The sequence below is a fragment of the Mustelus asterias genome, chromosome 10 (genome assembly GCF_964213995.1).
Source record: "Mustelus asterias chromosome 10, sMusAst1.hap1.1, whole genome shotgun sequence".
Lineage (NCBI taxonomy): Eukaryota > Metazoa > Chordata > Chondrichthyes > Carcharhiniformes > Triakidae > Mustelus > Mustelus asterias.
In genome coordinates this window covers 52717423-52789511 of record NC_135810.1, presented here as the reverse complement: position 1 = coordinate 52789511, position 72089 = coordinate 52717423, and the positions used below count along the sequence as shown (strand labels likewise).

The following is a 72089-nucleotide window of genomic DNA, read 5'->3' as shown; positions in this document are numbered from 1 at the left end:
AAGCAAATAGAATGTTATTGTTTAGTGTGAGGTGAATTGAATACAAAAGTAGGGATGTGATGCTTCAACTGTACAGGGCATTGGTAAGATCACATCTAGAACACTATATGCAGTATTGGTCTCCTTATTTCAGGAAGGATGTAAATGTATTGGAAGCAGTTCAGAGAAGGTTTGATGAAGTAATACTTGAAATGGGAGGGTTGGACAAGCTCAGCTTGTGTCTGCAGGAGTTTAGAAGAATAAGAGGCAGCTTATTTGAAGCATATAAGATTCTGAGGGATCTTGACAGGGTGGATGTGGAAAGGATGTTTCTTCTTATGCAGGAATCTAGAACTTGGGGGTCACTGAAAATTAATAAAACAATTGAACACTACAAAAGCCATCATGAATTCAAGAGGTCAAGTTCTATGTCATTATGACTATATGTTTGCCATTTGGGCATCTTGCATTAGGGAGAGAAACAAACTATTCAGCTATTCCATTCTTCACTCCCCTCAAGACACCAGATGAAGCTTTTTGGAATTTTAAAATGGCCTTTATTCAAGCTGTAGCTCGGCAAACAGCTTTCCACAATATGGTCTACTGATCCCAGGACAAAGGAATACAATGGTAATTATATCTTTAGGCTCAGCTGCAAGTAATTAACATGTATAAATCAAGATTGCACACTCATTCAAAAGTAATCAATATCCAATCCTAACTAATAGTTCTGATCACTTCTTTCATTTCCCACAGTGTGTTTAACCAATTACAACAACTCTACACTTGCCTAATTACAATATCCAATCATTAACATGGCACATACACAGAGCTATATTATCAATAAATACATGCTTATGGTCCTGGACTGTCTGGCACCTGGGTACTTCTTTCTGGTACCAACCAAATAAACAAACTCAAACTAACTCAGGGACAAAATTAAGAGGAGCAGCTCCCTAAAAGGAGGGGGAGCAGCCTGAACAAAAAACAAAGTCAAAAGAAAACTGAAAACATCAAATTAAAATGTGATTGTCGCAGTCTATTATACACCCCAGCCCCTGCGGTGCCCAGCGGGCACGGAAGGCGTCAACTGCACCCGCAGACACTGCATGTTCCCTCTCCAGGGACACCTGGCCATGAATATAGCCGCGTTAGAGGGGCAGAGAGTCGGGATGGACGACCCCATCAATCGCCCGCTGCCTGGACCGATTGATAGCTCGCCTTGCCAGGCCCAGGAGCAGGTTCACGAGGAAGTCATCCTCCCGACCCGCCCCCCTCCGCACCAGGCTGGCACTCTGGGTAGTGACTTATGATTCATATCAAAACACACTGCAGTCCTGGGCTGTTATCAGAACAGTAAGAAGTCTCACAACACCAGGTTAAAGTCCAACAGGTTTATTTGGTAGCAAGTACCATTAGCTTTCGGAGCACAGCTCCTTCGTCAGATGGAGTGGATATCTGTTCTCAAACAGTGCAAACAGACACAGAAATCAAATTACAGAATACTGATTAGAATGCAAATCTCTACAGCCAGCCAGGTCTTAAATGTACAGACAATGTGGGTGGAGGGAGCATTCAACACAGGTTAAAGAGATGTGTATTGTCTCCAGACAGAACAGCTAGTGAAATTCTGCAAGTCCAGGAGGCAAGCTGTGGGGATTACTGATAATGTGACATAAATCCAACATCCCGGTTTAGGCCGTCCTCATATGTGCGGAACTTGGCTATCAGTTTCTGTTCAGCGACTCTGCGTTGTCGTGTGTCGTGAAGGCCGCCTTGGAGAACGCTTACCTGAAGATCCAAGGCTGAATGCCCGTGACTGCTGAAGTGCTCCCCCACAGGAAGAGAACAGTCTTGCCTGGTGATTGTCGAGCGGTGTTCATTCATCCGTTGTCGTAGCGTCTGCATGGTTTCCCCAATGTACCATGCCTCGGGACATCCTTTCCTGCAGCGTATCAGGTAGACAACGTTGGCCGAGTTGCAAGAGTAGGTACCGTGTACCTGGTAGATGGTGTTCTCACGTGAGATGATGGCATCCGTGTCGATGATCCGGCACGTCTTGCAGAGGTTGCTGTGGCAGGGTTGTGTGGTGCCGTGGTCACTGTTCTCCTGAAGGCTGTGTAGTTTGCTGCGGACAATGGTCTGTTTGAGGTTGCGTGGTTGTTTGAAGGCAAGAGGTGGGGGTGTGGGTCACTGAAACAACTATATGATGACATCAACAAGTTCCATCCCACCATCAGACTCACCATGGACTACTCTCCGGAATCGGTTGCATTCTTGGACACACACATCTCCATTAAGGACGGTCACCTCAGCACCTCACTGTACCGCAAGCCCACGGATAACCTCATGATTCTCCACTTCTCCAGCTTCCACCCTAAACATGTAAAAGAAGCCATCCCCTATGGACAAGCCCTCCGAATACACAGGATCTGCTCGGATGAGGAGGATCGCAACAGGCACCTCCAGACGCTGAAAGATGCCCTCATAAGAACAGGATATGGCGCTCGACTCATCGATCAACAGTTCCGACGCGCCACAGTGAAAAACCGCACCGACCTCCTCAGAAGACAAACACGGGCACGGTGGACAGAGTACCCTTCGTCGTCCAGTACTTCCCCGGAGCGGAGAAGCTACGGCATCTCCTCCGGAGCCTTCAACATGTCATTGATGAAGATGAACATCTCGCCAAGGCCATCCCCACACCCCCACTTCTTGCCTTGAAACAACCACGCAACCTCAAACAGGCCATTGTCCGCAGCAAACTACCCAGCCTTCAGGAGAACAGTGACCACGGCACCACACAACCCTGCCACAACAACCTCTGCAAGACGTGCCGGATCATCGACACGGATGCCATCATCTCACGTGAGAACACCATCTACCAGGTACACGGTACCTACTCTTGCAACTCGGCCAACGTTGTCTACCTGATACGCTGCAGGAAAGGATGTCCCGAGGCATGGTACATTGGGGAAACCATGCAGACGCTACGACAACGGATGAATGAACACCGCTCGACAATCACCAGGCAAGACTGTTCTCTTCCTGTGGGGGAGCACTTCAGCAGTCACGGGCATTCAGCCTTGGATCTTCAGGTAAGCGTTCTCCAAGGCGGCCTTCACGACACACGACAACGCAGAGTCGCTGAACAGAAACTGATAGCCAAGTTCCGCACATATGAGGACGGCCTAAACCGGGATGTTGGATTTATGTCACATTATCAGTAATCCCCACAGCTTGCCTCCTGGACTTGCAGAATTTCACTAGCTGTTCTGTCTGGAGACAATACACATCTCTTTAACCTGTGTTGAATGCTCCCTCCACCCACATTGTCTGTACATTTAAGACCTGGCTGGCTGTAGAGATTTGCATTCTAATCAGTATTCTGTAATTTGATTTCTGTGTCTGTTTGCACTGTTTGAGAACAGATATCCACTCCATCTGACGAAGGAGCTGTGCTCCGAAAGCTTATGGTATTTGCTACCAAATAAACCTGTTGGACTTTAACCTGGTGTGTGAGACTTCTTACTGTGCTTACCCCAGTCCAACGCTGGCATCTCCACATCATGACTGTTATCAGAAAGCAGTGATATATGCAGTTACAGCCTTTTTTGTTGTCCCTCAGAGCCCTGTGTTCATTATTTTTGCAGCTGTACCTTGCAGCTCGAGCAGTCTCCCAGCCTTTGTTGCATTGAATAATTTTAACCCTTTCAACTTGCCAGGCCCCAGAAGATCACTAAAGACCTTCCTGAATTGTACTCTGGTCCCGCTTAGTCTGACAGACAGGACGCCACCTGCCACTCCGAAGAAATCAAATTATTTCTGCAAACTCTTCCCACACCCCAGAAGATCCAGCAAGGATCTAGAATCCATCGTTAAGGATGAGATTTCTAAATTCTTGGAAGTGCAGGGTCGGATTAAGACAAGTCAGCATGGATTTAGTAAGGGGAGGTCGTGCCTGACAAACCTGTTAGAGTTCTTTGAAGAGATAACAAATAGGTTAGACCAAGGAGAGCCAATGGATGTTATCTATCTTGACTTCCAAAAGGCCTTTGACAAGGTGCCTCACGGGAGACTGCTGAGTAAAATAAGGGCCCATGGTATTCGAGGCAAGGTACTAACATGGATTGACGATTGGCTGTCAGACAGAAGGCAGAGAGTTGGGATAAAAGGTTCTTTCTCAGAATGGCAACCGGTGACAAGTGGTGTCCCGCAGGGTTCAGTGTTGGGGCCACAGCTGTTCTCTTTATATATTAACGATCTAGATGACGGGACTGGGAGCATTCTGGCCAAGTTTGCCGATGATACAAAGATAGGTGGAGGGGCAGGTAGTATTGAGGAGGTGGGGAGGCTGCAGAAAGATTTAGACAGTTTAGGAGAGTGGTCCAAGAAGTGGCTGATGAAATTCAACGTGGGCAAGTGCGAGGTCGTACACTTTGGAAAAAAGAATAGAGGCATGGACTATTTTCTAAACGGTGACAAAATTCATAATGCTAAAGTGCAAAGGGACTTGGGAGTCCTAGTCCAGGATTCTCTAAAGGTAAACTTGCAGGTTGAGTCCGTAATTAAGAAAGCAAATGTAATGTTGTCATTTATCTCAAGAGACTTGGAATACAAAAGCAGGGATGTACTTCTGAGGCTTTATAAAGCACTGGTTAGGCCCCATTTGGAGTACTGTGAGCAATTTTGGGCCCCACACCTCAGGAAGGACATACTGGCACTGGAGCGGGTCCAGCGGAGATTCACACGGATGATCCCAGGAATGGTAGGCCTGACATACGATGAACGTCTGAGGATCGTGGGATTATATTCATTGGAGTTTAGGAGGTTGAGGGGAGATCTGATAGAAACTTACAAGATAATGAACGGCTTAGATAGGATGGACGTAGGGAAGTTGTTTCCATTAACAGGGGAGACTAGGACGCGGGGGCACAGCCTTAGAATAAAAGGGAGTCACTTTAGAACAGAGATGAGGAGAAATTTCTTCAGCCAGAGAGTGGTGGGTCTGTGGAATTCATTGCCACAGAGGGCTGTGGAGGCCGAGACGTTGAGCGTCTTCAAGACAGAAATTGATAAATTCTTGATTTCTCGAGGAATTAAGGGCTATGGGGAGAGAGCGGGTAAATGGAGTTGAAATCAACCATGATTGAATGGTGGAGTGGACTCGATGGGCCGAATGGCCTTACTTCCGCTCCTATGTCTTATGGTCTTATGGTCTTAAGGCTTTGATGAATTGTGAGTCCACGCTTCCGTAACAGAATTCCGTATTGCTGCTCTTTACTCTTACATACTCGGTAATGATAGTCTGCCTACAGTCACATTAATGGCTAACAAATGCCCTTTAAATTAGCCTTGCCATGTCTCGCTACCACCTCCCGAATATACGTGCCCCCCCTAATTGGATGGCAATCAACAAGGACAAGTCACTAATTGGTTGCCTCATGCAAAGTTTTGCTGAATGCCATGCAACAACCTTGAGTGAAGTTGGGACCCAGGAATTATTCCAATATCAGTTTTGCAACACAGCCGGTAATATCCAACCCTATAAGAATGGAACTGGCAATATTTATAAAAGAGAGTTTAGAGATGGGTGATGTGGACAAAGAAGGGGCACAGACAGTTCTTGGAGTGGCTGGAGCTCAAAGATTTTAAAAAACGTGTTAAATTAGTAGGATAGAACACTGGCAACCAAATTGTGGAAGGGAAATGGAAGAGAAAATCAGAAGTCAGATTAGAGAGATGAAGAGGAAAAACAATTATTGTTCTGGGAGATCTTCATTACCCACTTATTAATTGAGACAAGGAGATAAAGAAAAGGGAACTGAAATCCTCAAGTACTTGCAGGACTGAAGATTGGCTAATGTAGAGCTCATTTTTAAAGGGGAAACAGAACTAATTCAGGTAAATACAGCCCAGCTAGCATCACATCTGTGAGAGGGACATTTTTAGAGTGTCTAATTAAGAATTAAATTACTAGCAATGCAGATAAAGGGAAAATAGAATGGGCCAGGATTGATTTCAAAAGGAATGATTGTGCTTGACAAACTTCACAGAGTTTGTTGAGTAGATTCCAGGTTTGGTAGATGGGGAATTACAGAGAACGAAGTGTAGACTTCAAATATTTTGACAATGTCTCTACAGGAGCTTTCTGTCTCGTAAGATGATTGTTTGAGCCGTGGTGGTCAACTCTGTGTTAAGTATTTCCTGGTGTGGCTTAGAAACCCCATTTGACATGGTAATCTCTGCTGCAATTGCTGTAGTGGAAGACCGAGAAGGTTGAGAAGTTGTACGATTCACTGGCCTCTGTTTTCTCTGGATCCTCCTCTTATCCAGCTGAGCTTTTTGGTTCTGTTCATCTTTTTCAATGCCCTTCCAAACAATCAGCTTCCAGAGGTCATGGCGGTCAGCGAGTGTCTCCCAGTTATCGGCGACAATATCCACCATCATCATATCTTCCGTGCGAGCGTCCTTGTACTGGAGGTATGGACACCTAACAGGCCGTGACCCAGTGGCCAATTCAAACAAACAAACAAAGAACAAAGAACAATACAGCACAGGAACAGGCCCTTCGGCCCTCCAAGCCCGCGCCGCTCCCCGGTCCAGGATTGAATCCTGAATCCAGGATCCCCGCCCAATTTTCCAGCCTATCTACATACCAATATCCTATCCACCGAGCTGTCCCTCACAGCTACGATGCTTTGTTCATTACAACCTATTAACTTACCCCCACCCCCCCATTCCAGACCATGTGATCTCCAGGGAGAGGCGAAAACCCAGAGTGAAAAACCCCAGGGCCAATATGGGGAAAAAAAATCTGGGAAATTCCTCTCCGACCCCCTGAGGCGATCGAAACGAGTCCAGGAGATCACAATGGCCCCGATCAGAAAATGCTTCCCAACCCTAGTCATTTCCACTTCCACGAACACCATATGAATCCCCTGCCCCCGAGACAGGTTCCCAACTATCCGCAGTCTCACTCTGTACTGGCACCAGCAAGATGATCGTAGAATGAAGCCTTGAAACGAGAAACCAGGAACAATTAGCCCGCGCCGCTCCCTGGTCCAAACTAGATCACTCTTTTGTATCCCTCCATTCCCACTCCGTTCATATAGCTATCTAGATAAGTCTTAAACGTTCCCAGTGTGTCCACCTCCACCACCTTGCCCGGCAACACATTCCAGGCCCCCACGACCCTCTGTGTGAAATATGTCCTTCTGATATCTGTGTTAAACCTCCCCCCCTTCACCTTGAACCTATGACCCCTCGTGAACGTCACCACCGACCCGGGGAAAAGCTTCCCACCGTTCACCCTATTTATGCCTTTCATAATTTTATACACCTCTATTAAGTCTCCCCTCATCCTCCGTCTTTCCAAGGAGAACAACCCCAGTTTCCCCAATCTCTCCTCATAACCAAGCCCCTCCATACCAGGCAACATCCTGGTAAACCTCCTCTGTACTCTCTCCAAAGCCTCCACGTCCTTCTGGTCGTGTGGCGACCAGAACTGGACGCAGTATTCCAAATGCGGCCGAACCAACGTTCTATACATCTGCAACATCAGACCCCAACTTTTATACTCTATGCCCCGTCCTATAAAGGCAAGCATGCCATATGCCTTCTTCACCACCTTCTCCACCTGTGACGTCACCTTCAAAGATCTGTGGACTTGCACACCCAGGTCCCTCTGCGTCTCTACACCCTTTATGGTTCTTCCATTTATCGTGTAGCTCCTCCCTACATTATTCCCACCAAAATGCATCACTTCGCATTTATCAGGATTGAACTCCATCTGCCATTTCCTTGCCCAAATTTCCAGCCTATCTATATCCTTCTGTAGCCTCTGACAATGTTCCTCACTATCTGCAAGTCCTGCCAGTTTTGTGTCGTCCGCAAACTTACTGATCACCCCAGTTACTCCTTCTTCCAGATCATTTATATAAATCACAAACAGCAGAGGTCCCAATACAGAGCCCTGCGGTACACCACTAGTCACAGGCCTCCAGCCGGAAAAAGACCCTTCCACTACCACCCTCTGTCTTCTATGACCAAGCCAGTTCTCCACCCATCTAGCCACCTCCCCCTTTATCCCATGGGATCCAACCTTTTTCACTAGCCTACCATGATCAAGACAAAGGTTTTATACAAATTCAGCAATGACAAAATGGCGATAGCAAATGGTGGAAAACTCAACATCTTGTCACTTTACAGTATTATTACTGCTGCTAAGCTGCTTGCCTTAAAGGCATGCAATGATGGCACATACAAACATCACGAAGATCATTCCACAAGAAATGTGGAACTTTACAGAGATTAAACCACAAGTAACAAATCGGGAAATCTGAAATAAACTGGAATTCAATTGTATACAAGTAATAAGGTTACCATTGGAATTATTGAAATTTCCACACTATCAATAAAGTAATTTCTGTACAAAAATATTTCTGCATAATGTATGACGTGTAGAGTAACAAAACAACAATATTTATAACACAGTCAAAATGATCCCAATGTGTGGTCAGATATGACTAAGATACCTTTTTGTTTTAAGACTGCATTTTTTTAAAAACTGAAATTAAAATTTACACTGCACATGCTTTAGTTGTAAAACGTGCACAAAAATGTTAGTTTTATCAATTAATTTCATCAATTCATGGTACAAATGGTCCTTGGCTATACAACTGTCATCCATCTGATAAAACAGCCAGTGCAATTGTTGCTAGTTTACCAATGTGCAGATGTTAATGGAATTGGTATGCTCCAGGTGGTTGTGGAGCCTAGAAATATGAAGCTATCAATAACCAGATATCTTTTGACACAGGTCATAGTGGCGGCATGTATGAAGGGATTAAAAAAAGGTCTATCAATAAAGAAAACAGCTCAATTGAAAAGGCAGGAGAAGACATCGGTGACTACAGTAAACAGTTGGAGAGATGGGTGGAACACTGCCTCTCGGGAGAACGCTGTTATATAGGAAGTTGCAGAATCCATAGAAAGCCTACTTGTCGTGGAGAGAGCTACATACTGAATCTACAGTGGAGGATCTTTGGATGGCAACATCCTGGACTCTGACATTTGTCTTCCTGATGCCAATGGTCAAACCAAACCCCTTTCAGATGTCAGAGAGTCTGTTCATTTGCTGCTGACATGTTCCTTGGTATGGAATATTATTGCGGCATCATCAGCATGGAGCAACTCTCTGATGAGCCTTGATGCACCTTTGTCCTGGACCTCAGGTGAATAAGGCTGAACAGCTTTCCATCGGTTCTGGTATATGGGGAGACACTATCTGCAGAGGACATGAAGACAAATGTCAGCAACAAAGAGAAGAATATGCCAGAGTATTGGTTCCAGAACGCAACTTTGTTTGAATCCACTGTGGCTCTCCAACGGTTCTGATGTTTCAACATCAGAGCTGACCTTGCCGAACATGTGATCATGGAAAGAGGAGATCACTTTGAGCAGCTTCACTCAACAGCCAATTTTCTCCAGCAGATTAAATTAGACTGCTTCTGTTCACATAGCCGAGTGCCTTTCTGAGATTGATGAAGGTAAGGTATAGTGGTCTCCTTTGTTCATGGCAATTGTCCTGCAGCTGCCACACTGAGAAAATCATGTCAATTGTCGACATTCTAGTTCTGAAACCACACTGGGATTTAGGATAGTGTTCAGCCAGGATCTGCAGGCTGACACGGACAAAATGAGAAAATACTTTTCCCACAATGTCTCAATAGTTGATGAATTCGCTGTGGTTGCCCTTGTTCTTGTACAGAGTCACAATCTTTGCATCACACATACCCTGGGGCACTGCAGTCTCCCTTCAGCTGACACAGAATCTCATACAGATGCTGCAGAGTACTGGTTTCCCATGCTTGATGAGTATGCCATTAGCACTTGGAGCCTAATCCGTGGCAAGCGAGTCAATAGCTCAATATCCAGCTCTGCCCATGACAGGTAGGCTTTCTATAGATTCTGCAACTTCCTATATAACAATGTTCTCCTGAGAGTACCAACTCAAGGTAGTGTTCTACCCATCTCTCCAACTGTTTATTGCAGTCATTGATGACTTCTCCTGTGTCTGAAGACAAGGCTGGCAAAAATACACTTTACACATTTGCCAGCAGATGGTGAAACATAATAAACCATTCATCGATGGTGAAGTTATCAAGGACGCTTCGACAGTTGCTGCTGACACCTTGGCCAAAGACTTTAAAAATAAAGATGAAATTATGACAGCTATCAAGAGCGAAGGGTGGAATTGTTGTCCGAGGCAAATTAATGTAGACTTATCATGCTGTGAATGTTTCTCACTGCAGTTTGATGAATCAGTAGTTATGACAGATATGGTCCAGCTGATTGAATGCAATGTGACCAAAAACAAAGACTCAACAACAAAAGAGGACTTTCTCACTCTTTTGCCACTCCACTCAAAGGGAGGACAAGAAGCGAGGATATTTACAACAAATTCAAAACTCATATGACTGAGAAAAACATTCCGATCAAGAAATTGGTTTCTTTCACACCGTGAAAGCGAGGTAGCAATGCAGGCTTTGTGGCACTTTGCACATATGATCCTGAGTTCTCCTTTGTCAATTAGAACTGTGTTATCTATCAACAAGTGGGAGCGAGCTGGGTTATTGACTTTTCTCATGTAATGACAGTTGTTGTCAAGATTGTCAACTCAATTCATGCCAAACATCTGCAAATTTGTTTGTTCAAATTGTTACTCGAGCTTCATGCCACCAATGGTGAGCTCATCCTTCATGCAGAGGTAAGGTGGTTAATTTGAGGAAAAGTCCTCCAGAGAGTTTTGGATCTGCTCCCTGAAATTGTCACCTTTCTTAAATTTGAGGTGTACAGCGAGCTGTCAGATAATGCATGGGTTGCTAGACTTGATATTTCTTATGGATATAAGTACAAAACTGAATGAACTGAATCACTGACTTTTAGGAGGGACAGAGACTTGTCACACATGATCAGTACAGAGAATGTGTTCAAGTTGAAACTGGGCCTGTGGTCCTCCCAAATAAAGACACAGCCACTGGAGTGTGGTGACGAGGGAATTACTGAGCACTTCCCAAATCTGGAGACAAGGTTCCATCCAAACATCTTTGTCCCCCTGAACAAATTGGAAAACAAATTCAACAGACAATGTCAGGAGTTAGACAAGATTAAACAAATCACTATGCTTGTCTCACATCATTTTCTTCAAGTGGACATTGGAGAACCGACAGCAACATTTTGGCAGGTGTTTGAACAGAGCAGTGGCCTTGACGTAGAAATCATCACCATGCAAGATGACATAGAACTGAAAATTAGGTCAAGGGGCAAAGACTTTTGGGGATTTGTAAACAGAGACAAGTACCCTTTTCTGACATTCTGTGCACTCAAGGTGAAGGCATACTTTGGTTCACCTGTGAGATGGCTTTTTCCCAGATGAAAATGTCACTGATGCCATCTGATAGGCTGTATGAGACTGGCCATTTCAATCTACAACACAAACATCACAGCACTCCCAGAAAGTCAGAAAAGGTGAGTGTTATGCACGGCATACATTTTAGGGGGTTTTCGTAAAGTCGAATTTTTAAGAGCAGATCTTGTGCTGCATTTAGATTCTGAAAGTGATCTTGTGCTTCAATAGGTTGGAGACCACTGTTGGAGAGTCCTGAGGGTTGGGCATGTGTATCATAAACTTCAGTGCTTGCTTGAAACATGCAGTGCATACATTTCACACAGATCTTTTTAGATCTTTTGAGATTATTGCTTAAAATGCTAAAGGTTAAAGTTTATTTATTAGTGTCACAGGTGGGCTTACATTAACACTGCAATGAAGTTACTATGAAAATTCCCTCGTACCCACACTCAGGTACGCTGAGGGAGAATTTAGCATGGCCAATGTACCTAACCAGCATGTCTTTCGGACTGTGGGAGGAAACTGGAGCAACTGGAGGAAACCCACAGAGACACGAGGAGAATGTGCAGACTCCACATGGTCACCCAAGGTGGGAATCGAACCCGGGTCCATGGCGCTGTGAGGCAGCAGTGCTAACCACTGTGGCACTGCTGCCTCTGCTGTCTCCATGGCCGATTTGAATTCTGTGAACTTGAATTCATCCAAAATTTTACTGCCCGTTTACTAATGCATGTTAAGTGTCACATCTATTTCTCCTTTGAACACTGACCTGCATCAGCTCCCAGTCTGGTAATGCCTTTATTTCAAAATTAATTTTCTTGTTTTCAAGAGTGAGGAGCGAGCAGGAAAATTGAATTAAAGCCCAAAATAAGACATGAGTGTATTGAATAGTGGAGAACTTTTGAACACAAGAAATAGGAGCAGGAGTACATCTCCAGGGAGGGAGATAAAGAGGGATTTTAAAACATATTTAGAAAGGTAACGAACAATGGAGAATTGGAACTGGGCAAGTATACAAACATTACTAACAAGATGCGAGGAGTCTGAGGCATGTGCTTCACCTGGAATGTTGTACTGACGTCCTGTCTGAAAGTTACAGGCAGTTAAATTAAGATTAACTCCTGGGTTTCCTCTTTCTGATTAACTGTGGCATGTCCTGCCAGAAACTTAACAACGCTGCTATTATATCATACCCTACAGATCTGCCTCAACTTTCTTTCCTGATTTTGACAGTGTGAGGTTGGACATTGCACAGAAAAGTTCCCTTCGTTGCTCGCAACCCAGTGGAGATGTACTCCTGCTCCTATTTCTGGTGTTCAAATCTGTCTATAGGTTTACCCCTCCCTATTTCTATAAGCTTTTCTTCTCTCCAGTGCTGAGATGTGTGTGTTCAGCTAATTCTGATCTCTTGCACAATCCTGATTTTCTTCTCTGCATGTTTGGTAGTTGATCATTCAGCTGCCAGGATCCTAAACTCTCGAATTAATTCCTAAATCTTTCTGCCTCTCTCTCTCTTTAAGATACTTTTAAAAACCTACCTCCTTGAGCAAACTTTCAGCAGTAGTGGTAATGCCTCCTCCTTATGTGGTCAGGTCTCAAATTTTGTTTGATAAGCACGACTGTGAAATGTTTTGGGGATTTTACTCAGTTAAAGGTGCTATATAGATGCAGGTTATTGTTAGGCTAAAAGAATTTACAGAGCTCGGGAGGGAGATAAAGAGGGATTTTAAAACGTATTTAGAAAGGTGACGAACAATGGAGAATTGGAGCTGGGCAAGTATACATACATTACTAACAAGATGCGAGGAGTCTGAGGCATGTGCCTCACCTGGAATCTTGCACTGACGTCCTGTCTGAAAGTTACAGGCACTTAAATTAAGATTAACTCCTGGGTTTCCTCTTTCTGATTAACTGTGGCATGTCCTGCCAGAAACTTAACAATGCTGCTAATATATCATACCCTACAGATCTGCCTCAACTTTCCTGATTTTGACAGTGTGAGGTTGGACATTGCACAGAAAAGTTCCCTTACTCCCTTCAGAATTAGAACCATAGGTGCTTTGATGAACTGAGTTTCATTAATAATGCTTGCAGACTTTTCAAGTTAATGTCTAATTCAGCACCATTCTTTCTGACTGGTTGCTCAGTTGTCTTGTCAATTAAAATGCATCAGAACATAGCGATAGGAAGAGGATATTCAGCACCTCAAACCTGAACTCCATTTGCTTGCCTTTTCTCCATATTTTTTGATACTTGGGACAGGGTTTTCTGGCCACGCTCACCCTGAAACTGGAAAATCCTGCATGAGGTCAACGGATCTTTCCATGGTCTGCCTCTTGCCCACTACGATTTCTGTGATGGGCGGAACAGAAAAATCCACCTCCATGACCCAACAAAATGTACTAATTGTAGTTCTGACATTTTCAGTTGACCTTGCCCCTGCAGTCTTTTGCAAGGGAGAATTCCAGAATTCCATGAATCCTGGTATGCAAAGGGATTATTAACTGCACACTAACAAAAATGTAAGAACTATTTTCTTCAAATACATCAACAGATCCCCAGAGTCCCACTGGTGAGCAATAGGAAACAAGGCGATGGAGACTGAGGTTTCCAAATGTGCTGAGGAAGTATCACAGACACAAGAGAGTTGAGGAAAGCTGGAAAGGACCTACTGTAATGCTGTCGTGTTGGCATTCTACATGTCTTCTTCAGTGGCATCCACTATCCTCGAGGTTCTGCTGCAGGATTGAAGAATCTAATCAGAGCTTGCACGGAACAGGCTAAACCTGTGTACCCATTTTGTGCAAGGGTCTTTAAACAGGCACAGAGTCTTCCTTGGCACATTAAAAGTGATCCAGTGCTGATTTCTGGTGGCCTGAAAAAGGACAACAGCAAGGACTAACAAGGTGGAAATGCTGTTGACACGGTTTAGGTGTAATACCTTGCACCCAGAAACTGGGATAAATTACGATACTTGTATGTGCAAAAATGGGGAAGACACATACCAATTTCTCTTCTCGCAAATATTTTTACTGTAAGTGGGTCATGCCAAGTACCAGAATGTTGCACCAAGCCCACAATGTGAAAAAATGATGGCAGCTGAGTGAGGTGACTTTGTACAAGCTGTCCCCAGCATACTCTCTAATTCAATCTTTTACTCTCGTTCTATGCTCTTAAACCTTAACTCTAACACCTTTAAATTGTCTAATAGTGTTCTCTTTGCTGATCTTTCTCTTCACCCTGTCTGGAATCTGCAACACCATATTCTGCAGCCTCTCCTTTCCTTCTACTCTATGTACTCCATGCACGATTCAGAAAGGGTGTCAGTGCAAGGTTCCAGTGAGGCATTTGCTTTAGGCTTGTGCAACTTGCCTCTTGTTAGTCATGTATGTATACTTGCTCACCTCCAATTCTCCATTGTTTGTTTTGCGCACGGGAAACAATGCTTTTCACTCTATCCCAATAATAAATCAAAATGTGAATTCTGTTTGATACCACTGCTCTAAAGTTCTGACACTAATTCTGTGCCAAAGTCTGTAGTTTTTGTTACCCACAAGGAAAAATAAATTGCCAGCAAACATTTGGTCGACCTTCCTCAGCTGCAAACCCGCTATCCATTGCAAACACCACTGCAATGCCCAGGTTTGACGGGAATGTGTGCGCACTCTGCTCACAGGCAGCAGCTGGTCCCCAGGAGCCAGCCTACCGGCACGTGCCTCTTTCCCGCGGCGTGTCACCTGGCAACGAGCGTCACACAATAGCGTCGCCTATCCAATAGATAGCGGGGGGGGGGGGGGGGGAGATTTTACTTTATTCTTTAAAAATGAGGGCAAAAGTAGAAGCAGAAACACCAGCACGTCTGAAGTACAAAATAAGTAATAGTAATTGTATTTGAAATGTTTACTTATTTCCTCCTGTGTGTGAATACTGTTATATTTTCTGGTCTCCCTCCCACACCGCCCCCCCCCCCCACAAGTGTGGGTAATGAGCTGAGCCATTGTGACGAGCAATAGCGTTGGGCAGGCGGTGACGGGGAGCCGGGACCATCCAGTTCAGTGTCGGCGCTGACCTGACACGTTGTGGCTGATTAATTTTTTGCACTGTATTTTTTTAAAAGAAAGAAAAACAGTTTTGAGGAATCGGTTCGTGTTCCTCATCCTGACTCTCCGTTTCTCGGCTCCAGTTTCTCGGTGACATCGAAGTTGAATCGGGAGCTTCGCGTGTGTGCGGGCGCGCGCAGGCGCGTTGGCCGACCTGCCGAGCCGCCATGTTGCAGACTCTGTACGAGAGGTCGGGGCTGAAAACGGTGATTGAAACTTTGGCGATATGGTGCGGCTACAAACCGCCCCCCCGGTCTCGGTTCGCCATCGTCTACGATTTCATGTACAACTTGCTGTCGTTCCTGTGGACCACGAACCTGGGCAACATCATCTTGCTGATCGCGATTTTGCTAATAGTCTGGGGCCTCGTGGTCTTGATCATGAAATTCGTGGGCAAGTTCATCCAACGGTAGAAGGAGGAGAAGAAGAAGAAGAGCTTACTGAAGTTGGTAAAATCGACGACTACATACTATCCGCGCCGCAAGGTACGTGCCCGGTGTTATCCTGTTACTGAGTATTGGAATACCCCGTGTTTGTGTGTGACAGAGAGTTAATTGGGTGTTTGGGAGTCTTGTATTGTCCACCTCCCATTATCACCATCATCTGCTGTTGGAAAATATTTTGTTCATGTGCTTAATCACTGCAACGTACAATTTGTCCAAATTTACCTCTACCTTTTAACAGGTCGTAATTTTCTTGATTTAGGGAGGTGGCAAACAACGTAATTATTTGGAACATTTTTCAGTCTACCAGCTTGTATCCTCCTGGTAAATTTCTATATCCCATCCAGCACATTAAACTTTATTCGCACCACTACATGCACAATGTGTACCATCTACAAAATGCACTGCAGAACTCATCAAGGTTTCTTAGTCAGCACCTTCCAAATTCTCAACCTCCAGCACCTAGAATAACAAGGGCAGAAGATGCAGGGGAACACTACAATCTACAAGTTCAACTTTGTCAAGCAAAATCACACCTTTGCACTATATCACCATTCTTCAATTGTAATGGGTAATAAATTCTGGCCTTGCATACAAAATCGCAAAGATTAGTGGAAAACGAGAGGGTTGGGAAATCTTTAAAGGCCAACAGAGATCTGCAAAAAAAACTATAAAGAAAAGTGAGATAGACTATGAGAGTAAACTAGTTCAGAATACAAAAACAGATAGCAAAAGTTTCTACAGATATATAAAAAGAAAAAGAGCGGCGAAGGTAAACATAGAGGCTAAGCAGGGGGATTTAATAATGGGAAATGAGGAAGTGGCCGAGGCATTGAACAGGTATTTTGTGTCGGACTTCACAGTGGAAAACACAAATAACATGCCCAAAATTGATGACGAGAAGGCAATGACAGGTGAGAATCTAGAAACGATCATTATCACTAAAGAAGCAGTGTTAGGTAAGTTAATGGGGCTAATTGCGTCTTGGAAGTGCAGCAGAGAGGGAGAGATTCGCGAGAGGAGTGCTGCGGGTAAGCGCTGTTATTTTTAACTTACTTTTTCGCGGGTTTTTTCTTTACAAATATCTAAACCCGGAAGTGGTCGCGCAGGGAGGTCTGGGAGAGAGAGATTTTTTTTTCCCCCAATAAATTGGAACAGAGAGGAATCCCGATACTCTACACTTGTAGAGTATCCCACCCTCCCTCCTCCTCTAACCTAAAAAATAAGACCCAGTGAGAGCAGGGCTTTGGAGAAAACAGGAGGAGGAAAGGTAAGTTTAAAATTTTCATTCACTTTTTTTTCCCTGTGTGTTTAAAGGGGCAATCATGAGTGTGAGGCCAGTATGTTGTTCCCAATGTAGGATGTGGGAGGTCCTGGAGGCTCCTAGCCTCCCGGACGACCATATCTGTGCTGGGTGTGTTGAGCTGCGGTTCCTAAGGGACCATGTTAGGGAACTGGAATTGCAGCTCGAGGACCTTCGCCGGGTTAGGGATAGTGAGGAGGTCATTGACAGGAGCTATCGGCAGGTGGTCACACCGGGACCACGGGAGGAGGGTAACTGGGTAACAGTGAGGAAGGAGAAAGCTCAGTTGATGGTGAGCACCCCGGTGGATGTGCCCCTTAATAATAAGTACTCCTGTCTGAGTACTACTGGGGTGGACAGCCCACCTGGGGGAAGCAGCGGTGGCAGTGTCTCTGGAGCTGAGCCTGGCCCAGTAGTGCAAAAGGGTAAGGAAAGGAGGGTAGTGCTAATTGGGGACTCTACGGTGAGGGGGTCAGATAGGCGTTTTTGCGGACACAGACGGGACTCTCGGATGGTGGTTTGCCTCCCTGGTGCAGGGGTCCGGGATGTCTCTGGTCGAGTCCCAGAAATCCTGAAGGGGGAGGGAGAGGAGCCGAAGGTCGTGATGCATATAGGTACTGCTGACATAGGTAGGAAGAGGGAAGGGGTCATGAAAAGAGAATATAGGGAGTTAGGTAGACAGCTGAGAAAGAGGAATGCAAAGGTAGTAATCTCGGGATTGCTGCCTGTGCCGCGGGAGAGTGAGAACAGGAATCGGTGGAGAATGAATGCGTGGCTGAGGGACTGGAGCAAGGGACAAGGATTTGGGTACTTGGATCATTGGGACCTCTTTAGGGGCAGGTGTGACCTGTTTAAAAAAGACGGGTGGCACTTGAATCCCAGGGGGACCAATATCCTGGCGGGAAGGTTGGCTAAGGCTACTGGAGAGACTTTAAACTAGAAAGGTTGGGGGGAGGGAATCGGAATGAGGGGACTGAGAGCAAGGAGGTTAGCTCGCAAATTGATAAGGAATGTAAACAGGGTAAGAGGGAGGTTAGACGAGTGATGGAGAAGGGAAGTGCTCAGGCTGAAGGTCTGAGATGTGTCTATTTTAATGCCAGGAGTGTTGTGAATAAAGTGGATGAGCTTAGAGCGTGGATTGCTGCTTCGAATTGTGATGTGGTGGCCATTACGGAGACTTGGATGTCTCAGGGACAGGACTGGGTGCTTCAGGTGCCGGGTTTTAGATGTTTCAGGAAGGACAGGGAGGGAGGCAAGAGAGGGGGGGGAGTGGCACTGTTGATCAGGGATAGTGTCACGGCTGTAGAGAAGGTGGACGCCGTGGAGGGATTGACTACGGAGTCTCTGTGGGTGGAGGTTAGGAACAGGAAGGGGTCGGTAACGTTGCTGGGTGTTTTCTATAGGCCGCCCAATAGTAACAGAGATGTTGAGGAGCAGATGGGGAAACAGATCCTGGAGAGATGTAGGAATAACAGAGTTGTCGTGATGGGAGATTTTAATTTCCCAAACATAGATTGGAATATCCCTAGGGCTAGGGGTTTGGATGGAGAGGAGTTTGTTAGGTGTGTCCAGGAGAGTTTCCTGACACAGTATGTGGATAAGCCTACTAGAGGAGAGGCTGTACTTGATCTGGTGCTGGCTAATGAACCTGGACAGGTGGAGGATCTCTCGGTGGGTGAGCATCTTGGGGATAGCGATCATAATTCTATCTCCTTCACGATAGCATTGGAAAGAGATAGGATCAGGCAGGCTAGGAAAGTGTTTCTCTGGAGTAAAGGGAAATACAGTGTCATCAGGGAGGAAATTAGACGGGTAAATTGGAAGGAGGCATTCTTGGGGAAAAGTACCGAAGGAAAGTGGAGGATTTTCAAGGAATGTTTGTCTGGAGCTCTGCATGACAACGTTCCGATGAGACAGGGGGGTGTTGGTAGGGTACGGGAACCGTGGTGCACGAAGGTTGTGATGAACCTGGTGAATAAGAAAAGAGAGGCGTACAGAAGGTTCAGAGAGCTAGGAGGTGTTAAGGATTTAGAGGAGTATACGGGATGTAGGAAGGAGCTTAAGAAGGAAATTAGGAGAGCGAGAAGGGGTCATGAGAAGGCCTTGGCGGGTAAGATTAAGGAGAATCCCAAGGCTTTCTACAAATATGTCAAGAGTAAAAGGATGAGATGTGAAGGCACAGGACCCTTAAAAGGTGAAGGGGGAAAAGTTTGTGCGGAACCGTTAGAAATGGCGGAGTTGCTTAATGAATACTTTACCTCGGTATTCACGGTGGAAAGGGATCTGGGTGGTTGTACTGCTGGTTTGCGGTGGACAGAAAGGATCGAGCATGTGGACATAAAGAAAGAGGATGTGTTGGAACTATTGAATGGCATCAAGGTTGGTAAGTCGCCGGGACCGGATGGGATGTACCCCAGGTTACTGTGGGAGGCGAGGGAGGAGATTGCGGAGCCTTTGGCGATGATCTTTGCATCGTCGATGGAGACGGGAGAGGTTCCGGAGGATTGGAGGATTGCAGATGTGGTCCCTATATTCAAGAAAGGGAACAGGGACAGCCCGGGAAATTACCGACCGGTGAGTCTAACCTCAGTGGTTGGTAAGTTGATGGAGAGGATCCTGAGAGACAGGATTTATGATCATCTAGAGAAGTTTAGTATGATCAAAAGTAGTCAGCACGGCTTTGTCAAGGGCAGGTCGTGCCTTACGAGCCTGGTTGAGTTCTTTGAAAATGTGACCAAACACATTGACGAAGGAAGAGCGGTGGATGTGGTCTATATGGACTTCAGCAAGGCGTTCGATAAGGTCCCCCATGCAAGACTTCTTGAGAAAGTGAGAGGGCATGGGATCCAAGGGGCTGTTGCCTTGTGGATCCAGAACTGGCTTGCCTGCAGAAGGCAGAGAGTGGCTGTGGAGGGGTCTTTCTCTGCATGGAGGTCAGTGACCAGTGGAGTGCCCCAGGGATCTGTTCTGGGACCCTTGCTGTTTGTCATTTTCATAAATGACCTGGATGAGGAAGTGGAGGGATGGGTTGGTAAGTTTGCTGACGACACCAAGGTAGGTGGTGTTGTGGATAGTTTGGAGGGATGTCAGAAGTTGCAGCGAGACATAGATAGAATGCAAGACTGGGCGGAGAAGTGGCAGATGGACTTCAACCCGGATAAGTGTGTGGTGATCCATTTTGGCAGATCCAATGGGATGAAGCAGCAGTATAATATGAAGGGTACCATTCTTAGCAGTGTAGAGGATCAGAAGGACCTTGGGGTCCGGGTCCATAGGACTCTTAAATCGGCCTCGCAGGTGGAGGATGCGGTCAAGAAGGCGTACGGCGTACTGGCCTTCATTAATCGAGGGATTGAGTTTAGGAGTCGGGAGATAATGCTGCAGCTTTATAGGACCCTGGTTAGACCCCACTTGGAGTACTGCGCGCAGTTCTGGTCACCTCATTACAGGAAAGATGTTGAAGCCATTGAAAGGGTGCAGAGGAGATTTACAAGGATGTTGCCTGGATTGGGGGGCATGCCTTATGAGGATAGGTTGAGGGAGCTTGGTCTCTTCTCCCTGGAGAGACGAAGGATGAGAGGTGACCTGATAGAGGTTTACAAGATGTTGAGAGGTCTGGATAGGGTAGACTCTCAGAGGCTATTTCCAAGGGCTGAAATGGTTGCTACGAGAGGACACAGGTTTAAGGTGCTGGGGGGTAGGTACAGAGGAGATGTCAGGGGTAAGTTTTTCACTCAGAGGGTGGTGGGTGAGTGGAATCGGCTGACGTCGGTGGTGGTGGAGGCAAACTCGTTGGGGTCTTTTAAGAGACTTCTGGATGAGTACATGGGATTTAATGGGATTGAGGGCTATAGATAGGCGTAGAGGTGGGGATGTGATCGGCGCAACTTGTGGGCCGAAGGGCCTGTTTGTGCTGTGGCTTTCTATGTTCTATGTTAAAGGTAGTGTTATGGTTGAGGTTAGAAACTCGTAACGTATTTTATGAAGCCCATCTGAATCATAAATTTTGTATCTTGAATTTGGCTAGGATAAACATGATATATTCCACTTCAGGTGTGATTCAAAAGACCCAAGGAAGCTTTTGTGGAACAAAGTTTATTTAAGAACATAGTTAACGTGTATAGTAAGAAAATTAGCAAGAATTTTTTCAAATGCAAACAAGAAACAAAACAACCGCTATAATGTATAAAACCCTTAACAAAGATATCTACTGTGTTCCAATCAAACCAAAACCCTTGCCATAGAGAAAACCCTTTAAACATGTTCAGCAAAGTCTACTGCTCACGTGATAAGGGAGATTGAGTCCTTTGGTTGAAGTCTGCAGCTCTCTGGATTTATTCTGCACACTTTGAAGACAAGGCAGCTTCCCAACGCACCAGAGAGACTCTGGTCCAGCCCCATCAACAGCAGATATTCACCCTTCAGGAAAACAGGAGAATTTCCAAAGAAAACAAAACCGGGAGAGAGAGAAAACAATTCCTTTTATCTTGCTGTCTTCTAAAACTCAAACCTGCAGCTCTGAACTGAAAAGTAAAAAACCGTCCAAAAACACATGACCATCCTCATAACAATGCAGGATTGCAAAGCTAATTCCAAAGCAAACACCACAAACAACCCCATTTAAGACACTTGAGCAATAAAAGGACATTTCCAGTCAAGCCGGCAACAATGACGTCACTGGAGCTGTGAGCTCAGAAACCACTGAAGCTGTGAAAGCTGCAGAAGTCATGTTTTTAAAAAAAAACTTTCTTAAAGGTACACTAGCATCACAGTAGACAAGTCTCCTGGCCTTGAAGGAATGCATCCCAGGATACTAAAAGAGACGGTGGGGGAAATAGCAAATGCACTCGTGGTAATTTATCAAAATTCGCTGGACTCTGGGGCGGTTCCAGCAGATTGGAAAGCAGCAAATGTGACGCCACTGTTTAAAAGAGGAGATAGAAAAATGGTGGGTAACTATAGGCCAGTTAGCTTAACTTCTGTAGTGGGGAAAATGCTTGAAGCTATCATCAAGGAAGAAATAGTGAGACATCTGAATAGAAATTGTCCCATTGGGAAAACACACGATGGGTTCATGAAAGGCAGGTCACACTTAACTAATTGAATGAAATTCTTTGAGGACATTACGAGCATAGTGGACAATGGGGAACTGGTAGATGTGGTGTATCTGGATTTCCAGAAGGCATTTGACGAGGTGCCGCACAGAAGGCATTTGACGAAGTGCCGCACAAAAGGCTGTTGCATCAGATAAAGATGCACGGCATTACGGGTAATGTATTAGCATGGATAGAGGATTGGTTAAATAACAGAAAGCGAAGAGTGGGAATAAGTGTGTGTTTTCCCGGTTGGCGATCAGTGACTAGTGGTATGCCTCGGGGATCAGTGTTGGGACCGCAATTATTTACAATTTACATAGATGATTGGGGACAAAGTGTAGTGTGTCAAAGTTCGCAGATGACACTAAGATAAGTGGTAGAGCAAAGTGTGCAGAGGACACTATAAAAGTCTGCAAAGAGATATAGAGAGTTTAAGTGAGTAGGCAAGGGTCTGGCAGATAGAATACAATGTTGGTAAATGTGAGGCCATCCATTTTGATAGGAATAACAGCAAAGTGGACTATTATTTAAATGGTAAAAAATTGCAGCTTGCAGAGGGACCTGGGTGTCCTTGTACATGAATCCCAAAAATGCAGGTGCAGCAGGTAATTAAGAAGGCAAATGGAATTTTGTCCTCGAAAGCTAGTGGGATGGAGTTTAAAAACAGGGAGGTTATGTTGCAGCTATATAAGGTGCTGGGGAGGCCACACCTGGAGTACTGTGTACAGTTTTGGTCTCCTTACTTGAGAAAGGATGTCCTGGCGCTGGAGAGGGTGCAGAGGAGATTCACTCGGTTGATTCCGAGTTGAGAAGGTTGGCTTATGAGAAGAGACTGAGTAGACTGAGATTATACTCTTTGGAATTGAGAAGAATGAGGGGGGTGTTATGGAAACATATAAAATTATGAAGGGAATAGATAAGATAGAAGTAGGGAGGTTGTTTCCACTGGGGGGTGAAACCTGAAAATAAGGGGGAGCAGATTCAGGATTGAGTTGAGGAGGAACTTCTTCACCCAAAGGGTTGTGACTTTGTGGAATTCCCTGTCCAGTGAAGCAGTTGGGACTACCGGATTGAGAGTTTTTAAGGCAAAGGTAGATGGATTTTTGAACAGTAAAGGAATTAAGGGCTGTGGTGAGCGGGTGGGTAAGTGGAGCTGAGTCCATGAAAAGATCAGCCATGATCTAATTGAATGGCGGAGCAGGGTTGAAGGGCCAAATGGCCTACTCCTGCTCTGAGTTCTTGTGTTCTTTTTAAAAATCAATATATTTTAGCCTGAGTTCCTGCACAGATTCTGCAGATTCCAGACTATAGCCAGTACACATGGTTGCATACCCATGGTTCATGGAATCATAGAATCCATACAGTGCAGAAAGAGGTCATTCAGCCCATTGAGCTTGCACTGGCAACATCCCACCCAGGCCCTATTCCTGTCAGCCCCATTGCCAAATTCCCTGACACTCAAGGAACAATTGCGCATGTAACCTGCACATCTTTGGACTGTGGGAGGAAATTGTACAGACACGGGAAGAATGCGCAAACTCCACAAAGACAGTTACCCAAGGCTGGAATTAAACCCAGGTCCCTGGTGCTGTGAGGCGGCAGTGCTAACCACTGTGCCACCATGCTGCCCACATAGAAACATAGAAGATCGGAGCAAGAGGAGAGAGGCCATTTGGCTATTCGAGCCTGCTCCGCCATTCACTGAGATCATGGCTGGTCATCCAACTCAATAGCTTAATCCTGCTTTTTGCCCATAACCTTTGATCCTATTTGCCCCAAGTGCTATATCCAGCCGCCTCTTGAATGCATTCAATGTTTTGGCATCAACTACTTCCTGTGGTAATGAATTTCACAGGTTTACCACTCTTTGGGTGAAGAAATGTCTCCTCATCTCCGTCCTAAATGGTCTATCTTGAATCCTCAGACTGTGATCCCTGGTTCTGGACTCCCCCACCATCGGGAACATCCGCCCTGCATCTATCCTATCTAGGCCTGTTAGAATTTTATAAGTCTCTATGAAATCCTCCCTCATTCATCTGAACTCCAGCGAAAACAATCCTAACCGAGTCAATCTCTCCTCATACATCAATCCCGCCATCCCTGGAATCCGCCGGGTTAACCTTCGCTGCATTCCCTCGAGAGCAAGAACGTCCTTCCTCAGAAAAGGAGACCAAAACTGCACACAATACTTTAGGTGTGGCCTCACCGAGGCCCTGTATAGTTGCTACAACACATCCCTGCTGCTGTACTCAAAAACTCTCGCGATGAAGGCCATCATGCCATTTGCCGCCTTTACCGCCTGCTACACCTGCATGCTTACCTGAAGTGACTGGTGCACAAGGAAACCCAGGTCCCGCTGCACACTCCCCTCTCCCAATTTACAGCCATTCAGGTAGTAATCTCCGCCTTGTTTTTGCTTCCAAAGTGAATAACCTCACACTTATCCTAATTATACTGCATCTGCCATTGATTAGCCCACTCACCCAACCTGTCCAGATCATTCTGAAGGATCTCTGCATCCTGGTCGCAGTTCACCCTCCCACCCAACTTGGCTTCATCTGCAAACTTTGAGATGTTACATTTTGTTCCCTCATCCAAATCATGAATATATATTGTGAATAACTGGGGTCCCAGCACTGATCCCTGTGGCACCCTACTAGTTACTGCCTGCCAATTTGAAAAGCACCCATTAATTCCTATTTGTTGTTTCCTCTCTGCCGATCAGTTTTCTATCCATCTCAATACACTTCCTCCAATCCCATGCACTTTAATCTTGCACAATAATCTCTTGCGCGGAAGTTTGTCAAACGCTTTCTGAAAGTCCAAATATACCACATCTACTAGTTCCCCCTTGTCAACTCTACTAGTTACATCTTCAAAGAATTCCAACAGATTTGTCAAATCCACGCTGACTGTCTGATCCTGCCACTGCTTTCTAAATGCTATAAAATCCTTGATCGTGGATTCGAGACTTTTCCCCACTACCAGTGTTAAGCTCACTGGTCTATTATTCCCTGTTTTCTCTCTACCTCCCTTTTTGAATATTGGAGTGACATTCGCTACACTGCAATCTGCAGGGACTGTTCCAGAGTCTATGGAATCCTGGAAGATGATCACCAATGCATCTACTATTTCTAGAGCCACTTCCTTACGTACTCTGGGATGTAGATTATCAGGCCCTGGGGATTTATCTGCCTTCAATCTCATCAGCTTTCCCAGTACCACTGCTCTACTAATATTGATCTCCCTCAGTTCTTCCCTCTCACTAAATCTTGCATACGCCAACATTTCTGGTATCTGATTTGTGTCCTCTTTTGTAAAGACAGAACCAAAGTATATATTCAGTTGCTCGGCCATTTCTTTGTCCCCTCTTATACATTTCCCCGTTTTTGTCTGCAGAGGACCTACATTTGTCTTCACCAACCTTTTTCTCTTTACATATCTATAGAAACTCTTAGAGTCAGTCTTTATGTTCCCTGCAAACTTACTTCCGTACTGTATTTTCCCCATCTTAATCAATCCCTTGGTCCTTCTTTGCTGAAATCTAAACTGCTCCCAATCCTCAGACCTATTATTTTTCTTGGCCAATCTGTATGCTTCTTCCTTAGAGCAGATATGCTCTCTAATTTCCTTTATAAGCCATGGATTGGCCCACTTACAACATCAGGTTAAAGTCCAACAGATTTATTTGGTAGCACAAGCTTTCGGAGTGTCGCTCCTTCTTCAGGTGAGTGAAGAGTTGTGTTCACAAACAGGGCATGCATAGACACAGATTCAATTTACAAGATAATGGTTGGAATGCGAGTCTTTACAGGTAATCAAGTCTTTACAGGTACAGACGATGTGAGTGGAGAGAGGGTTAAGCACAGGTTAAAGAGGTGCGAACTGTCTCAGCCAGGACAGTCAGTGATATTTTGCAAGCCCAGGCAAGTTGTGGGGGTTACAGGTAGTGTGATATGAACCCAAGATCCCGGTTGAGGCCATCCTCAATGGATGAATGAAGACTGCTCGACAATCGCCAGGCAGGAGTGTTCTCTTCCTGTCGGGGAACACTTCAGCAGTCACGGGCATTCAGCCTCTGATCTTCGGGTAAGCGTTCTCCAAGGTGGCCTTCACGACACACGACAATGCAGAATTGCCGAGCAAAAACTGATAGCCAAGTTCCGCACACATGAGAACGGCCTCAACCAGGATCTTGGCCTTGACTCTAGCTGCAAGCCTCTTGAGGAACCATCACCCTCACCAATGTCCAGAACAGAGAACTCAATTGTTTATGGGATGGACTCGGGGGACTCCTGCATTAGGCTATCTGCCTGATGCTTCTAGATTGACTATTGCGTCTCTGTACTCTTTTAACTTGTAGTGTGATCGATCACCACCTTAAATGTGCTATCCATGACTCGGTCTCATAGCTGCGTCATATTAGCTTCAGTTGTCTCACAAGCTCTGAAATCCAGAGCTCAAGTTTCTGGTGACACTTCCTTAACTTGTAGGCATGTAGGCCACAGGAAGCAACCACAACTTTCCACATGTTAAATGATGAACATTCCATGTCGCCAAATTATCCTGCCTGCCTTACCGTTACAGATTACCCATTATAAACTTGGAGATTAGAAACCCTAGACTGTACTGTTCCTAATACTACTAATAAAACCTCACAACGACTGCTAAAGTATCCGAGTTTTGAAAGTTGTGAGCAAAATGCTACAACCAGTCTCTTGCCTGTTTTCTCGGAATGTGACTGATCCATCGAGCATGAGATATTTTAAACTGGTCTACCACTCTCCGTGCTTTTTCAAGCTCAGTTAAGGTAGCTACTTGCATAAAAAGCACCTCCTCCCAATTCCCTCATTCACCAAATTCCCAGGTTCTCACCCTGTGACGAGCTGCAATCAGTGATCAGCTGCTGTTTTCATGCTTGCTCACTTAAAACAGTGTAATGATTATAAGTAAAGATGGAGTGGAACACGAAGGTTTGCAGAGTTTAACTGTAATAGTACATCGGGCAGTAAGATCTATGCAGAGAATGGTAGTAAAAAAATTAAAGGCTCTATCTGAATCAGTATGGGTGGAAATTAGGAATAGCAAGGGTGAGTAAATACTGGTGGGAGTGGTTTATAGGCCTCCTAACAATAGTTGCACCACTGGACAGAGGAATAAACAAGAAACCCTTGGGGCTTGTAGTAAAGATGATGGCTGAGATTTTCTGCTCCCTTTTGCATTGGGCAGGTTTGGTGGTGAGAGTTGCGAGAAGTCTTTAGGCGTGATAAATGACATAGATTTAGGGCGCGATTGCCCCTCCTCCCATTGGTGGCTGGTCACATTTCCTGTGTTCAACATCGGAATCTCAATGTAATATATTTGCATATCATTATCGGGCCCATAAGTTGGAATCATGCCCCCACGTCAAATTAAACTCAGAATGGTTTCAAGAGACACAAGCAGACAGACCTCCGAGGGCAACTTGGAGTTGAGTGAATTCAAGCTGGCACCTGTGAATCGGCTCTACATCTTCGTTTTGGGGTGGTGGGGGCACAGGCAGCTTTCTTGGCGGCTTTGTGGTGCCGGTGCTTCAATGCAAGCCTGAAGAGAGGGATATGAAGGGAAGCCTGGGGCAAAGGTTTCCAGGGAGGGGATGGAAGGGAAAGCCAGAGAACCGTCCAATTTTTGATCAGTGTAGGGCCCCCTGATCTCGGCACCTGAGATTGCTGGTTCACTTCTCCTTGCATGACATCCTGCCTCTTAACTTTCTTAAAACCCTTAATTTATTGGAAAATACAGTGGGAAGACCTGGCGAGGCAGCTGGTGGGCTATCCTCCGTTTTTCCTGCCTGAGACAACACCTGGAAAAGAAATGGGAAAATTCAGCCCAGGAACAGCATATGGCAGAATGAGAGTTACTCTTCAGTGACCAGAAAGGCTGCACCGAATGATCTTTTGGCAAATGAGCTCTTCAAATTCAGACACACGCACTCAGATCTGATGGGACGCAAGAAGCTAATTTTTTTTTAAAAATCCATGCAAAATTATTTGGTATAATAAATTGCCTTGTTATATCATCAAAGGTTTCAAGATCTTCTTCATATATATGTCATTGTTATGTCATTGGAATAATGCTGATCTGTATCCACGTCGTAACATTGGGTATAGCAACGATAAGTTATTAACCGAGGCAACATATAAGAGCCACATCAGCTAATTCTACATGGCATTTTAACATAACAGCCCTCATGCTCTTCCATGTGTAATCGACAGCTGCAGGTACATTGTGGCATTTTTACAGCAGATGTAAATTGTGTACTTATACTACATCATCATATTTTCATAAATATGTTTTCCAAAATGAAAATTGCACTCTTTGGCAATTAATACTACTGAATTACGAATTTAGTTTACTATTCTGTCCGAATAAAAATGAAATGTTTGTTTATTTTTAGCGTTATTTTCGTAAAATGCGGAAGAGATTAAAGAAGGCTGAAACGTGGAAAAATCCAATTAATGGGAATGTTGGAATTAATGAAAATTTGTAAAGTTTGCAACCAATTTTGGAGATTAAAACATATTAATTGTATAGTTATTGATAATTCTGACATTTCTCTACTCTTTGACTTAGAGTCAACTGAAACAGAGCAAGAGCTGGAAATTGACAAATGCGTGCCCTTACGTAAATATAAACGAGGTTTACATCGCATGAAAAAGTAAGTTTTAAATTTCAAAAGATGTTCCAGAAAAGCATCAACAAGTACATGCCATTTTTCCTATTCATTTGCTAAAATCAGACATCTCAATGAAACTATAGTAGTTATTTTGGTGACTTCAGACAAAGGACAATCACTTTCAGATGTCCATGGAATAATGGTAGCAGAGCAATGATGAATAACTTTCATAGAACACTATGAAGCATATGTAGCTGTCAGGAAAGCAATATGTTGAGCATCAAAAATATATTGTACCTTCCTCAAGGAATAGTGTTGAAAAAATGATTATAAAGTGCACGTTGTGTGCAATGTTTCTGTTGCTGGCAGGAGCCAGGTTTTTGTCCAAACTAGCAATATGTGAACAAGAAAGCAAATTTATCAAACTTTTCTCCCTTTCGATTCCTTACTTCAAGGGAAAATTAATGAGGATTTAGAACGTATTATTAGTTCAGGAATTAGCATGGTTTGTTAAAGGCACATTGCATTGGCAAATTTTACTAGTTTTTTGAAAAACGAAGTGTGTATGGATTTTCAGAGGTATTCAGTCAAGTATCTCAAAAGAAGCTTGTCAGAAAAATATAAGTATGTTATATACAAGAGAAAACAAGTGATTAGTTTCGGGGTTTTTTCAGAGGCTAAGTATTGAGCTTAACTTTAGCTAATACAAAGACTCGCAACACAGTATCCTGGCGAAGGAAGTTTCTTTATTGACCAACGCAAGCTGGGAAAAGAAGGGTTGGGCAGTCCAACTCTTCTCTGAAGTTACATCACAGCGGCAGTACAATTATACAACTTCCAAAAGACATTTTACTCGCCTTCTGGCTCATCATCATTAATACAGATCAGTCATGATTAGTAAATGTCATATACCTTGGCCAATCACAGTTATTCTCTGACAGCATGGAAACAATAGGTTCTAGCGGTTTCTGCCTGACTTTCCCATGGCCACCTTCCTGGATTCTTCTCTGGCTTATTCATTAGCTGTCTGGAATCAGTAGTCTGTCCTTGTTCAATGAATATCTCATTCACTGAGCTGTCTGGTACCCATGCTGATAAGGGCTATGCTTCTATGGGTGTATTGTTATCAGGAATGTGGTTCACTTTACTGGCCTATTTCCCACAATGCCTTCGAACCCAGTGCCTTTAGCCAAGATCCATGCCTGTTCAATAATACTTTCAAAAATACATGTTTGAATTATCTAACTGTGGTTATATGTGTTACTATGCAGACAGTACCTCTGTAACATATATATGAAGCAGTCTGTGATTCTTATCTTAAGTTAATCCACTCTGTTCTAATAGTCTTTATTGGTGTTTTAAATCCCAGAATAATTTGAAGTCCTCCAATAATGAGAAAGTTAGTTCACGGACAAGTAATTTAAGGCAAATGAATATTGCTTTGATGAGAGAACATTTGGAATTGATGTTACAGGGAACAGTGCTGGCTCTACTTGTATTTTTGTTGTAGATAAATGATTTTGATTTGGTCAAAAAGGACATAATTTTGAAATTTGTTGATACAAAAACAAAGGATGTAACAAATCGCAAGAGGAACTATATAGATTTCAGAATGACAGCAATTTAGCTACTTGTTTTCAGCCACTCTGATCTCTGTTAAATAGGAATTGGTGCGATAATGGATGAACCAGACACAAGACAGGATAAAAGCCCTGGGCCGATGGATTCTATCCCCACACATTAAGAGAGGTTGGGGCAGAGTTAAGGAAGAGCTAGCAGAAGCACTATTAAATATCATTAGAAGATGGAATAGTGCCATAAGTTTAACAGTTAACGTGATGCCTAGATTTGAAAACTTGTTTAAGAACAAGTTCAGGGAACAATAGGCCAAATAGGTTAACTTCAGCAGTAAGAAATATAATGGAAACCTTATCAAAGATGGTGATATAGTAGTAATCCGGAGGCCCAGGCTAATGCGCTGGTGACATGGCGACATATCCCTCCAAAGAACAAAGAACAGTACAGCACAGGAAACAGGCCCTTTGGCCCCCAAAGCCTGAGCTGCTCATTGGTCCAACTAGACCAATCGTTTGTATCCCTCCATTCCCAGGCTGCTCATGTGACTATCCAGGTAAGTCTTAAACGATGTTAGCATGTCTGCCTCCACCATCCTACTTGGCAGCGCATTCCAGGCCCCCACCACCCTATGTGTAAAAAACATCCCTCTAATATCGGAGTTATACTTCGCCCCTCTCACCTTGAGCCCGTGACCCCTCGTGATCGTCACTTCTGATCTGGGAAAAAGCTTCCCACCATTCACCCTATCCATCCCCTTCATAATCTTGTACACCTCTATTCGATCTCCCCATATTCTCCATCTTTCCAGGGAGAACAACCCCAGTTTACCCAATCTCTCCTCGTAGCTAAAACCCTCCATACCAGGCAACATCCTGGTAAACCTTCTCTGCACTCTCTCTAACGCCTCCACGTCCTTCTGGTAGTGCGGCGACCAAAACAATGCTGTGGGTCTGGAGTCACCTATAGGCAGCTTTCCTTCCCTAAAGGATGTTAGTGAACCAGATGGATTTCTGTAACAATCAATTATCGTTTCATGGTCACCATTACTTAGACTAGGGGAACGCTCGGGGTCCTGCTCCAGGTGAAAGGCCTGAGCTCCTCTGGAAGGGTGTCCGTCTCCCATGGACCAACCAGGAGTCCGGAGCACTTGGCCCAGTTGATCCTGGCGGAGGATGCGGCGGAGTACACCGCCTGGCATTCTCGCATCCTCCGCAGGTCAGCCGGGTCCGTGAACATGAGGAGCACGTCATTGGCGTAAGCCGACAGGACCACCCCTACGTCCGGGCCGCGCAGAGTCAGACCCGACAACCTCCTCCGCAAGAGGCGCAGGAATGGCTCGGCGCAAATCGAATACAGTTGGCCGGACAAGGGGCAGCCCTGCCGTACTCCTCTCCCAAAGCGAAGGGGCGAGGACTCATCAGGTATTTCTTTCGATACCAACCAAATAAACAAACTCAAACTAACTTAGGGACAAATTAAAAGGGGCAGCTCCCCAAAAAGAAGGGGGAACAGCCCGAACCAAAAACAAAGTCGAAAGGAAACTTAAAACATCAACCCAAAAGGTGATTATCAGGGTCGATAATACACCCCAGCCCCTGCGGTGCCCAGCGGTCGCGGAAGGCGTCAACTGCGCCGGTGGACACCGTATGCTCCCTCTCCAGAGACACCTGGCCGCGAATGAGCCGCGGTAGAGGGGCAGACAGTCAGGATGGACGGGCCCGTTGATCGCTCGCTGCGTGGACCTATTGATGGCGCATCTCGCCAGGCCCAGGAGTAGGTTCACGAGGAGGTCGGCATCCCGATCCGCCCCTCTCTGCACCAGGTGCCCGTAGATCAGGAGCGTGGTACTGAAGTGTAAACAAAACATCAGTAAAAGGTGTTTGAGGAAACCAAAAAGGGTGTGCAGTCTCAAACACAGAACATAGACATGGTCCACGGACTCCACAAGGCCACAAAAAGGGCAGTCTTGGGAGCCCGTGAACCAGAAAAACCTACAGTTGTACAGCACTGCTGCGTGCAGCACCCTCCACCCCAGGTCCCCAAGATAATTGGGGGAGATCCCTCCGTAGAGGGACCTCCACTGGGGACCTCCGCCGCCTGGCGGCAACAAGGCCCGCCAAGATGTATCCGGGCGACAGGCGAGGACGCGGTAATGAAAGGTGTGCAGCAGCAGCCCGTACAGGAAACGCCTCCGCGCGGTGGAAAAGGGCACGGAGGACATTTCCGCGAGGCAGCACATGCAGTGGGGCACCTGACCCGGGGGGGGGGGGAGGTTTCGGCTTTGGACCAATGTGAAATTCCGTCCGAGCAGGGAAACGCTTGGGCAGGATCCCACCGCACGCCTGCGCCGCCTCCAGACCGCGTGCGCACTCAGGGCCGAGCACGACCGTCTTAAGGTCTTGGATGGCTTTGGCCGCGCGCCAGACGGCCACCCCCGCGCGCTCAGCCAGCATGTGGGGGCTCATCCAGCCCGCTCCTCCGCCATCCAGCACGTCCCCGATCCTGGTCACCCCGCCGACCGCGGCCCTCCTCTCCGCCAGCCACCTGAAGTTGTAAGGCTGGAGGTGCGGATTCCTGAGCAACGGCTCTCGCACAAGAGCCGCTACTCCTGACGGGGGAGAGCTGCGTCGCGAGGCGACCGCGTTCCAGACCGTAAGGAGGTCCTGGTAAAAGACGGGCAACTCCCGCAAGGAGGTCGGAATACGCCCCAGGTTGATATGCAGGAGCTGCACGTCGTAGTTGAGGCCATGCAACTGGCGGAAAAAATACGTCGCCATCGTGGAGGAGGCTCGACGTAAAGGTATCTCTGCAGGGTCTGGAGGGGGAAGGTCGCTACCTATGTGTGGAGGCACACCAGACCTTGTCCGCCCTCCTCAAGCGGGAGATGCAGAAGCTCGGCAGAGACCCAGTGCAGTCGGTTGTCCCAGAAGAACCGCACGACGGCTTACTGCATTTCGGTGACAAAGCCAGGGGGAGGGGTCAAAGTGACCAGCCAGTGCCACAGCATGGAGGCGACCAGCTGGTTTATGACGAGAACTCGTGCCCTGTAGGACAGCACTCGGAGCAGTCCTGTCCAGCGACCCAGGCGGGCGGAGACTTTGGCCTCCAGCTCCTGCCAGTTCGCCGGCCAGGATTCCTCGGCTGGGCAGAGATGGACCCCCAGGTAGAGGAGGTTGGTCCTGCTCCAGGTGAAAGGCCTGAGCTCCTCCGGAAGGGGGTCCGTCTCCCACGGACCAACCAGGAGTCCGGAGCACTTGGCCCAGTTGATCCTGGCAGAGGACGCGGCGGAGTACACCACCTGGCATTCTCGCATCCTCCGCAGGTCAGCCGGGTCCGTGAACATGAGGAGCACGTCATCGGCGTAGGCCGACAGGACCACCCCTACGCCCGGGCCGCGCAGAGTCAAACCCAACAACCTCCTCCGCAAGAGGCGCAGGAATGGCACCACGCACACAGAATAAAGTTGGTCGGACAGGGGGCAGCCTTGCCGTACTCCTCTCCCAAAGCGAAGGGGCGAGGACTCATCAGGTAGTTCATACTCGAGCAAGCCAACCTCATTACCCTGGCTGAAGTCATCACAGCTACCTCACCCTGGATCCCATGAGGTTTAACCTTATGCAACAACCTACCGTGCGGTACCTTGTCAAAGGCCTTGCTAAAGTTCATGTAGACAACATCAACTGCACTGCCCTCCCCTCATCCACCATGGTTACCTCTTCAAAAAACTCAATCAAATTTGTGAGACATGATTTTCCACTCACAAAGCCATGCTGACTGTCCCTAATCTCTCAATGCCTATAGATCCTGTCTCTCAGAATACCTTCCAACAACTTACTCACTACAGGTGTGAGGCTCACCAGCCTGTAGTTCCCAGGCATTTCCCTGCAGCGCTTTTTAAACAAAGGCACGACATTTACCACCCTGCAATCTTCAGGCACCTCACCTGTGGCTGTCAATGATTCAAATATCTCTGCTCGGGGACCCGCAATTTCCTCCCGAGCCTCCCACAACGTCCTGGAATACACTTCGTCAGATCCCGGGGATTTCTCTACCTTGATGCTCTTTAAGACTTCCAGCGCTTCCTTCTCTTTATATGTACAGTCCTCAAGACATCATTATTTCCCCAAGTTCCCGAGCATCCACGCCTTTCTCAACAGTAAATAATGATGAGAAATATTCATTTCGGATCTCACCCATCTCTTGTAGATCTCTACATAGATGACCTTGTTGATCCTTAAGAGGCCCTACTCTCTCCCTTATTACTCTTTTGCCCTTTATGTATCTGTAAAATCTCTATTTGGATTCTCCTTTGCCTTATCTGCCAAAGCAATCATGTCCCCTTTTTGCCCTCCTGATTTCTTTCTTAACTCTACTTGTACACCCTCTATGCTCTTCAAGTGATCCACTTGATCCCTGGTGTTGTTAAACTTCTTACTGTGTTTACCCCAGTCCAACGCCGGCATCTCCACATCATTATTTCATATTACCAGATATAGATAGCCTGCTGCCTGGTTGGTTCTCAGAAACTCTCTCAAAAAAACCTTCATGGACTCATCTTCTGCTACCTCTGCCCATCTGATGCGCCCAACCTATATGTAGATTAAAATCATCCATGACTATTGCTGCAGCCTTCTTTCAAGCCCCCATTAATTCTCCCTTTCACTTTTAGGGCATAGAGGAGGCCTGTAAACTACTCCCTCAAGCTTCATTTCTGCCTTTTACTATTTCTTACCTGTAGCCAGACTGATTCTCCATCTTGATCTGAGCTCATCTTTCCCTCTATGACATTGTACTCATGTCATACTTAAGAGCTACTCCTCCACATTTTCTTAACTTGCTGCCCAAAAGAAAGGTCACCCTTGAATATTCAGGTCCCAGCCCTTTCCTCACCTTGCCTTAAACGACTAGTCTATGCAATGAACGTATACTTTCACAGTATTGTTAGGTAGGGCCAAAGTTTTTGATGTAGCAAGAATGAAGGATCGGTAATATAGCTGCAAGTCAGATTGGTGTGTAGTTCAAAGATGGTGGTCCCATGTGCTATTGTTCTTCTGGGAGTTTGAGAGGAGCTGTCGAATAAATTTTGGAAAGTTGTTTAGTGAAGCCTATTCATAGAATAATAAAATCCCTGCAGTGTAGAAAAGCCATTTGGCCCATCAAGTCTGCACTGACTCTGACAGAATATCTTATCAAGGCCCACCCCCCACCCTATCCCTGTAACCCCCACACATTTACCCTGCTAATCCCCCTTACCTACACATCTTGGGACACTAAGGGGCAATTTAGCTCAGCCAATCCTTTTAAGCTGCGCATCTTTGGACTGGCGGTATCAATAGTGGAATGGATATTTAGAGTGATGGATGAGACTATTTGTCACATGGACTACTTTGTCTTGGATGGTATTGAGATTTGAATCTTGTTGTCCCTGCACCCATCCAGGCAAGTCAAATATTTTTCATTACACTTGTGACTTGTGTCTTTTTAGGCTTTGGGGAGTCAGGAAGTCAGTGGTTCACTGCAAAATACTCAGCCTCTGAATTGGTTTAGTAGCCATGGCATTTATATGGCTGACCTAATTAAATTTCTGCTCAGTGTTGATGGTGGGTGGTATAGTTGCAATATCCACATCATTGCCATGTAACTGGGACCAATATAGCACCTATACATCCTACAGCAGATCCTGGTAGTGAGAATAGCACAGGAACAGGAAGGCACCAAGATGAGCCTGGAGCCTGAATTCTTCCACAGCCTTGGTGGGACGAAACCTGGAGTATTATGTATAGCTTTGGTCTCCTTATCAAGGAAGGATATACCTAACATAGAGAGAGTGCAACAAAGGCTGACCAGGCAAATTCCTGAGATGGTGGGATTGTTTTGAGGAAAGATTGAGGAAACTGGGCCTGTACTCTAGAATTTAGAAGAATGAGAGTTGGAGCCTGATTTTACCATCACATTGCGCCCGTTTCCGGGCGTGAAAACTTGGTAAAGTCGGGCGTGAGGCAGGTAGTACGATCCGTGCCCCGCCTCCCCCTTTACCAAGGCCCAAAAATGGCCGCGATTGGGACCGGGCGCGACGGCCATTTAAATGCGTTTGCATGCATTTCAGTTGACTTAATGGGCTGCATGCCGAACTTTACCAGCATTTCTCCCTTTACCACTACGTTCGTCCATCTGGAATTGGCGTGAAATAGACATGCTCTATGGAAGTCCGATTTGGACGCTCCATCAGTGAGGGTTCGTGAGGAGATAAGTGCCTGGCGTCTAACAGCTCTTTGCTTGAGATTGGTGGGGCGGGGGGATGGTGGGTCCACTGTCACTCTGCTTGAGATCGGTGGTGTTGGGGGGTGGGGGGGTGGTGGTCTGCTGCCACTCTGCCTGAGATCAGTGGCGGGGGGTAAGGAGGGGTCCGCTGTCACTCCGCCCGAGATCGAAGGGGGAGGGTGGATCACTGCCTGAGATTGGTCGGGGGGAAGTGGAGGTTCGCTGCCCTTCTGCTTGAGATCGGTGGTGGGGGGAAAGTGGGTCCGCTGCCACTCTGCTTGAGATCGATGGGGGGGAGAGTGGGAGAGGAGGGGCCCACGATTGATCTGGGTGGCAGGGGGTTGGGGGATAAGGGGGTCAGTAATGTTGGGGGGGTGTGGGACATTGTCTGTGGGGTGGTGGGGGGGGGCCCTGGAGGGATGTGGCTAAAAGGCTACATTCTGTCAGTAGTTGGAGGCGCCGATCGGAGCTGCAGGGTTGTGGGCGCATTGAGCCCTGCTCACAGGCTTGTGCAGCGTGATTCGGAATCGCTGATATTTTTTCGGGCAGTATGTGTATGGGAGTGCCTGAGAACAGGTCTAAAAGTCAGATCTGAAACACTCCCAGATGGTAAAATAGGGCCCTTGATCTCATGGAAGTGCATGAAATTCTTACAGGGCTTGAAAGGTAGATGCAGGAAGGATATTTTTCCTGGTTGAGGGGATATCTAGTATCTGTATCAGGCGGCACAGTCTCAGAATAAGGGGTAGACCATTTCGGGTTGAAATAAGGAATTACTTCAATCAGAGGGTGGTGAACCTTTGGTTCCCTGTACTTCAGAGTGCTGTGGAAGCTCAGTCATTTGAGTATGTTCAAGACTGAGGTTTATAGATTTCTAGATACCAATCACATCAAGGAATATGGGGATAGTGTGGGAAGATGAGATTGAGGTAGCCGGTCAGCCATGATGCAGTTAAATGGCAGAGCAGGCTGGAGGGGCCAAATTGCCTGCTCCTGTGTTCTTGGGTTCATTGAACAACCCTTAACCTGAGCTATTCCTGATCCCCACTTCCATGCATTCCCATTCCAAAATCACTTCTTAGAATCCTTCCACTTCAATAAAGCTGTGCTAATTAATTAACAATAATATAAATGGTATGTGGCATTGCAGGATCAGCAGCCACTATAAAAATGCTCCATAGACCAGCTAATAATTGGAAATGCTTTCACATTTTAATGGCTTACTATGATGCCATAACGTAATATTCTCAGCGGTGCGAGTTCATAATATTCCTAAATTTTACTTCTGGCTACGCTATGCTTCTACAAGTTGTATTGCAGTGGTTTTAGCAAGGAAAATGTAAAAATGCTGCTGCTCAGAAGAAGGCTGTAAATATGTTCATGATTTGTAATCTCGAGGAATTGAGAACTCCAAGATCGACTGCAGATTGCAGTGTTTCAGCCCAGATGTTGTGCACATCAATCAGGGGTATTTGAACGATCAAACACGTTGTTTTATTGAGAGAGAGAGCAGCATATGCCAACCACATCTGTGATACTTATACCCCTGTAATAGAGAGAGTCTAAATCAGCATTCTGACTGATGCTGGAAATCTATAACTGAACTTCCGATATAGGAAGTCACCATCAACCAAGTCCAAGGAAAAGGTGATGGTTTCGCCAAAGCCTGATTGACTGACATCTATGTGGATTTGACTATAGATTTGGCTGTCACTCAGCTCGTATTATTCCACTTTAGACTTAAAATCTGGTTTGAAACTCCTGGATGCTGCATTGCATGAGTACATTGACGGAGGTGTCAGATTCAGGATAAGATGTTAAACCAAGGTCCTGTCTGCTCTCAAGTGAAAGTAAAAGATCCCATCACATTATTTTGAATGTAATTTGTTATGTATTTATCCTCCAATCAAAGTAAATTAGCATAGTGGTAATGTCACAGAATTAGTAATCCAGATACCAGAACAGGAGTCCATTTTCCACCACAACAGCTGGTGAAATTACTAACAAGTTCAGTTAGTAAATCTGGAATAAAAAGATAGTCATGTAATGGTGACCACTTGATTGTTTTAAAGATTTATCCAGTTCCCTAATATCCACTTTAGGGAAGGAAATCTGACATCCATGCATGAAATGGTCTCGCAAGCAACTTAATTACATCATCTTCCACATCATACTTCTTCGGTTGTATCTTCACATGGTGCTGACTCTCATCTCTGTCTTTAGATTTTAGCCCTTCCTGTCCTTCATCATCTAAGAAGCTATCAACTTTCTCCATATCTTCCTCTGGCCAGGGACCCCCTTTGAAGCGCCAGGTTTTGAAGAGCACAGTAGACTATGATTATGTGGGGTACCTTCTACAGGTTCTTGCAGAGCCCCATCCCCACCTGAGCGGTCCAAACATTCAAAGTGATGTTTTTGGATTAAGGTGCTAATGGTCTGCTCGATGATGGATTGTGTCAATCTATGCGCCAGATATACTTCTCCACTGAGGAACTCTGAGGACGACACGTGGGTGTCTAGAGACATCGTTTGATTCGTTACCACTTATCCCCAAGCAGCCAGCCCTGTAATTACTGAGTCCCTTCGATGCAAAGTATCTGGGAGTGACTCAGGATGTATGTGAATCATGGGAACTCCCAGGGTACCTGTTAGAAACATGTTCTATGTCCTTCCGATGATTGCACACCAATGGTCAGTGAGTGAAACCTTTTCCTGTTGATGAACATCAAGAGCTGCTGCCATGGAGCTCTCAAAGCTATATGTGTGCAATCTGCACCTTGAACTCGAGCATATCCTGAGATCGCTGCAAACCCCAGAAATCGAACAGCCTGAATAGCTTCATCACATGTGAATTTCAGTAGAGGGCATATGTCACCTGCTCGATACATTTATGTGCCAAGGACTGAGATGCTGCATAGGTTCCCTCTGGATGCTTGCAATGATCCTCAGACAAAGAAATTGAGTGCACCAGTGATCTTCAGTTTGATTGGCAGGAGATGTCCTCCCAGATCATGGGGTGTTTGATCCTCCCACACTATGTGGCAATTCTGATCCACTCCATACCTTGACAGATGCAGATATATGTGACATTGTCTTTGCTCATCTCCAGAAAGGAGAGACTTTTCGATATACCCTTGGTTGTGCAGGTGGCCTCCATTAGATGGGTCTAAACTCCTCATCCTCTGGGTGGCACTGGGGCTCCCCTGAACCATGGACCTCAGGCGAGGCCTCCTCTGGAAGATGGGCTAGACGGTGCGGGGCCCTTCTCCCCTCAATTGAATCACTGCCATCAAGAAGGCAGCAATGAGCACCAGGTTCCATTATTCAATACTCCTCCACCCTGGGACTGTTAGATGTGAATGAACAAAGTATACTTTCAAGTCAGGATGTGGAGGTAGTTTGAGATAAACATTAGTGTTCTTATGTATCTGCTGCCCTTTTTTTTTATAGATGATAGTGGTTGTGGGTTAGGTAGGTGCTGTCAATGGAGCCTTGGTGAGTTCCAGCAATGCACCTTTCATATGGTATGTACTGTTGCCGTTGTGCCTCACTGATGAAGGGAATTAATGTTTGTGGAAGAAGTGTCAATGAAGAGGGCTGTTTTGCCCTGGATGGTGTTGAGCTTCTTGAAGAAGGTATTGGCAGTCCAAATAAGGGGAGAATATTCTATAACGCTCCTGACTTATGCCTTGTAGATTGTGGACAGGCCTTGGGGAAGGAAGTCAAAAGGTGAATTGCCACAGTATTCCCAGCTCCTGACCTGTTGTTATAGTCATTATGTTTATATGGCTAATCCAGTTCAGGCTTTGATCATTGTTAAATCCCTGGATGTCGATGGTGGGGGATTCAGCGATGGTAGTGCCATTGAATGTCATGGGGAGATGGTTATTGGCATGAATGTTACTTGCCACTTGTCGGCCCAAGCCTGGATATTGTCCATTGTCTTGCTGCATATGTAAGAAGTTTAACAACAGCAGGTTAAAGTCCAACAGTTTTATTTGGAAGCAAAAGCCACACAAGCTTTCGGAGCCTTAAGCCCCTTCTTCAGGTGAGTGGGAATTCTGTTCACAAACAGGGCATATAAAGACACAAACTCAATTTACATGAATAATGGTTGGAATGCAAATACTTACAGCTAATCAAGTCTTTGAGATACAAACAATGTGAGTGGAGAGAGCATCAAGAGAGGCTAAAGAGATGTGTATTGCCTCCAGACAGGACAGCCAGTGAGACTCTGTAGGTCCAGGCAAGCTGTGGGGGTTACAAATAGTGTGACATGAACCCAATATCCCGGTTGAGGCCGTCCTCATGTGTGTGGAACTTGGCTATCAGTTTCTGTTCAGCGACTCGGCGCCATCGTGTGTCGTGAAGGCCGCCTTAGAGAACGCTTACCTGAATATCAGAGGCCGAATGCCCATGACCGCTGAAGTGCTCCCCAACAGGAAGAGAACAGTCTTGCCTGGTGATTGTCGAGCGGTGTTCATTCATCCGTTGTCGCAGCGTCTGCATGGTTTCACCAATGTACCATGCCTCGGGACATCCTTTCCTGCAGTGTATCAGGTAGACAACGTTGGCCGAGTTGCAAGACTATGTACCGTGTACCTGGTGGATGGTGTTCTCACGTGAGATGATGGCACCTGTGTCGATGATCCGGCACGTCTTGCAGAGGTTGCTGTGGCAGGGTTGTGTGGTGTCGTGGTCACTGTTCTCCTGAAGGCTGGGTAGTTTGCTGCGGACAATGGTCTGTTTGAGGTTGTGCAGTTATTTGAAGGCAAGAAGTGGGGGTGTGGGGATGGCCTTGGCGAGATGTTCGTCTTCATCAATGACATGTTGAAGGCTCCGGAGGAGATGCCGTAGCTTCTCTGCTCCGGGGAAGTACTGGAAGGCGAAGGGTACTCTGTCCACCGTGTCCCGTGTTTGTTTTCTGAGGAGGTCAGTGCGGTTTTTCGCTGTGGCGCGTCGGAACTGTCGAATGATGAGTCGAGCTCCATATCCTGTTCTTATGAGGGCATCTTTCAGCGTCTGGAGGTGTCTGTTGCGATCCTCCTCATCCGAGCAGATCCTGTGTATACGGATGGCTTCTTTAACGTGTTTAGGGTGGAAGTTGGAGAAGTGGAGCATCGTGAGGTTATCCGTGGGCTTGCGGTATAGTGAGGTGCTGAGGTGACCGTCCTTAATGGAGATGCGTGTGTCCAAGAATGCAACCGATTCCGGAGAGTAGTCCATGGTGAGTCTGATGGTGGGATGGAATTTCATTATATCGTTGTTTCGGTGATTGTTCACCACGAGTCCCAAGGAAGAAAATGTCATCGATGTATCTAGTGTATGGCATCGGTTGAAGGTCCTGTGCGGTGAAGAAGTCTTGTTTGAACCTGTGCATGAAGATGTTGGCATATTGAGGTGCGAATTTGGTCCCCATGGCTGTTCCGTGTGTCTGGATGACGAACTGGTTGTTGAAGGTGAAGATATTGTGGTCCAGGATGAAGCGGATGAGTTGTAAAATTGCATCTGGAAACTGGCAGTTGTCGGCGCTGAGCACTGAGGCCGTTGCAGCAATGCCATCGTCGTGGGGGATGCTGTTGTAGAGTGCCGAGACATCCATTGTGACGAGGAGCGCTCCTGGTTTAACTGCTCCATGTGTGCCAAGTTTCTGTAGGAAGTCCGTAGTGTCGCGACAAAAGCTGGGGGTTCTTTGTACAATGGGTTTCGGGATGCCCTCGACATAGCGGGAGAGGTTCTCGCACAGGATCCCATTGCCCGATACGATGGGACGGCCGGGTGTGTTTGCCTTGTGTATGTTCGGGAGGCAGTAGAGATCTCCAATGCAGGGAGTACGTGGGATGAGAGCACGGAGGGTGCTCTGAAGGTCCGGATCAAAGGTCTTGATCAGAGTGTTGAGTTGACGGGTGTGTTCTTTGGTCGGATCGGCGGGTAACTGTCTGTCGTGTTCCTCGTTGTTTCGTTGTCGGTACACTTCTTTGCAGTCATCCGTTCTGTTCAGTATGATGATGGCCCCTCCTTTGCTGGTTTGATAATGTTGCGGTTGGTCTTGAGAGCGTGGATGGCGTTGCGTTGTACTTGGGTGATGTTCGGGGCTGTCTTGTGAGTGCGGCTGATGAATTTGGTGTTGCCGCACCTCCTGATGGCTTGGGCATACATGTCAAGTCGAGGGCAGCGGCCTTCCGGAGGAGTCCAATTCGACTCTTTCCTCTTCGGATGCACTGCGGATCTCTCTGTCGGCTGTTCCGGTTCATTGTCTGTCTCATTGTGTTTGCTGTTGTCCTCTTGGGGTTTGTGGAAGAACTCCCGCAGCCTCATTCGCCTGATGAATTCCTGTGTCTGCTGCGAGACTGATGTGGTCTATTTTGGTGGTGGGGCAAAAATTAAGCCTTCGGCTGAGAACTTCGATTTCATCTGGTTGAAGTGTGTAGTCAGACAAGTTGACAATGGACTTCCCTGCAGTGGTACTGTTTTCGACTGTGGTACCGGGGAGGCTTGGTTGCTGCTGGTGGTGATGCCGAGTTTCTCAAGTTTCCTGTTCTTGGTGTGCATGTAGATGGTGTAGTTCCTTTGTCTAGTCTGCTTGGCAGAGTTTCGCAGCTGGGCTGCATCCTGAGCGCAAGTTGAGAATGTGGACTCTATCTTGGTTTCCAGGCTGCGGCGTTTACTGTTGAGCTGGTGTACGAAGTGTTTGAGGAGTGTTTGAGAGAGGTGCGATGGCAAAGTCTCTCAGCGTAGTCTGTTATAGTTTGACCTGAGTGGGTTCGTGATCTGTAGTCCTTTCGGTATCTTGTCTGATTTCTTGCATCTTTGTAGAAACTTGATGTCTGTGTGGATATGCGCGATCTTCTTGGAGATCCTCTCCACTTGGAGGTGGCAGTTTGCGGTGTCGATGGTAGTCATGATGTGGAGATGCCGGCGTTGGACTGGGGTAAACACAGTAAGAAGTTTAACAACATCAGGTTAAAGTCCGACAGGTTTATTTGGTAGCAAAAGAAACACAAGCTTTCGGAGCCTTAAGCCCCTTCTTCAGGTGAGTGGGAATTCTGTTCACAAACAGGGCATATAAAGACACAAACTCAATTTACATGAATAATGGTTGGAATGCAAATACTTACAGCTAATCAAGTCTTTGAGATACAAACAATGTGAGTGGAGAGAGCATCAAGAGAGGCTAAAGAGATGTGTATTGCCTCCAGACAGGACAGCCAGTGAGACTCTGTAGGTCCAGGCAAGCTGTGGGGGTTACAAATAGTGTGACATGAACCCAATATCCCGGTTGAGGCCGTCCTCATGTGTGTGGAACTTGGCTATCAGTTTCTGCTCAGCGACTCTGCGCCATCGTGTGTCGTGAAGGCCGCCTTAGAGAACGCTTACCTGAATATCAGAGGCCGAATGCCCATGACCGCTGAAATGCTCCCCAACAGGAAGAGAACAGTCTTGCCTGGTGATTGTCGAGCGGTGTTCATATGGACATGGATTGCTTTCTCATCTGAGGAATCATGAATGGTGCTGAACATTGTGTAAACGTCACCAGACCTCTCCAGTTCAGAATTTATGATGAAGGAAGGTCATTAATGAAGCAGTTGTTAATAGTTGGGTCTTGGACATTACCCTGAAGAACTCGATGACTCCTGCAGTCTCTTTCTGACACACATCAAAAGGGGACGGCTCCAATTGCAGGTTCTCAAGGAAATCTTTCTCCCAGCTCGAGCATCATTTCAATGTTGAGTACCAATGCAGTTCGAGGGTGCCCCTTGAAAGCAACTCAGTCCTGGGCTCCTCCCACACTTCTCAGACCCATGCTGTGCAGGCTTTGATTTCAAACTGTAAAAACTTCAGGCTATGGTGCAGCAACCTTTTTGTTTAAAGACGAGCTGCAAACCTCTCCTTGTCACTTTTCGGGTTCCTCCAAATTTCCTGCAACTCCACAATTGTAGGAAAATGTCCTTCTTGTTATTCTTGTAAGGAAAGGTTCAGTAGAGATGTGCGGGGGAAATGTTTTACACAGAGTGGTGGGGGTCTGGAATGCACTGCCAAGTGAGATGGTTGAGGCAGACATGTTAGCGACATTTAAGACTTATCTGGATAAACATATGAACAGCTGGGGAATAGAGGGATACAGACGGTTGGTCAAGATAGAACAACGTGATCAGCCCAGGCTTCGAGAGCCAAAGGGCCTGTTCCTGTGCTGTACTGTTCTTTATTCTCCAGCTTCCGAGTAACCCGAGATCCCATTGTAATTGTAATGAACATTTCAGCCACCTGAACTCATCAATACCATATGTCCCATGTAGACCTCACCCCTCCCAATCTTGAGGGTCTGTACACTATCATATACCGAGGACAACGCGCCACACACACACACACAAAGTTTGACTACTCCTCTATCATGTTTTCCTGATTTACAAGCTCCCCTAACCGTACCATCTGCAACTCAGTACTGAGCCAGACAAGCCTATGGCCACTGATGGTAAGACCATGTTCATGCCCTGCATACTAAGCCGTACCTTATCCAAATTGAGCACTTCAACTTTGTCCCTCCCTGGGATAGTAGAGTAATGTACATGTCTTGCATAGTGCTGTAGCCTGGTCCTGGAAGCCTCAAGACTGTCTTTAACATCTCACCGAATGTGAGGTCGACTCAGCCCAACAACTGTTTTTCATTTCTCACCTTGATCCCCTCGCCCTGACTGGTGATTATGACTTTCTTTAAAGGAGCTCTCCACTTCCTCTTTATACTCTCCCAGCCCCCACCTCCATTTGTCACTGTGCGATCTATCTCACCAGCCGCAGCAAACCTTGTATCGACCAATCTAATTTCTCACTAAGGTGATGCAAGATTAGAAGGTGGAACCAGCAAATAGACTTATATTGAGTATTCATGACATGGTAATGTACCCAAATGGCATTCCTGTCATGGATCAGTGGGAAACCCAACTTGCCATTTGTCTACCCTGAATGTGGTGAGGGGAAAATTCCAAATTAATTTCCTGCCAGAAATCTGATTTTCGGCTTCTCTCTGTATTTTCTGCTCCTGCCCACCATGAAACCCGCCACAGGCAGGACCAGAAAATTCAGCCCTATGAAACAGAGTGACAATCTACTAAATCTTGTACTTGTTCTTTAAAATGTACATTTGTGAGAAGTTGCCTGTATAACATTGTTCTGTTAATATATATTGATGAGATCATTTGAATTATTTTTAATGTGTTGACTTGTATGTATTGCAACTAAACAGAAAACAACGTAATGCAAGAGAAGAATTTGACAAGTCAAAGTTTGAAGAAGGTGAAGGAGCACTAAATGAAAAAGCATTACATCAAAGCTCCAATGAGATACCTTTACGTGATCATCATCGCCATTGCGGCAAGGATACATCCCTTCATTCATTTGGCTCAGTCACATCTGAAAAATTAAATTACAAAAAGTCCAGCTCAGTTTCTGATACCTCTTCTCTTAACAGTGCTTTAAACGGTGGTGGAAAGAGCTGTATCGCCTCATCAGACTTGAAACAAAAATGCTCAGAACAGAATTTGTTCGAAAACTACACCTCGATTGGAACAAACACATCTGACCAGTTCTCTTCTGAAGAAATATGGAGGATGACTCTGAGCATTACATGGCGAAGTACTGATGAGCAGTGCACAGTTACTAGTAATACTGTGTATGAAACCTTGAGTGAAATAGAAACATCAGGATGCATGCCATCCTACTGTCCAACATCCCCACCAGGCCAGACCTTGCTTGCCTCCACAGCAATAATTGACAAAATAAAAAGCGTGCCAGTACAGAATGATTTTATCAACAATAATTACACTAATGGTCTTCATGTAACAGTCTTCCCAGACTCAGAGACAAAACAGATGGAATCATTAGAAGTTTCTAACTTAAAGAACCAGCTACCTTTGCCTGAAATTTACCATTTGGGAGAACATGAAAAATATGCATTGGCAAGCAATACTAATTTTCATGTTTATCCACGCATTCAGAAAGTTGCTTTGCTGACCAAAGAAAATGTTGAAAAATTTGAGTTACTTCAGCTCAGAAGAAAACTTCATTCTGTTTCAACACCAGTTACTGAAGAGTTGGAAATTGACAAAAAAATTCAGGGAGTGAATGGAGAAGTTCAGCAAATGGAAAATGCGAATGATCAACCAATACCTTCAGTTCCTCCAAGCTTACCTAATAACCGGGTTGGTACTCTTGAGCTGAATGTTGCTCAGATGGCATTAGAAGGTCAGTGGGGATTGCCATTTATGCATAAGAAGTCACTTTCACTGATACTGCTTCCACTGTTATCCTTACCTAAGAAATCATGCATTGAACTCATCGGAAAGGATTTGAAAATGCCAGCCCTTCTGGAACCTGACATTGATGACTTGGAATTTAATTTGCAAAGGAGGATTGGAATTCATCAGTGGAGACCAATATTAATCAAGGGGGTTAACCTCATAGATTCTGTTAATGTGAACATAATGAAGTCACTTTCAGAAACATTCAATGAAAGCCATGTATTGATTATTCCACCAGTCTCCATTTTTAGCACTAAGACATTGGTTAATTTAAAACCTCAATCTCTTGATAAGAAACAGGCTCCACCATCTGTGACCCAAGCAATGGATTCTAAACAAATTAATTGTTTTGATGAGATCAAAACAGACAGAGCTGAATTTAGAACACAACAAAAAGCAAGTAACAGCCATTCATCAATTCAGGTTAGTAAATCTTGCAGCACTGACATAGCCATGCCGATAGAGAAGGTTCAGAACATTACAAATGAATCTGAAATGTACGTTGCTGAGGAACAGTTTGAAATTCCATCTGATATTCAAGAATCAGTCAGCAGTGTTCACCCAAATGAAATACCTTTAATTAACTTTACTCCTCTTGATAGAAGAAGTCAGAGGCCAAGGCCGCGATGTGTATCATTTATTGAGCAAGCTGCTGTTGATTGCTTGGAGATGAAATTAAAGCAAAGACTTATTTCCCATCTCTGGCAATATCCAATTTCCTTTGAAAATTCAGTGAGAAAGGTGACTCCTAAAGAAACATTCACAACCAAGGCAAATGATGCCCAAATAAAGCCAGTTCGTGTGGAATCAGTTTTCATTGATGACAAAACAAGGGACAGTCTTGAATGGCATGTTACACAGGGACAGCTCAAACACAACTGGGATTTATCCACAGATTTCCAGAAGCCAGCAGAAGCATCCCTTTCTTCAGTTAATTTGATTTCTTCACCGCTAAGTCTAATTGATACGGTTACTACCACCGAATTACCATTCGTAACTCCAGAACATAAAAAAATTGAAAGAAATGTGAATAGAAGAATTACAAGTAATAGGTGGAGTTCCTCCAGGTTTGTCCAGCAAACCTTAAATGGTTATAACGTTCCTGCACCGCTACAATCAAAAAGCACTGATAGAAATAATTCAGTGTTCAATAACACTGATATATCATATTCTTCTAAAATCATTCCCTATCAGGAAAACATGCTTCAGAATGAAAGCAAAAGCATGCTTCTGTCACTTGAACGTAATCGTAGGAATGGAGAAACAAAAAAATTAAAAGAGGGATTTGCTGTTACCAGCTTCAGGCCAGAATATGAAAATAAATTAATTATGTGCTTAACAAAACAAAAGGTTGAAATGAAGCTAAATTGTTTACCAAATCCGGTATTGGAATCGCATAATGATTCCTATTTTCTAACGTCAAAGAAACGTTTACCAGTATTGATTAGAGTTGGAAAAGGATATAAAAAGTCAAGGCCATTGTATATATCTTTTATGGAACATGATGCCGTTGCTCGATTGGAGGTAAACTTAAGCCAAAAGCTTATTTCAAGTTTGTTGGGATTCCCAACTTCATATGAAAAGTCCTTGGAAATAATGATCCCTAAAGCACCACCATTACCTCCACAACTTAAGACACGTGCAACTAAAATAGAACCCACCAGTACAGAAACTACTTTCCTTGAAGATAAGGTCAGAAACTATCTGGAAAGGCACGTTATACAGATAAAACTTCAGTTTAATTGGGGTCTACCAACAGAAATTCAGAGATCAAGAGATGCACTCATTCCACCTGCACCAAAATTGATTTCTTCCCAGCTAAATCCACTGCCTTGTTCACAGTTAGCTGTTGTCCTAACTGAACTGACAGTTATAAGTGATAATCATAAGAAAATGTTGGACTCCAATATGAAGAAAAAGATTATTAATAATAGACGGGGTCTCCTTCCCAATGTTGTGCAGAGATCGTCAATTAATTTCATGGATTTTAGTTTAATAAAAGATCTCATTGCCCATTCAGACATTATAAAAAGAAAAGCAATGTCTGTCAGCAGTGAACATCGTAAGGAGATACTGCAATACAGCCCAAAATTGCCATTTCTAAAGAATAAAAGTAGGAGGAAAAACATAGATCTCAAGAAGATAGAACTTAAAGAAGTGTTCATGTGCATAGCAAAACAATGTTTAGCCATTAAAATGGATTATCTTCCTAATAGAGTAAAAGAGATGTACAAAGTCACATATCCTTTCGAATCAAGAAAAGATTTACCAAAATTAATTACATTTGGCAAAGGTAATAAGAAACTACGGCCATGTTATATACCTTTTTTTGAGCAGGAGGCAGTCGATCGCTTGGAGCTGAACCTAAAGCACAAACGGATTTGCCATCTCTGGGGGCTTGAGACATTACATGCAAAGTCATTACGGATGATGATTTCTAAGGTACTACCTGTTCCTCCAGTAATCAAGGCAACTGACGCTACAATACTACCTACGGCTGTAAAGACTTCTTTTATTACTAATAAAGCCAGGTTGATTTTAGAGTGGCACGTTACACAAAAAAAACTTGGAAGTAACGGGAGTTTTCCGTTACATATTCAAAGATCACAAGAAGCATTCATTCCACCTGCTCCAAAACTAATTAATTCACAGATCAACCCATGTCCTAATTTTGATGTGAATGTTGTTACAATTGATCCTGCATTTCTCGACGTTGAAAATAAGAAACGAATGGAACTGAATGTAAAAAAACGGATCATAAATCATCATTGGGGTCTCCCGAAGCTTGTTCATTTGTCTTTAGAGAGTTTTATGTCTCATGCACCATCAGTAAAGGGTATCAAGTCACAGTCAGAAATATCAGAAGAAAGTGAGGTTTTGTTAAAGAGTAAGTTTAAAACAAGTTGTTTGCAAAGCAAGTTGATACAACTCAAGAGAGAAAAAACGTCTGCACCATTCTGTGACCAAGCTATCAAATTAATGAAAGTGAAGAGAAAACCAATGTTATCTGTGATTGCTACCCTGGAATCGCAGCATAAAGATCAGTTAGATATGTGTTTAATAAAACAATGCCTCGAAATAAAACTGGACAATTTACCAGCAATTGTACAAGAATGCTACAAAAATACATACCCCCCAACACCAAAAAAAACTTTAACAAAATCTTTTCCACCTGGTGAAGGTTGTAAGAAAACAAGGCCATGGTATATACCATTCTTTGAACAGAATGCTGTTGATCAGTTGGAAATGAATTTGAAGATGAAACACATTTCCTACCTATGGGGATTTCAAACTCCACATGAAGAGTCAATAGAAATGATGATTCCCGAAGCTCCATCTGCACTTCCAGCACTCAAAGCAAATCGAGGCCAAGTACTGCCTGTGCCCATGGGAACCACTTTTATTAGCAAAGAAGTCAGAGATAAATTTGAATGGCATGTTACTCGAAAGAAACTTCAACACAATTGGGGCAAGCCATCATATTATCAGAAGTCAGTAGAAGCATTCATTCCAGTTGCTCCAAAGTTGGTTCCATCTCGGCTGAGCCCAAAAGCTGATTCTGTTTTGGTCATTACTCTATGTGAGTTGCCATTTGTAGATGTTGAAATTAATAAAATGTTGGAGCTGAACACCAGAAAAAAAACCATCAATCAAAGGCGGGGTCTCCCTAATTTTTTTCAGTCATCTTTAAGAAAATTTGTTGCTTCTGCACCATCAATGAATGATATTATGGAGTCAAAAAACATGGCAAGAAAGAAACCAAAAGCCAATAACATTGAAATAGAGAATAATGAAATGAGCTTTCAACAGAAAATGTTTGTACAACCACAAAGAGAAAAGACGTTCTCAGTACAATACAGAACAGGTAAAAGGAATTCAAAAACAGCTAAATTAGGTGAGCAGTTTGTCTTTGCTCATCTGAAACAAAAAGTTAAAAATAAACTGGATGTATGCTTGATGAAGCAATGTCTAGAAATGCGCATGGACTGCTTGCCAGAAAGAGTGAAGCAGTTTTATAAAGTCACCTATTATCCGACCTCAAAGACATCATTACCACAGCTAATTGTACCCAGAAATGGATTCAAAAAGCCAAGAGCAATGTATATATCTTTTATGGAACAGGATGTTATCGATCACTTAGAACTTAATTTAAAACACAAACAGATGACCAATTCTTTGGGACTTGCAACTCTGTATGAGGAATCAGTGGAAATGATGATTCCTAAAGCACCACCTATGCCACCACCTTTCAAGATGAATGGAGCTCAAATAGAGCCTGTGGGCGTGGAAATTAATTTCTCCAATGATAAAGTTCGAAAAGACCTTGAAAGGCATATTACACAGAAAAAGCTTCAGCAAAAGTGGGGTTTACCACTACATATTCAGAGATCACAAGAAGCTTTAATTCCACCTGCTCCAAAACTAATATTATCTGAGTTAAATCCCCAGCCTAATTTTGTGACTGTCTTTGCCCCGCCTGAGCCAACATTCCTTCACAATGAACATAAAAAAAGACTGGAGTTCAATCTAATGAAGAGAGCTGTAAATCAGAAATTAGGCCTACCCAAGCTCATTATGTCATCTTTAAGTAATTTTATGGCTCCTGCTCCATCAGTGAAGGACTTCATGCTACAAACTGAAATAATTAAAGACAAGAAAAAATTGAGCAACACTCCCATTGAAAAGGTAAAGAGTGATCTGTTTCCTCGAGGCATATTTCCACTGCGCATTCAAAGAAAGATTTTGTTGCCACAATCTAAAAGAAGTAGTAATAACAAGACATCAAACAAAATAGATGATTTTGCTGGTCTGAAACCAGCACAGAAAGATAAACTATGTACATGCTTAACAAAGCAAAGCCTACAAATCAAAATGCACAGTGTTCTAGAACTCGTAAAACGTTTGTACAAAGATACCTATCCTGTGCAATTAAAGAAATGTCTTCCAAGGCTAATTACACCTGGTGAAGGATTCAAAAAGCCAAGATCGTTGTATATATCTTTTATCGAACAGGAGTCTGTTGATCGTTTAGAATTCAACTTCAAGCACAAACAGATTATTCATCTCTGGGCACAGGACACACTGTATGAAAAGTCAGTCAAAATGCTGTTTGCTAAAGGACCAAATGTGTCGCCAATACGTAAATCAAATGGAGTTCAAATTGTAACTGTAGGTATGGAAACATCTTTCATTAACAATGATGTTAGAGACAAAATGGAATGGCATATTACGAGAAAAAAACTAGAGAATAATTGGGGCTTTCCATTACATATTCAGAAATCAATGGATACATTTATTCCATCGGCTCCGAAATTGGTTTCCTCTGAGCTAAAGCCACATTGTATTCATGATATAATTGTGACATCAACTGAACCACTTATTATAAGTGCTGAAGATGGAAATAGATTGGAAATGAATACAAAGAAAAAGATCATAAATCAAAAATGGGGTCTCCCAAATCTTATTCAGACATCCTTGAAGGACTTAATTACTCCAACGCCATCACTACAAAGTGACACATTACAGTCAGGAAGCATAAAAGGAAGTAAAACATTCACTCACAATGTCATAGATCTTAATTCAAAAATTACTGCAGGGCACAAGAAGGAAAAGTTCCCTTCACTGCTTTGCCAGAAAGTTTATAAAAGAGCAAAGTTTAAGAAGATAAGTGCATTCCCAGATTCTTCCAATCTCAAATCAGAATGTAAAGATAAACTAAATATGTGTTTATTAAAGCAAACTCTTGATATTAAAACACATAATTTACCTGACATTGTACAGGGATTTTATGAACGTACTTACCCTACAGCAGCAAAAAAAGAATTACCAAAACTTATTGTTTCCAATGAAGGTTGCAAAAAACAAAGACCATGGTGCCTACCATTTATTGAACAAGATGTTATTGATCATTTAGAGCTGAACTTAAAGCACAAGCAGATTATCCACCTTTGGAGACTTGAAACTGTATATGATAAATCAATCAAAATGATGATTCCGAAAGGACCACCTATGCCTCCTGCAATCAAAGCAAGTGAAACTAAAGTAGAACCTGTGGGTATGGAAAGCACTTTCATTGAATATGATGTTAGGAGCAGAATAGAATGGCACATTACACAGCAGAAACTTCAACAGAACTGGGGCTTACCGTTGCATATTCAATTGTCAGCAGAAACCTTTATTCCCCCTGCTCCAAAACTGATTCCATCCCATCTATATCTACAGTTTAGCTTTGAAGTAATTGTTGCTCCAACTGAAATGACATTTCTAAGTAAAGGACTTAGGAAATTATTAGAACTTAATACAAAGAAGAAGATAATAAATCACAAATGGGGTCTTCCAATACTTATTCAGTCTTCATTAAGAAAGTTCATAGCCCTTTCTACATCAAGAAAAGATTTAGTGTTACAGTCAGGAATAGTCGAAGCCAACAAAACAGAACCCAGCAATATTGATAGAAGAAGTAGGATGAGAATTCCTTCGCAAATGCACAAAAGTAAAGATGGTAGCAAAGACACAACACCGAGCAAAACAGCTGAAGTGGCCATTTTGTTCAACTTCAAACAAGAGTATACAGATAAACTTAATATGTGCTTCGGAAAAATGTGTCTAGAAATTAACATGCATTGTTTACCAGAAATAGTAAAAGAATCTTATAAAAAAAATTATCCTTCCATGTCAAAGAAGCTATTAAGGAAGATTATTGCACCTGGTGATGTATATAAAAAGCCACGTTCATTATATATAGCGTTTATTGAGCAGAGTGCAGTTGATCGTTTGGAGCTGAACCTAAAGCATAAACGCATTTGCTATCTCTGGGGACTTGTAACCCTAAATGATAAATCATTGGAAATGATGATCGCTGAAGTGCCACCTATGCCTCCAGCAATCGAGTCAAGTGGAGCTAAAATAGAACAAGTGGGTAGGGAAACAACATTCATTGATCGCAAAGTGAGAGACAACTTTGAAAGATATGTTATGCAGAAAAAACTCCAGAAAACCTGGGGATTACCATTAGATGTTCAGATATCAGAAGAAGCATTTATTCCACTTGCTCCAAAGCTAATCCCATCCCAGTTAAAACAAGAGCCTGCTTTTTCAGTCGTAGTTATTTCACCCGAGCTGCCATTTCTTCGTAATGAGCATAAGAAAATATTGGAGATGAATACAAAGAAAAAGATGATCAATTACAGATGGGGTCTTCCTAATCTTATCCAATCCTCTTTGAATAAGTTTATAACTACTGTTCCAGATGCATGCTGCAACATTAATGTGGGCAATAAAGAAAACAAAATGTTTCTTCACAACACATTGACAGCAATCAGAAGGGGGAAATCATCAGCGCTACAATATGAAAAGAATACCAAAAGCAAGAAAACTAAAAAAATGGATGAGAAATTTTCACTTGCGAACTTCAAACCAGAATTGAAAGACAAACTTGAAATTTGTTTAACAAAGCTGTCTCTAGAGATTAAGACCGGGTGCTTACCTAAAATGTTAAAGGAATTTTATAAAAATAGCTATCCTTCGCAATCGAGGCAATCTTTGCCAAAGCTCATAGCACTTGGTAAAGGACTAAAAAAGCCAAGACCGCATTGTTTACCATTTATTGAACAGAATGCTGTTAATCACTTGGAGATGAATTTAAAGCACAAACTGATTACCCATCTATGTAAATTTCCAAATCTTTATCAAGAATCAATTGAAATAATGATGTCTAAAGGTCCATCTGAACCTCTAATCATCAAGAGAAGTACAGCTCTAGTATACCCTGTTGGTAAAGAAACAAGGTTCGTTGATGATAAAGTTAGAGACAGACTGGAATGGCACATTACACAGAAGAAACTTCAAAATGGTAATTGGGGATTACCATTACTTATTCAGAAATCACAAGAAACATTTATTCCACCGGCTCCAAAGCTAATTCCTTCGGAGCTAAAACCACCGCCTGGTTTTCCTTTGGTTTTTGTTTCACCTGAAATGGTTTTCTTAATCTCAGAACATAGAAAAAGACTTGAGCTGAATACAAGAAAAAGAATCCTAAATTACAAGTGGGGCCTCCCCAGTGCTATTCAATCGTCTTTAAGTAATTTCCTAGCTTCTCCTATGCTGCAATCTGAAGTGTTGGAAAAAGGCAAAATATCTTCCAGCAATAGTCAAATGGAAGATGTACAAGTAGATGCCTCAATTAACACATTTTTACAGACGAAGAAAATAAAACTGTCTTCAAAACAGAGTCAGAAATATAGCAGTAATCTGAAACCTTGCAATGTAGAAGAGATACGGCTTTCCCCTATACTCAACCAAGAAAGTAAGAACAAGGTAGAAATATGTTTGATAAAACAGTGCCTTGAAATTAAAAATAGTGGTCTTCCAGAAATAGTGAATGAGATGTATAAAGCCACCTACCCTTCAATGTCAAAAAAGCCTTTTTCAAAACCAGTTGCCCCTGGCAAAAGATTTAGAAAGCCAAGATTGTCATACATATCTTTTATTGAACAGGATGCTGTTAATCATTTAGAACTGAACTTAAAGCACAAATTGCTTACCCATCTCTGGGGATATACAACCCAATATGAACAATCGATAGCAATTATGATTCCAAAAGTACCACCGGAGCCTCCAGTGATCAAAGCAAATGGAGTCCAAATAGAATTTGTGGGTCAGGAAACAACCTTCATTGACAATAAAACTAAGGACTTAATAGAATGGCACATAACACAGAAGAAACTTCAGCACAACTGGGATTTTCCACTCCATGTTCGAAGATCACAAGAAAACTTTATTCCACCTGCCCCAAAATTAATTCCATCACAGTTAAAACAAGAGGTTTTTTTGGTGAAGATCTGTGTGCCGGTTGAACGGCCCTTCCTTAGTAATGGACACCGGAAAATACTAGAAAGGAATACAAGAAAAAGAATTATAAGTTGCACATGCGACATTCCGAAGATCATTCAGTTATCTGTAAAGAATTTTATACCTGTTGTCCCAAAAACAGAAGATTTAATTCTACAGCCACAAGATGCGGCAATGCCCATTTTCATTGTGCCTACTTCAGACAGTATTATCCAATTAAGAAAATTGCCTTTATCAAAGTATCAAAAAAGCACAGAAGTGGAAAAAAATATCGAGGTATTTTCTTCTGATAATCACGGCGTTACATGTAGAGGTTCTATAGATTTCTGCTTAATAAAGCAGTGTTTAGAAATTAAAACAGAGCACCTACCTGAACTGGTAATGAATACCTACAGTGCTCTCAATGCTCAGACATCAAAGAAGATTTTGCCTAAAGCTATTTTACCTGGCATAGGTTTTAAAAAACAAAGATCAACATATATGCCTTTTATTGAACAAAAAGCAATTGATCGTTTGGAATTGAATTTAATGCACAAACAGATTACACATCAGTGGGGATTTCCAACTCCCTATAAAGGATCATTGGAAATGATGATTCCAGTGGTCCCAGCATTGCCTCCAATAATCAAAGCCAGTGGAGCTCAAATAGAGCCTGTGGGTATGGAAAACAACTTCCTTTACAAGAAAATAAGAGACAAGCTCGAACTGCACATAACACAGAAGAAACTTCAGTACAATTGGGGCTTACCTTTGCACATTCAAAGATCGCTAGAAGTCTTAATTCCACCTGCTCCAAAACTTATTCTAACCCAGTTAAATTCCCAGCTTGATAGTGCAATAGCTGTTGCTCCTTTTGAACCGGCATTTGTTACTGACGAACATAGGCAAACCCTGAATCAAAATATAAAGAAAAGGATCATAAATCAAAATTGGGGTCTTTCAAAAGTTATTAACTCATCTTTAAAGCAGTTTATGGGTCCTACTCCATATGATGAAAGCTTCGTCCAACAATCAGAAAATGTTAAAGAAAGCAGCACAGTATTCAATAGTGCCAATTTGGGTAGAAGTTATGAAATATTTTCTCGGGGCACAACCTTGCGACTGAAAGGAGGAAAATTAGGTTCACAATTTGGAACAGACGAAATGCACATAAATAAAGTGAAAGAGATAGCTGCCAATGTTATCCTTAGATTAAAGTCTGACAAAAACCTTGATATGAGTGTGCTAAGGCAGTGTCTGGAAATTAAAACTGAATGCTTGCCTAAACTGGTAGAAGAGTTCTACAAATGTACCTATCCTTCAGTGTCAAAGAAATCTTTACCAAAGCTTATTGCACCTGGGAAGGGAATTAAAAAATCAAGAATCAGGTATATACCTTTTACTGAACAAGATGATATTGATCAGATAGAAATGAACTTGAAGCACAGGCAACTTTTATATCTCTGGGGACTTGAAACAGAGTATGAAAAGTCAGTAGAAATGATGATTCCCAAGGGACCACCCATTCCTCCATCAATTAAGGCTAGTAGATTTCAAATTAAATCTGTACCTGGACAAACTTCTTTTTCTGATGAAACCAGCAACTTTCTAGAATGGCATATTTTGCAGAAAAAGCTTCAGTGTCCTTGGGGTTTCCCATCACATGTTCAAAGATCAGCAGAAGCATTTATTCCACCTGCTCCGAAGCTGATTTTAGCCCGGCTCAATCCAGGGTTTCATGTTGAAATAGTTATTGTTCCAATCGAGTTAGAATTCATGAATGATCAGCTGAAAAAGGCACTAGAAGTTAATATAAAGAAAAGGATTGTAAATCACGTATGGGGCATTCCCAGGCTTGTTGAGGCATCTTTAAATGAATTTATGGCACCTCCTCCACCTATAAGGGATTTTGTAGAACAATTTAAAATTAAAAAACAGCATAGAATGAAGTCCAGAAAGAAAGGCTTATCAAATGCTGATAAAACAGTTTCTTCTTCGTGCACATCTCTTCTGAACAAAGAACAAAATAATACTTCATACTATGGAAGTTTGAAGGGAAGTGTCCAAATGAAAAAGAGAGAAAGGAGGAAGTCTACTCTTACTGAACTTGTACCAGAATGCAGTAATAAGTTAAATATGTGTGTGATAAAACAAAGTCTATCTATTAAACTGGATTGTCTTCCTGAACTGGTGAAGGAATTGTACAAACAAAGTTATCCTCCAGCATTGAAGAAATCATTACCAAAGCTGAGAACACATGTTGAAGGATTTAAGAGAACAAGATTACCATATATTCTGTTTGCTGAACAGGATATCATTCATCACTTAGGTACAAACTTAAAGCACAAACAGATTAATAACCTTTGGGGCATTGCAACTACATTTGACAAGTCAGTAGAAATGATGATTCCTAAAGCACCATCTTTGCTTCCAGCAATCAAACCAAGTGAAGCTAAAATAGAGCACATAGGTATGGAATTAGCCTTTCAGTCTACTGAAACCATTGAAATCCTGGAATGGCACATCACAGCAAAAAGATTTCAATCCCATTGGGGCATACCATTGCATATCCAAAGATCAATAGACAAGTTCATTCCATCACCTCCAAAACTGGTTCTGTCCCAATTTAGCCAGTATCTTGATATTGATATTGCTGTTTCTGTAAATGAGCTAATATTCCTAAGTGAGGAATTTAAGGAAGCATTGGAAATAAATACAAACAACCGGATCATAAATCACAGACAGGGTCTTCCCAATATTATCCAGGCCTCATTTAAGAGCTTTATAACTCCTTTTCCATCAGTAAAGGATTTCATGCCACTGGTACAGACTGGAGAAGGAAGTACAAGAGCACTGAATAGATCTGAACTGAGCAAAATTGATACAGATGTATCTGCTAAACAGAGGTTATGTGCAAGCACAGTTTCTTCACCAAATTGTAAAGATGGTAAAGGCAGTGTAAATAGCATGGAAACATTTCCAGTCAATCCAAACTTGGAACCTAAAGATGAAGTGGATACAGATATGACAAAGCAATCTTTGGAACTGCAATCAGTGCACAGATGTTCTTACACAAGTAAACGTTTGCTGAAGCTAAATACCCCTTATAGAAGATTCAAAAAACAAAACCGAAAGAGTAAATGGAGTGATGATTGTCTTGAATTAGAGTGTTCCATAGCCTCACCCAGTTATAGGCCAAAATGCATGAAAACTGTGGGCTCTTCAACTTGGACAACAGATCCGAAATTGGCTGATTTGACATATAAACCAGTGACTATTGTGGGACTGTCTTTAGGTCCAACAATGATGGGAGCAAATGCACCTTTATCCCCCATGACTGTGCAGGAGGATTTCAACATTTATCTGAAACAAAACATGGGTTCCGTTTTATTGCCACGTCTCATTCCTTCTGCTGATTGTGAAGAAACCTCATCGAAAAGTGCAAGAGAGATTGGGAATGATGTGTCCTGTTCAGAACAATTGACTGAGGAAGCAAAAAGTCATATTCAACAAGGTGAAGAACATGGATATGTTAAAATAATTGCAGGAGCTATTGTTAAAAATCAGAATGAAGAAGAAAAGGTGCAAGTTGATCTATCGGAAATAATTTGTGCACAGCGATCACCTACAAGACCTTGTGACACCTTGCAAGAGAGAATAATGATTACATCTCAAGATCCTGATGATGGAAACTACTTGTGTGTTTCTGATGAGGAAGTCTATGATGATTATTATGAAAACTTCAATAAATCATACCATACTTCCAGAACCCATGTTGCGAAGAAAAAGTCCAAGAAAACTTTTCAAAGTCGGTATTCAAATCAAACAAAGCCAGATAAAACTTTGGTGAATTCAAAGAGTAAATTTTCCAAGCCAGACTGTCAGAGATCAAGAATATTTAAACATGAAGAAGGGAGAAAACCTGAGTTATGTAACCAAAGCACTCTTTTTGTTAGCCCAACTGAAGAACTGTGTTGGTCAGACACAGACCAAAAGGAGAAATGTTCCTCTTACTCCTCATATTGTGACCAACCAGAAAGTCCAATGTCAACAAGAGAAATTTCTCACAGTTGTAGACATGATGAAAGGTCCCCACAAAGTTCCACATCTCATAATCCAGGATGTCAGCAAGTATTGTCGCATGAGGATTCTCCATTTGCAACAAATGAAGACTGTGAAGGTACAGTGTAAGATGATGTTTTTGTCAGACAGTTGAATGATATAAACATGTACAATTGACTTATTTTTTTTACTTTCAAAGTTTGTATAAGTAAAATGTAATTTAAGATATTTAGTTGTGAGCATCCTAAATTAACTAAAATTGGTAGACATTTTATGTTGTCCTAATTTGGAACTATGATATGGATAGCTTTATGTTGTAAGTGTTAAGAATTGGGGAAAATTAAGATTAAGAGATGAAATTGGAATATAATAAAAGGGAATTGATAAGGGCACCTGTTTGAAGGAATGTTTTGATGGGGAAATTAGCATCAACTATGTGACTGGGGGAAACAATGGGGTGTAGAAGAGGTGACTTCACAGTGGAAAGATAAGGGAATTGGCACTGTCAGAGGGTAAGAATGACACATCCATAACACAATAACTGGAGAAAGGCAGCAGTTACTGTTCACAGCCACACCCTTTAAAAACAGAGATGAGGAGGAATTTCTTCAGCCAGAGAGTGGTGAATCTGTGGAACTCTTTGCCGCAGAGGGCTGTGGAGGTCAGGTCATTGAGTGTCTTTAAGACAGCGATAGATAGGTTCTTGATTAATAAGGGGATCGGGGTTATGGGGAAAAGGCAGGAGAATGGGGATGAGAAAAAAATCGGCCATGATTGAATGGCGGAGCAGACTCGATGGGCCGAGTGGCCTAATTCTGCTCCTATGTCTTATTCTATCTTCATTAGAATAGCTAATACAGCTTGCACCGATTTCTGGTGTGGAGCTGAGAGGTCCGGAAATCTGGCGGCCGGACACTCGTAGAGGCCATGGCACCCAGCGGGGAACCTGCTAAATGGCCTCCACGTGAGTCTCTCGGCAGCGCAGCGGGCTGGGAGAATTGCCCACCCCTTCTCCTGGAGTCCTGTGTACACTTTTGGTCTCCTTACCAAAGAAAGGGAATACTGCCCCAGAGGGATTGCAGTGATGATTCGACCGGCTGATTCCTGGGAATCAGGATTGTCCTATAGGAAAGATTAAGTAGCCTATATTCCCTTACAGTTTCGAAAAGTGAGAGATGATCTCATTGAAACATGTAAAATTCTTAAAGGGCTTGAAAGGTCATTGCTGGGAAGATGTTTCTCTGGCTGGAGAGCATAGAACAAGAGGTCACAGTCTTAGAATAAGGGAATGGCAATTTTGGACAAAGATGAAAAATATTTACTCAAAGAGTTTGTATCTTTAGAAACTCCACCTGAGAAGGCTGTGGATGATTGTTGGTTGAGTAAATTCAAGTGAGAGATCTTGGATACCAAAGAGTTAAGGGATATGGGATACTCACTGAAGTTGTTTAAAATCTCTCCTGTTAAACTTCTAGGTCATATACAATCAATGCATGATTACACTAATAAGGAAGAACTAAATAAATGTCTGTATAACTTCAACTAATAGGTAGACATTGATCTTACCAGTACTTAAGTGATGAGGATGACTTTCATAGTTGGCATGCGTATCAGATTTCTTATCACACACCACCCTCTTTGGTATTTAGTTGCTGTCTCTTCATTATAACCTTCAGGTCTCCTGTACCACTGGGTCTCCTTCTGGGTCTCTCTCAAAGGCACTGATCATGTTACCATTCTCTGCCTTGGGAAACCACAGTTCCGATGATTTCCATATTGTCTCCTTTTACCATCGAATTTCAGTGCTAATTTTCACATTCTAAGATATTCTATTCTCTATTGGTACACTAGCTCTCTGGAGAGACATTTGTTTGTGTTACATCACTTCTTACAGCACTCAATGTCCGAGTGAATCTATGCAAGTCTATCACGCCACATATGTTAATTTACTGGAGCAGGCATTGCCACACCTGCATTGCATTCTTTTATTATGTCAATGAATTTCTAACTCTTCAGGACTTACTTTCTAAATTATCAATCTGATGTATCATTGCTGCATATTTTATTTATTTTACGATCTAAGGCACCCAATCTAAATTTATTTCTTATCCTGTAGTGTACTTTCAGGATAATAAAAAATGCCCCCAATGACTGTATGCATGTACTGATGTTGTATTCTTGAGCCTTACTTTCGAGAAAGGTCGCAGATAACATCACTGAATTGTATTGAATCAATACATCTCAGTTTAACATCTCATCCGAAAGACGATTGAGTAATTACTTGCACCATATCTTATAGTGTTTGCACCTTAACCCCTTAACCTCTCTTTAAGCCATTGAATGTAATGTCGAACAGAATTAATTTGATGGCATCAATAACATGAATGAAAACTATAGCACCTTTAGAAACCAAGTCATGCAGACTGTACATTATTTTGAATGGCACAGAACTTGATAACAGATACAGATTGCATCATAGATTTGAGTTCATACTTAATTTATATTTTTCTGTTTTAGTCTATTACCGATGTGAGAGTCCAGTGGTATTTCACACAGTACACGAGGAAGAATAAAACAAGAAAACGTGAAACGGGTAATGTATGTGTAATATTCAGTTTTTAATAGCCATTTATTACTTGCCAGAGTGAAATCCTAATAACATGGAAAATTGTTTTCTTGAATTGCAGGTTCATCAGCAGGATTTCACAAGACAGGACATCGATGAAGTAAATGAATATCTTTTTGCCTGCTGATATGATTTCATATCATCACGTGTAACATTTCACTTGCTTCAATAAACATCAAAATGGCAAAGTGAATCATTCCTGATCGCCTTGTAGATCATTGCAAAAATAATTTGAAAAGAGATTGTGAATGCGAAATAGTGACAGTCAGTCTTGAAACATTCACATACCAGCAACTTTAAATTTCACATAGGGTGGAATTTTACACTCTTGCTGACAAATTTGCAAGGGGACGTTGATGATGGGGGTTGTTAAATCCAACTTGTAGTCTGCCTACACGGTCCCTCGTAATCATAATTATGTGAGGAGAGTGGGGGTTGATATATATGCTGGATCATGCCCCTTGAAGAGAATGGGTCAGGTGACCTGGAACTCAAGCTCCACCCTGGATGGTGCTTGCCTAGGCAGAATGTGCTACGATGAAGATTATTGTCATAAACTGTTCCACTCACTCCCACTCACCTGACGAAGGAGCAGCGCTCCGAAAGCTAGTGGCGTTTGCTACCAAATAAACCTGTTGGACTTTAACCTGGTGATGTTAGACTCCTTACTGTGTTCTTCCATTGAGCCAATGTCTAATCCAATTTACTACCTCTCCATGTATCCCTAGCGACTGAACCTTCCTGACTAAACTCCCATGCGGGACCTTGTCAAAGGCCTTACTGAAGTCCATGTCGACGACATCCACTGCCTTCCCTTCATCTACTTTCCTCGTAGTCTCCTTGAAAAACTCTAATAGATTGGTTAAACATGACCTACCGCGCACAAAGCCATGTTGACTCTCCCTAATAAGTCCCTGTCTATCCAAATATTTGTAGATCCTATCTCTTAATACTCCTTCCAATAATTTACCTACTACTGACGTCAAACTTACCGGCCTATAATTTCCCGCATTACTTTTTGATCCTTTTTTAAAGAACGGAACAACATGAGCTATTCTCCAATCATCCGGCACCTCACCCGTGGATACCGACATTTTAAATATATCTGCCAGGGCCACTGCAATTTCAACACTAGTCTCGTTGAAGGTCCGAGGGAATACCCTGTGCGGTCCTGGGGATTTATAGAACATAGAAAAGCTACAGCACAAACAGGCCCTTCAGCCCACAAGTTGCGCCGAACAATTTCCTTACCTTCGAGGCTCATCTATATCCCTCTATCTTACTAACCTCCATGAACCTATCCAAAAGTCTCTTGAAAGACTCAATCGAATCCGCTTTCACCACCACTACCGGCAGCCGATTCCACGCACCCACCACCCTCTGAGTGAAAAACTTACCCCTAACATCTCCTCTATACCTACTCCCCAGCACCCTAAACCTGTGGCCTCTCGTGACAACCATTTCAGCACTGGGTAAAAGCCTGTGAGAATCCACTCTATCAATACCTCTCAACATCTTATACACCTCTATCAGGTCACCTCTCATCCTTTGCCTCTCCAAGGAGAATAGACCTAGCTCTCTCAACCTATCCTCATAAGGCATACCACTTAATCCCGGCAACATCCTCGTAAATCTCCTCTGCACCCGTTCTATGGCTTCCACATCCTCTCTGTAATGAGGCGACCAGAACTGGGCACAGTACTCCAGGTGGGGTCTGACCAGGATCCTATACAGCTGCAGCATTATCTCCCGATTTCTAAACTCAATTCCTCTTGATGAAGGCCAGTATTCCATACGCCTTCTTAACCACAGCCTCTACCTGCGACGCCGCTTTGAGCGTCCTATGAACCCAGACCCCAAGATCCCTTTGTTCTTTCTTTATCCCCCTGTTCTTCCACACTGCCAAGCGTCTTACCCTTAATATATTCTTCCATCCTATTCGACCTGCCAAAATGAACCACCACACATTTATCTGGGTTGAAGTCCATCTGCCACTTCTCCGCCCAGTCTTGCATCTTATCTATGTGTCGTTGCAACTGCTGGCATCTCTCTGCACTATCCACAACACCTCCAACCTTTGTGTCATCAGCAAACTTGCCAACCCACTTCCTCATCCAGGCCATTTATAAAACTCACAAAGAGCAAGGGTCCCTTAACAGATCCCTGGGGCACCCCACTGGTGATCGATCTCCACTCTGAAAAAGACCCATCTACAACCACGCTTTGCCTTCTGTGGGCAAGCCAGTTCTGAATCCACAAAGCAACGTCCCCTTGTATCCCATGCCCCTTCACTTTCTCCATAAGCCTTGCATGAGGCACCTTATCAAACGCCTTACTGAAATCCATATAAACCACTTCTACCGCTCTTCCCCCGTCTAAGTGTCCAGTCACATCTTCAAAAAGCTCAAATCAGACTCGTAAGGCATGATCTGCCTCGGACAAAGCCGTGCTGGCTACTTCTGATCATACTATTTCTTTCCAAATGTTCATAAATCCTGCCTCTCAGGATCTTCTCCATCAACTTACCTGCCACTGAGGTTAGACTCACCGGTCTATAATTTCCTGGGCTATCTCTTCTCCCTTTCTTGAATAACGGAACCACATCCGCCATCCTCCAATCCTCTGGAACCTCTCCCGTCTCCATTGACGATGCAAAGATCATCGCCTGAGGATCAGCAATCTCTTCCCTCGCCTCCCACAGTAACCTGGGGTACATCCCATCCGGTCCTGGCGATTTATCTCACTTGATGCTTTTCAACAGCTCCAACACATCCTCTTTCCTAATGCCCACATGCTCAATCTTCTCAGTCCACTGCAAGTCTGCGCTGCAACTACCAAGATCCTTTTCCACTGTGAATACTGAAGCAAAGTATTCATTGAGTACCTCTGCTGTTTCAACCGGTTCAATACAGACTTTCCCACCGTCACATTTGATATGTCCTACTCCTTCACATCTTATCCTCTTACTCTTCACATACTTGCAGAATGCCTTGGGGTTTTCCTTTATCCTGTCTGCCAAGGCCTTCTCATGTCCCCTCCTGGCTCTTCTAATTTCCCTCTTTAGTTCCTTCCTACTCGTCGTATACTCTTCTAGATTTCGAACATTACCTAGCTCCCTGAACCTTTTGTAGGCTTTTCTTTTCTTCCTGGCTAAATCCGTTACAGCTTTCGTGCACCGCGGTTCCTGTAACCTCCCATAACTCCCCTGTCGCACTGGAACATTGCCGTGCAGAGCTCCAGACAAATTTTCCTTGAAAATTTGCCACATTTCTTCCGTACATTTCCCTGAGAAAACCTCCTTCCAATTTATGCCTCTAATTTCCTGCCTAATCGCATCATAGTTGCCCTTACTCCAGATAAACACTTTCCTAGCTCGGCTGATCCTATCTCCCTCTAATGCGAGTGTAAAGGAGATAGAGTTATGATCACTATCCCCAAAATGCTCTCCCATTGATAGATCTGACACCTGCCCAGGTTCATTCCCTAATATCAAATCAAGCACAGCCTCTCCTCTTGTAGGCTTATCCACTTACAGTGTCAGGGAGCTCTCCTGAACACACCTAACAAACTCCTCTCCATCTAAACCCCTTACCCTAGGGATATTCCAATCGATATTTGGGAAATTAAAATCTCCCATCACAACCACTCTGTTATTATCACATCTCTCCAGAATCTGCTTCCCAATCTGCTCCTCCACATCTCTGCTACTATTGGGCGGCCTATAGAAAACACCCAGTAAAATTACCGACCCCTTCCTGTTCCTAACCTCCACCCACAGAGATTCCGTAGACAGTCCTTCCGTGGCAACCATCTTTTCTACAGCTGTGACACTATCCCTGATCAACATTGCCACTCCCCCACCTTTTTTGCATCCTTCCCTGTCCCTCCTGAAACATCTGAAACCCGGCACTTGAAGTACCCAGTCCTGACCCTGAGATAACCAAGTCTCTGTAATGGCCACCACATCACACTTCCAAGCAGCGATCCACACTCTGAGTTCATCCATTTTGTTCACTATACTCCTTGTGTTAAAATAAACACACGTCAACCCTTCGGTCTGAGAGCTCCCCTTCCCCTTCACCTGCCTATCCTCCCTCTCACACTGCCGACCAGCCCCTCTTACTTTTACTCTAACCTCCTCTCTCCCAGTCACCACATTTTGATTCCCACCCCCCAACCATTCTAGTTTAAACCGTCCCCAGTAACCTTAGCAAACCTTCCCGCCAGAATATTGGTCCCCCTGGGATTGAAGTGAAACCCGTCCTTTTTGTACAGGTCGCACCTGCCCCTAAAGAGGTCCCAATGATCCAGGAACCTGAATCCCTGCCCCCTGCTCCAATCCCTCAGCCACTCATTCATCCTCCACCTTATTCCGTTCCTTCCCTCACTGTCTCGTGGCACAGGTAGCAATCCTGAGATTACGACCTTCGTGTTCCTTTTACTTAACTTCCCACCTAACTCCCGATATTCTCTTTTCATAACCCCTTCCCCTTTCCTGCCTACGTCGGCAGTACCAGTATGCACCACAACCTCTGGCTCCTCTCCCTCCCACTTAAGGATTTCTTGAACCCTGTCGGAAACATCCTTGATCCCGGCTCCAGGGAGGCAAACCATCATCTGCGTTTCTCGACTTCTTCCACAGAAACGCCTGTCTGACACCCTCACTGTGGAGTCCCCACTCGCCTTCGGACTCCTTTCCTTTCCTTTTTTTGCTACAGGGCTGGACTCCGCACAGGAGGCACGACCACTGCTGCTTCTCCCAAGTGGGCTGTCGCCCCCAACAGTACTCAAACAAGAGTACTTATTCTTAAGGGGCACAACCACTGGGGTACTCTGATCCACCTGACTCTTCTCTTTCCTAACTGTGACCCACTCGCCTGATCCTTGTGGCCCCGGTGTTACCACCTGTATATAACTCCTATCTATCACCTCCTTGTTTTCCATGACCAGATGAATGTCCTCGAGCTGCAGCTCCAGTTCCCTAACTCGGTCCCTTAGGAGCCACAGCTCAATACACCTCGCGCAGATATGTACCTCTGGGAGGTTAGGCGACTCCACGACCTCCCACATCCGGCACTGAGCACAGCAAGCTGGCTTCACATTCATATTTCCCTTTTTCCTCAGAATCCGCAGGGGAAGAAATAAGAGTTAAACGTTGCAGGGGGGGACCTACCCTGCCTCTGCCTGTTTACGCTGAAGCCCGCTGAGCCAAAGCCTTTCAGCTCTCATTCTGCTCCCTTCTCACTCCACTGCCCGCTCTCAACGTTGCCCACTGTATACTGCAGCTTGCTTTTTAAACCTCCTGCACGCTTAAAAAAAAACTAAATTCCTTCCCAGGTCGCCCCGCGGGCAGCCTACTTCCGCTTTTCAAATCTAAACTCCTAAAACGACAAACCCCGCGAAAAAGTAAGTTAAAATAATCAATTTCTTACCCCTTTAGCTGAACACACAAATCGCTCCTCTCTTCTTTGCTCCTGTCGAACTCCTCCCCTTTAATCTGTATAGGTTCCATGACTTGTTTGCCTTATTTCCGTAGATTCCATGCCAGTTTCCTTAGTAAATACAGATGCAAAAAACCCATTTAATATCTCCTCCATTTCTTTTGGTTCCATACATAGCCGACCACTCTGATCTTCAAGAGCACCAATTTTATCCCTTACTATCCTTTTGCTCTTAAAATACCTGTAGAAGCTCTCAGGATTATCCTTCACCTTGTCTGCCAAAACAACCTCATGTCTTCTTTTTGTCCTCCTGATTTCTTTCTTAAGTAGTTTCTTGCACTTTTTATACTCCTCAAGCATCTTATTTGTTCCTTATTGCCGATACATGTCATACATCTCTCTCTTCTTCTTTATCAGAGTTCCAATATCCCTCGAGAACCAAGGTTCCTTATTCTTATTCACTTTGCCAGATTGGCATTGCCCAGGTGCCAGGGTGGCACTGCTCAAGGGGCACATCCCTTGCCCTTGGCCTCCCTGGGGAGCTCTGTGGCCTCCAGTTCCACTGGCGAGGCGAAGTTGACTGCTCCCCTTTCATGGGGAGCATGTCTATTCCTCGCCGACACGAACCTTTCCTGGCGAGGTCATAATGGCAGTAGAACCCGGACGATTGAGCACCGGACTCGCTAAGCAGATGTTGAACAGCATTTAAATAAATTTAAATACATTAACTTGCTTCTCCTCCATTTCTGGCGAGAGGTTGACCGCGCCGGAAATCCGGCGCTCGTAAAATGGCAACGGGCGCGCAAACCGGTGGCAATCGCACTAATCACTTTACCCCCCACTGTACCGCGTCCAAAAACGGGCACAACGGGTAAAATCACCCCGTCAGGAACAACCTGGAGCCCCAGTTCTCCCTCCACCTTTTGCACTTTCTTCAACAGCATCTCCAGAGAGCACCTTCGACTGACAGCCAAGCAGCACAGCATCTCCAGCTCCTTGTATCTCGTGACACGTACCATCGGACTGACCAGACCCACCAGATCACCCGGTGAGATGACCCGAAGTCCAGAACCAGCCTTGGACGAGAGGGGAAGCCCAAATGGACAAACTGCAGATCCTGAAACATCAGCCAAAAAGACTGAGGAACAGCCTTATTGAACAGGTATTACCAGTCTTTTCAGACAAATAGTTTAAATATATTAATAGGGATCTTTGGATAGGGTGCAGCACACTGTTTACTCAGAGATTTAAGACTATTTACTGAAGAGTCCTGTAAAAAGAGTGATAGTTTTATAATTTAATTAAGTACAATAGTAGAGTCTGATAAATATTGGGCGGTATTTTACCATTTTTTGCGCAAGTGCTGGGCGGACTTGAAACATGGAGAATTTCAGATCTGTCTTTTGAGCTCGTTGTTCGCGTCCGATCCTCGCTGCAGAAGCCTGTGGGCAGGGATTAACATGCCCAAAACCCTGCAGCTTCAATCAGAGTCTCCAACTGCGCACGCACAAAAAACAAATAATGCTGCTCCCCTGCCAGATCCCTCCCGGGCTGGATAATGCCTCCCCTGGCCCACACGGACATTGGAACCCCCCCCAACATTACTGAGGGCCACAGCTGAGTCACAGCTGAGGGATTCAATAGGCTTCTCGAGGTTCTGCGGCCCATGGCTGAGAGGTTCGAGAGCTTGCACAAGACCCAGCGGAACAGCACTGAGACACAGAGGGCAATGGCAGCAGCCCTTGAGAATGTGGCCCAGTCACAGAGGGTCATGGCTGAGGGACTGCAGAGCATGGCCCACTTTCAGAGGGCACTTGCTGCAGCCATTGACAGGTGGGCCCTCGACTCAGGTGGCCATCACAGAGAGCTCGACCACCATGGGCAGAACGTAGGTGGACTCCAGGTTTGGTAGGGCCAGGTGACGCCAGAGCTTCTGGAGCTCACTGCAGAAGCACCATTATCCCATAGAGTGACCCAGGGGCCCACAGGAACCCCAAGGGAAGAGAAAGGGCTGGAGCCTATTCCGGAGCCTTCCAGCCACGAGACTGTGGCTGTGGCTACACCTTCTGACTCCCCCCTTCCTGACACCGAGGCATCTCAGGGGCAGCGGGATGAAGAGGGTGTCACGGGTACATCCCAGACACCTGGAAGGCGGCCAGGCCTTCAAGGTCCAGGCCCTCCAGAGGATGCCCACCAAGCACATCACAGGCCATGGGGCAAGGTAGGCAGCTGGCCCCCTCCACTTCGGATGTACATTCTGGGGAGACACAAAGACATCGTGGTAAGCCACGTAAGGTTAGGAAGTTGCAGTTGCACTGAGATGGCACAGGTGAAGAGCTGCACTGGTTACATAGATTTTTAAGCACCTTACAGTTTTCTGTTCACACGTTTTTCTGTTGGCACTTTTTATTTAGACACTTATTGTAAACAATAAATGTTTTTTCACCACCCACCTGTGACTAATTTGTCTCAGATTTGCTTTGAATGGGGATGCAGTTACCCTGACAGTCGCCGGTGGGATCCTTCATGTTGATGTCAACTGGGGAGGCCCCTCAATGCTGTGTCATTGAGAAAATGAAGCCATTGGTTCCCCAGAACCCACGAGCGATTCCCTCCCCTCCCCCACTCCACCCGCCCCGAGACTCCTGTATGGGGGTTCACTGATCCCTTACTCACTACACAGACATGGGCCCAGGTGCCAGCATGCATATGGAGCTCAGGTAGGAGTCAGACTAGTTTGCACCAGGGCATCATCATCATGGTGCTGAGCGAGTTGATGTCAACCTCCTGCCCGCCAAAGAAACTTGCTAACACAGCATACCCAGGCTCACCACTCTGGTGTTACAATGTTTCAGGAAACAGTAGGATTTGGGGGTGGGGGCAGAATGGAACCCACGAGCAGAAACACAGGCCCCTTGTAAGCGAAGCACCTGGTGATCAGGTCCTCCCTCATCGCCCTCGCATGTCTGAATCTTGCTGCCAGCCCTCCAGCATCTGGGTGGTGTTACTCGGTGTGGTCCTCCTCCTCTTCCTCCTCCTCTTCCTGCTGGGCAGCCTCCTCCCCAGCGACGCCCGGCGGGTCAGCCTCCACGTCTTCTTCTTCCAATAAGTCAACTCTCTGCTGCGCCAGGTTGTGAAGGACACAGCACACCACCACGATGGTGGAAGAAATCAGGGGGGCGCTGTATTGTAGGGCCCCGCCAGAGTGGTCCAGGCACTGGAACCGCATTTTCAGGAGCGCGATGCACCTCTATTATACAGCGGGTGACAACATGGGCCTCATTACAGCAAGTGTCCACCTCAGTCTCAGGCCTCCGCACCAGTCATCAGTCAAGTCCAAAGCGGGTTACCAATGTCACCCATGAGCCCTCCCTGCACCCTGGGCTCCTTCTCAAAGGCCTCCAGTATGTCTGAGCTCCTCAGAATAAAACTGTCATGCACGCTGCCGGGGTTTTTCGTGCAGACGTGCGTGATTTCATCTCGTCACAAACCAACTTAGGGAGTGGAACCCCTTTCTGTTGATGAATCGTCGTGGATTCCTGACCAGGGCCTTGAGGGCAACGTGGGTGCAGTCTATAGCCCCCTGCATATTGGGCATACCTGCAATGGCCACGAATCCTGCAGCCCAGGGTTCCCGCTGAGCCTGATCCAGGTGAAATTTGACATATTGGCCAACCCGGGCATAAGGGCATTCATGACCTCATTGACACAGGTATGGAGAGCTGATGGTGAAATGCTACATACAACTCCGCTGGGAGTCTGGAAGGAGCCCGTGGCACAACAGTTTAAAGCGGCTGTCAATTTGACAGCCACCGAGAGTGGATGTCCACCCTGCCCCAAGGTACCAGATCCTGCAACAAGTGGCACAGGTGTTGCACTGTCTCCTTTCAGAGCTGGAACGGTCGGTGGCACATGGTGTGCAACATTTGTTCAAACGACACTCATGTGCGGAATTACTGGGATCTTTGAAAGCTATCCCGTTCGTTTCAGGCTGGGTCCTGATGT

The 72089-nt window shown here is 44.4% G+C and overlaps 1 protein-coding gene across 1 annotated transcript; it reads left to right on the top strand.

Moving 5' to 3' along the window:
• The first annotated feature begins 16815 nt into the window (after positions 1-16815).
• LOC144499443 (uncharacterized) lies at positions 16816-62841 on the top strand. The gene is made up of 10 exons (XM_078221428.1): positions 16816-16849; positions 28947-29031; positions 46070-46197; positions 46906-47067; positions 51739-51809; positions 52905-53178; positions 55243-55431; positions 57976-60135; positions 62535-62615; positions 62705-62841. Exons 1-9 carry the CDS (start codon positions 16816-16818, stop codon positions 62588-62590), a joined length of 3159 nt encoding a protein of 1052 aa, XP_078077554.1. The 3' UTR covers positions 62591-62615; positions 62705-62841.
• The last annotated feature ends 9248 nt before the right edge of the window (positions 62842-72089 follow it).

What these genes read in the sequence shown, in the direction of transcription:
- LOC144499443 (XM_078221428.1), top strand. Translation starts at nt 16,816, where the DNA reads ATGCCCAAAATTGATGACGAGAAGGCAATGACAG. An exon ending in TGCTCAGATGGCATTAGAAG is followed by an intron (nt 47,068 to 51,738) that starts GTCAGTGGGGAT and finishes CTGCTCCATCAG; the next exon opens with TGAAGGACTTCATGCTACAA. An exon ending in GCAACACTCCCATTGAAAAG is followed by an intron (nt 51,810 to 52,904) that starts GTAAAGAGTGAT and finishes GACATTGTACAG; the next exon opens with GGATTTTATGAACGTACTTA.